Genomic DNA, 71,758 nt, shown 5'->3' on the forward strand with positions numbered 1-71,758 from the left:
AAGCTTCTGATTGGTCAAGCGCTGAAATTCTATCGTAATGTCACGTGACCTAGGTAGGATTTCCTACCAAGATACGGCAATCTTTTCATTAGACGATGTTATCGTCCGTTACAGCGATAGTAAAGGCGGGAAAATATGGTGGTATGGTGTTATGCCAGTATACGGAAAAAGAATCGGCGGGAGAGTTTCGAAGAAACAGGGACCTTTATGGCTGGGAGCTCTACCGATTGTAAACTCTTTTCAGCAAAAAATCCCGTTTGCAAATTTTCTTCGGCTTTGGCTTGGGCTTTTCTCTTAGATAGTGATTCGTCTTTTCAGCCAAAGAACGATATCTAACCCTTCGGACTTTAGAAATCTGTGAGTGAACCTATGTGAGAAGGGGTGTTTAACTTGTTTAACCTGATAGTAGTTTTTTAATTTTGTGATTTTTAGAATGTTGTAAATTGAAATTCGGTTTTGAATTTTCAAATTGATATAAATCTTGCTCAAGTTTTGATTTTGCTTGCTCGTACGTTTGGTTAAATACAGTTTGAAAAGAATTCTTTGAAGGGAGGCTAGAAACACTCTTCTCATGCTAACTAAAAATGAGAAATAGCAAAAAATTACGACGAATTTAGTTAGTTGAGTAAGCGCTGTGAACCTTAAGGTTTTGGATTTCAACCATACTCTCACGGAATATAAGGTGTGAAAATTAACAAATGTTTCAGTCTTTTCTCACACACACTAAATGACTAAATTCTAGGTTACTTCCTTTTTTGGTAAAGATACGGGATAGACAAAAAGTTCAATGATATTTTAGCAGTGAAATTTGTTTTAACCTGCACGGCGTAAAGTGCATGTACACACTAAAAATACTATTTGTATCTCTCTGTCTCGGTGACTCAGTGAGAAGATTTCAAGGCGCGTTTTCACCGGGCGGGGACGGGACACAATTTCTTTCAGCAAATACACGTTTTTCTCATAAGAACATTTAAAACTTTGAAGTCTCCGTATGTTCTTAATATTTTCAGTTTTTAAGCCTTAACTTAATTTGTTCTTTTTTTTAACATTTTATGAGTATTTTTGTCCATTTTCCTACAAAATTGGGTGTTTTAGGTTCTGCAAAGCCCTAAAATGTTCTTAACTTGTTCTTAATATTTTGTCCATCGAAACCTTATAGTTTGTTCTTATAAAATACGTGTAGGGAACCTTTATGACTGCGATACTGCAGGAATAGAAGGTTGACCCATCAAGGCAAACATTAAACTCTGCAATAGATAAAATCTGTTTTTTATCGATATCTTACTAGAGGCCAATCCCTAGTTTGAAATCCATTCACTTTAATAGCGTGTACAAGGTCAAATCTCAGCTAAAATAAAGTAAACGCTAAATCCAGAAAAGGTCAACAAATTTAACTTAAAAATCTTTATTTTATTAGCCTCTCTATTCACTTGTTTTTAAAAGTTAAATTTCAACTGTTATTTTCTGGGTTAAAAAATTTAAATGGATACAAAAACCTTACGTCACTCACAGAGATGACTTATATTCCCGTTAATCCGTGTTAATCTACCTGTCATACGCAGCCAAACGATTCCAAGCGATTTTGTTTAGTTCGTCCTACAACTTTATTCTACACTTTGTACGCACTCAAAAAGTGTTATTGTATATTATGTCTTGTTTTGAAAGCCAACCTACTAAACAGTGAAGTTAAATGGAAGTCTAAAGTTCTGGATGTGATTGGTAATAATTCGTTTTAAAAGCGTTTCTTGAAGAAAATTGATGGTGCTTGAGAATTGGTTCAACTTTCAGATAGATTCGTTCGACTTTTAAAGAGGTTTGAGCAGTATAAGTAAAAATCTAGTATAGGAAATTGAAATTAGTGCCAACATTTTTAATCTAACACAGAATTTGAGAACATTGAAAATTCTGATTTCCTATCCCACAATTCTCGATGATGAAATATGGTTGAAAAGAATTCCGTGTTTATCTCCCCAGGCCCCCCAAACGGTTTGTGTTTTTTTCTTGCGTGATCACTTTGTCAATTATTTAACGTGGTGCGTGATAGGACAAAAGTTTGAGGAATGATCGATAGTACATCGACTAATTTTACTACTTTTGCGCGATGACCCATTTTAGCTCCTATCGTGACGAGGTCCCCAAGCCGTTTGCGTGATGTCGTGATTTGGACATTTTTTATTCGTGATTACGTGATTAGAGGTCAAAACATGATCGTTATTTGAAAGATTTTTGAGCCGTGATTCGTGATTTGGACTTTTTCAAAGGGATGCGTGATTATCCATTTTTTTTGCGGTTTTACATGATCGTGATTGAAGACAAAAAATTGCGTGATATCGTTATCAGAGTTCTCTGTGATCGTGAGGGGTACTGTTGAGTGGGGGAGAGGTTTTCAGCACAAACCATTACAAAATTCATTTTTATAAAAGCTATTAGACTTTTTGACTGATCCTCAAAATGTTCATATTTTTTGGTGTGGTTTTCAGACGTAAAAGGGCTTTTAAAAGTTATTGCTATGCTTATGTAATATATGAATTCGCTTGAGTATTAGAATGTTCTTTTATTGTATCCTAGAGAGATTTGACCAAAGTTGAGCCTCGTGTTCTTATAAAATTGTAATCGTAATAAGACAAAGAAACAATTTAGTGAATAAGGGCCCGATACAACTTTATTTTGTGCAAGACGAGATACGCGTTTTTTTTTTAAGAAACTAGTTTTACCAAGCAGCCTCAATGTTTCTTGAGAAATCGGCCTTTTGAGCCTTAAATGTTTCTTACATGTTTCTAAACTTTTTACATAATCAGCCTATTTTTCATGCAAAGAAAGAAAAAGATTTGTTTTGATTGGAAGGTTCTTGAAAAAACCGAATTAAAAAATGTTATTTTTTCATTCTAAGCCTCAACATTTTTGTTAGATGTTTTTTAGTTTTTAGGCATTCTGAGCCTCATGTTTCTTAAAAGTGTGTATCTTAAAAAAAAACGTGTAATAATTTCATTTTCAACCTTGGAACTCAATAAGCCTCGGAACGACCGTAAAAATCAGACTTTTTAACTTAGAGTTTTCGAAAGCCTCACTCGTGGAAATAAAAAGTAGAAAATTTTGAGGATGACAATTATATAGTACCATTGACAAACCTAATCTATTTTAATCTTAACATTTAGGTCATCGAAAAGACCGAACATAAAAGGAATTCAATTCTCACATTGAGATGGATTCAATCATGAACCTATCAGAGAAAGCTAACGCATTTTCAATCGCACAATTACTGGAATCACGAAGAGCTGGTGTTCATCAATTATACTTGAATAATTTTGTGTACGGAAACGATTACGATGTAACCAACAGTGGAGTTAGTGGATTAGCTGCTTACAAAAAATTAGAGGCAGACTTAGAAGGTATCTTCTTAAAAATTTTTGTTTTTGAATAAGAGTGATATCGTTTGCTTATTCATCAATTTTAATTCACAAACTTTTTCAAACTGGATTGACACGAATGTGGAGCAAGAATTGTCAGAAAGAGGACAAAAAAAAACGTTTTTTTTTATTTTTTTGCTTATATCAGCATAACATTACAATTAGACAGACACTGTCCTGATATGGAATAAGTCTCTGATATAAAACGGAAACACTTAAGTAAAAATAAAACCTTTAAATCTTTGCAAGTGTAGCTCTCTATAATTTGAATAAATTCCATTTCTCGATCGAATTTGAAATTTATACTTTTATAATTTTATACAGTTAACTCTCAGTAATTCGGATCTCGAACAGGAAGTCTTATTTGTTCGAATTACTGAGAGATTCGAATTACAGGAGGATATTTTACGATGGATTTACCTTCTACGGGGGCTGAGAATTAATTCGAATTATTAAAAGAATACAAGCTAGAATTAACAAGATTTTACTGTAGAGTAACCCTAATTCCAGCTTTAATTCAAGATAAAATGTATGTTCATATTTGCTGTCGAAATGCATATAGACATAGACAGAATACATTCAGTATTCTTATGCTACTTTCAGAGACTTTGCGGAATGCCGGCACTGGTGTCCGAGCATTCAAACAAAATGGTGAAAACAAATCAAGTAATAGTATCTATGGCAACAGCACTAATTGCAGCGGCCGTTCACAGCAAGAGCAACGACCATTTATTAGTACGATGACGTCATCACAAGACAATACGCAAACGAACGAACAAAGAACATGTGCCGAATATCAACAGAGTATCCAAGCTATGGCGTTAACGAGAACCTTAGCTATGGTTTCACAGCTATCACAAATTCGAGTCGATCTTGAAATGAAACAGCTGTGGGACGAATTTAACCAATTCGGTACTGAAATGATTGTGACCAAAGCTGGCAGGTATATATAGTACTCTCAATCACACCTTTTAATTTTAAGGTTCTGATGGTCCAGGTCCTGATTTCAGTATCTTTAAATAAACAAACAAAAACGCTGGTGTTCTGGCAAAAATCTTTATAGTCCAAAATCTTAAGGTTTAGGCGACTGTAGCATGAATGTAGAGCATCCAGTTACGGTGCGCAAGCTCGTGTGGTTAAATTCCCGGACGAGTCACACAAAGACTTCTTACGTAGTACAAAATGGTACTTGCCTGATGCCTCTTTGCTTGATGCTCCAAAATCAAAAAAACGATTAAGAGTAAGTGGAGAAATTCAGCGAAAGGAGTGGTGCTCTCCCCTAGCGAAAGGAAGCTTTCGGATTATCCTAAACTGCGGTTGCAAATTTACTTTCTTATAAAGAAATGGCCACATTTTAAATCCATTTGTTCCCTTTTGATTGAATTTTCTTCAGGCGAATGTTTCCAACGTTTCAAATTCGAATATCTGGCATGGAACCACAAACGAAGTATATGTTAATCATGGATTTCGCACCAGTTGACGATAAAAGATATAGGTATTTTTACATTTCGCACCAATCAACTATAAAATATATAGGCATGTTTACACTTCCGTTCCCTACGCTGATTCAATCCTATTGTGTTAATCTAGGTGTGAAATGTGTGAGAGTTAGTTTGGCGATGAGCGATGCGCAAAATGAAAAAAAGAAATGGTGCCGTGATCTAGCCAGTACCTTCCCACAAACCAATTTTTTTTTTCGCGATACAAAAGCGATTTTCGTCTAATAGGCTAGCCGTGATCAAGCTCCCGTTAGATTTTTAAAACCTGTGTGTTCCATAAGGGTAGTTCAAAATACCTTCAAATCTCTATTCACCATGCCTAGGGCGAACGCCCTCTTGTTTAAAGTTTTTCTACTATGTTTCATAATTATATTGAATTTAAAAAGTTCATTGCCCTATTCTCCTAGAAATAGAAAAATTGACAAACGTTAAAAACTTAACATTAAAAGGCTACTGTGGCCTGACTGGCCTGACCAGTCGCCTTCACATAGAATTCGACGTAGAAACAATAAATGCAAGTAAAAGCTTCGGTTTAAAAGGGAATTGTTTTCAAGTTATAACCGGTTTTTGGCCCCTCTCTTGCTACGAGTACCTTAAGGGAACTTTTTTTGATGGGAACTAATTTTGGCGGGCAGCAAATATCCTAAAAAATTTTGATTTTGGCGGAAACTTATTTTGGCGAATAGTAAAATTTTTTAATTTTGGCGGGAACTAATTTTGGCGAATGACAGCGTAAATCTGTTCTATTTTGCCTTATTTTGAGCAATTTTGATAAATTTCAGGGGTTATTTAGGCAAGGAAACTTATTTTGGCGAATGAGCAAAATATTTAATTTTGGCGGGAACTAATTTTGGCGAATTTCGTCTAAATTCGCCAAATCAGCCAAAATTAGTTCCCGCCAAAATAAGTTCATACAAGGTATACTTATATTTGTTAGCGAATGGGTTTAAAAGACATTTTTTGTTTCATATTTAGATATGCATTCCACAGTTCAAAATGGTTAGTAGCTGGCAAAGCAGATCCAGCTGTACCAGGTCGGGTGCATGTTCATACGGAATCACCAAACACCGGAGAACATTGGATGAAACAAACAGTGTCATTTGACAGATTGAAACTAACAAATAGTGTAACTGATAAACACGGACATGTAAGAAATTTTTATTGCTTTAAAAAAATCTTTTAAATCTTTTAACTGTGTATTGTAACCATCTAACATGACCGTTGAGATTACACAATTTATTTATAAGAATATTCAGGATGTAATATCAACATCTTTGGAAACAGATCCTAAGAATGGCATGTTTCGAGCATTTTATCTGTAAATTACCGATAATAGTCTCGCCCCCAGATTTAGGTTGAATTTCAATCTTACTCCGTATTTTAGGGTCATTCTCCCCAAAAAGCTAGGAATATCTAGATGACGAAATGGAAAAACACAATCCTTATAAAAATTGCGTGTATACATTTAATAATTTCGAAAGCCAAGGCCAATCGTTGGCAGAGTAGATTTCATCATCATCTGCTATAACTTTTAACTTTACAGATCATCTTGAATTCGATGCATAAATACCAACCACGACTACACATTGTCGTTTGTGACGAAGATGTACCGAATCCCGACCATCAGACGAGAATTGAAAATCTTCGTACCGAGCTTGTACGACAATTCACGTTTGAGGAAACGAGTTTCATGGCAGTAACAGCCTACCAGAACCACAGGGTATGCGTATTCATTTTATACGGCATCTTTATAAAACACTCCCTTTTGAAATAAAAAGTAAATGTGAGCTAAGCATCAGCTAGCCTGTACCACCCCGCAACCACGGGCGTTTTTTATATTTAGAAAAAACTTGCCTTGCTACCTAGCCTGTAACAAACTGAACTTTGCGTTATCTTTTTAGTCAGCGAAAAAGAGTTTGGTACAGGCTAAGTATTAGCTGCCCTTGCTATAAAATTAACGTTCCCATAGCCCGGTTCTGAAGTTTGTACTGAATTTAATCTGAGACTATGATCGTAGTTTGAAAAATTATTACCTCGCAAAACTTTAGTAAACAAAAGAATATTTCATCAGATTTCACGGTCAAGCTTAGCCTGGCTAAGAATTTTTTATTGATTTTTTTTGTCGCGTTTTTTTCTTTTCAGATCACGCAGCTAAAAATCGCAAGTAACCCATTCGCGAAAGGTTTCAGAGATAACGAAACAGAAAGCAGGTAATACAACCGACTCTCTCTAATTCGATCTTCAAGAAACAAGGGACTTTCTTTAAATTAGAGATTAAAGATTTGAATTACACCGAATACTTTAAAATAATTGTATGAATTTCATAAGAATTCGAACAAAATTGCATCATCGTGTTTAATGTATTTGGTTAATTTTCAGCATCAATCGAAGTAAACAAACATTACCTGCATATCAAAACTTTCAAGGTAGGTATATTAATCAAAGTACAGGGTGTCCGGAAAAAAGGAACGAGTTGGAACATATGATTCTGAGTAGAAGGTTGTTGCGTGTGTTTAGCAAAATGTAAGAAAATATATATATATACCCCGGTTTATTAATTTTTTAGTTTTTTGTTTTTGAGTTGAAGTGTAAATCAGGCTTAATCCATTTCGAACGTTCGAATTTTGGTAAAAGGTAAAAGGAAACTTCTAAATATTTTCAGACCCCCCCCCCCGTTTATTCAGACCCCCCCCCCGTTTATTATATTTTGCAAAAATTTCGGACCCCCCCCCCCTTTTATTCAGACCCCCCCTAGTATTCGGGACCTTAGATATCAACACAACAATTGTTTTACAACAGTCATTATTATTAAAAACAATTAACTTTCTTTACAATTTTCATGACGTTAAAGCTATTCAGAATTGTTTTTTTTTAAGTTTTTTAATGATAAAAGATGTCTCATGACAATTAATATGACACAGAGAAAAACTTTGATAAACATTTGAAAATTTAGTGAAACACACAAAAGAACTTTCTTCCTATACAGGGTGTCCCTAATTAAAGTATCGAGTTTGAACATGCGATTGAGTAGAAAAGTTTGTGTGTGTTATCGCTAAAATATAAGAACGTTCTCCATCACACAGGCTTATTACAAAAGGTAGTTACAACGTATAAATTAATCGTAATGACAAAGAAAAAAGAGGGAGAGCTTAAAATACAATTTTGTGAACATGCACATAAAACTTTCTACTCAATCGCATGTTCAAACTCGATACTTTAATTAGGGACACCCTGTAGAAGTGATGTGGTCCGACTCGATACTTTTTTTCCGGACACCCTGTAAAGAATTTTGAAAAGAAACCCAATTTGAGTAAAACTTTTTGATGCCACTCTTCGTCAGCTCCTAGTGGGAATGTGGATCTGAGGTAAAGAAAACGAGTATAGGGTGGTAAATTAGATGATAAAGTGACATGCGCCTGACCACGCGACTACGATCGAAAAGGTGTATAGAACTTCAATAGCCAATTTTGATTTGAAACCGAATTTGTCCCCAGCTAACACACAACATTGTTTCAACGTTTATCTAACGTTCACACCGTCCATAAAACGTTAGATGAACGTTGAAACAACGTTGTGTGCCAGCTGGGTCATTAAATGTCAACAATTTTATTATACCTTCTATCATAGGTGAAGCACTAGAGCTACCAAACAGTAACGCTTACATTGGTCTCAATCCTGAGCTCAATCAACAAGTAACCGTTTCACAGGCTAATCTTATGGTCAACAGTTTCTATAATGACATTGTTTCCCAACCCTTTGAGAACCAAGATCAACAGCAATCACAACCGTTTCAGAACAGAATGATGAATAATAACAACTATACGACGAGATACACACCTTATTAACATCCGAAATCAAACTTCTGTTATATTATATCTAAAGCTTTTGTACATATAATTTTAGCCAAGGGTTACCAAGAGCCCTAAAAAGGCAAAGGTGCTGAGACGAAGCTTCGGCTGAGCAAAGGGCTCAGCAAAAAGCAGATCTGGAACTAAAAGCGATGCCAAAATTCTGAGTGTTTAGTTTTTTAATCACACAGTTGGGCATTATTTGATATAAGGGAGAACCCAAGACACAAGTTAAAACTTTTAAAAATTTTTAATCTTTGTCCTTTTAATCCATAAGCGATTTTCGATACAAAATCTTGCTTGCCCCAGTGACCAAAAATCTCTCCAATCAACTATATATAAATCTAGCACTGAAAATTCTCTCAAATAGAAACTCCAGTAAACTTTCTTTATAAAAGTAAATATATACCATGTCACCGTAGAAAAAATTAGTTGACTTGCTGTAACCAAAAAAGGTTGACAGAAAAGTAGCCTTATGTTTGACATCAAAACTTTTCTGGGAGTGGTTTGCAAGGTCCAGTTAATATTTGTATATTTGGCCCAGCGCGCAGCGCAATGGGCCTTTAAAACACAGCTGGTCGAAGAAATTCGACTTTTTCGGGGCCTATGCGCGCAATTCTCAATCGACGATTCCAGGCTAAAATCGAACTATCTGACTTTCTATTGTGCGCATGCGTATAGAAAAAACCACATATAATTAATACCTTCAACTTATATGGTCAAGTCTTTCTTTCTTAATTAGTGGAAAAAAGTTTAAAGTAATCAAATCATTATTGCTCGCCCGACTCGAGTCTATACATTGAAAAAATTCGCTCCTGTTGCATGGCGATTCTGCAGCGGAAAAATATGCTGACAGTGCCAACACTGCTGGGCCTTTACGCCACTTAGGCTTTCTTGTTTATATTAGATTTATTTGCGTAGACGATATTAATACTGTGGATAGATACAGTAATAAAATATTTTGGTAATGAGATGATAAATTAATTATGTAAATAAATGATATTAAAATATATATTTCTTCCGGTCATTTCCACTTTCTTCGTTTTATGGTCTATCCTTAATATTTTCATAATATTCCACTCTTATATGTCTTTTCAACAAGGACAAAACCATTATCTCATTCTAATTCTATTGAAAGTTAAAGCCTCTTTCGTCTCCACTGCAGATTATATTGAGACAGACTTTTATTTGACTGCGGTTGTTTACGTTTATCAGAAAGACTTATAACGAGTACATAAAATTCGTTTTTATCAATTTTCCATTTCTGCACTAAGATTCTTGTCATTTTTCCGGAATCTTTCCACTATTTTCCCGGTAAAACCAGCATTAGATTGAAAAGTGTTTATATCTAATGGTACGGAAAATCTTGTGTTTACTCACGAAGCTGCCTAACTTTCCGAAGCTCATTATTTTCACTTACCGGAAGTCCTGGTCTTTTTCCACTTGTAAAGTGGCAAAGGAATCTTAGTGCGGAAATGGGAAACTTATAAAGAACAACTGTATATTTTTTTTTATAAGAACATCCAAATTTTTTGAAGCATTCGGATGTTTTAAAAAACTTTTCTAAATTTCACCATTTTTTAATTTCACATAGCGAAAGTATTACAATCAGTTTTCCATGGTTTTCGAGGTGGTGGTAGTGCTAAAAATTAACACTCGGCACTCGTTCTTCGTGTTCAAAATGCTCCACATGTTCTTCTAGAATATTCTAGAATATAGGTGGTAGGAATCAAGGAATCAAAATCAAGGAATCAATCTAGGAATCAATGTCAGGTTGAATAAGGTTACAACCCTGCCAGCATAGTGACCTTACTGAAGCACATGACACAAAATGGCTGGTGTCAAATGAGAAAAAACTTTTTACCATTGGACAATCCTAACACAGGACCAGGTTTGAAACTCCGGTGTTGGCTTAAAGAAGTCTGGTATTTGTCCCGTGTCAAGAATTTTGATAAATATTACACCAGACAGTTTTGTGCGGTGTAATTTGATAATACTTTTTAGCAGCGAAAAAAGCACCGGGCAGTCTGGCGCATCGACAGGGTTGTATAACGCTCCAGCATCACAATAACAAAACACAGAAGAATGATTTGTAAGCGAGTGTACTGGATATTTTCTTATCATTGCTTTCATGCTGGAGTCAGTGGAGTTTTTAATCATATCCAACTTGACATCGCGTACTGAAGAGGCCGTCAACAATCTATTTTTCATTCATTTAATGGCATTTGGCTGTTAACGGGTTGAGAGAGGATGACTCTACTATGCTACTATGAAGATTTGCAAAGGTTATATATGTTTTTCATTATTAATTATTTGGTTTTTCATCTTGCTCATGTTCGTATAACCAGACGGCTGCTATATCGAGAAAGATATACAAAGATATTGTGTTGAACGAAAAATAAATGAAGTTATGTTTGATTGAGTTTTTGAATTAACGAATTAGAAAATAATTTAGGATGATTTGTAGCGCGAGTAAATTGAAGTTTTTGAAGCTTTGTGATGTTCTTAACTTTTGACTTTTAAGTCTAAAAATATTTTTGACCATTCTCCTAAGAAATTTGGTGTTTTCATTGAGTCCCCGAAGCCATGTTCTTAACTTAGATATTTTATGCATTTTCTTTGTTTTTAGAATGTTTTTAATCAATTTTAATGGGTCGTTGTAAAACATGGAGTAGCTCCACGGAGTACTCCGTTGGAGTACTCTAAAAATATTGCAGACCAGATTTTAGATCGCCGCGAGAGGGAAATAAAAACCTGTATAATTTTGTAAAACCACTCTGTAGCAAGAATGTGGCTTTCATGTTGGTCTCTTTTTATATCCTTTCATGTCATCTGCATCACATTGAGTATGAAATTGTCACATCAAAGAAATAAGTTGGCGGACTCCATTTATTGTGATTGTCTTAATATTTTGTTAATTGAAGTGTATTTTGTCAATGAAATGACAATGAATAATTTAATGCTCTAAAACCCCTCTGTAACCTCTCTCACACAGACTGTCCCCAACTGCCATTTCATATCCAGTCATACTACCTGCATCACATTGAGTATGATAAAAATTCTATTTGGAAATGGGTTGATAAGCTATGTATTCTATGATTGTCACAATATTTTCTTTATAAAAGTCAATCTGTTGACAAAAGCAGTGCCGTAGCAACTGGGGGGGGGGCTATGCCCCCCCAATAATTTTTTCAAAAATTATTATTTTGCAAAATGCAAAGTTTTTCTTTTTTAATTTGTCATAATTGTCACAATTGAGTGCATTTTCAAGCAATCTAGAGCTCAAATTTTCAAAATTCCCCCCCTCGGGCCAAACCATGGTTGGCCCTCGCGGTGTCACTAAACTTCAGCCCCCTCAATATGAAAATGCTTCCTACGAAACTGCAAAAGGACAAAAGAAAAATATTGCTTAAGAAAGTTCTAGTGCCCTACTGGTGTTACATGGATAATATAACACATAATACTATATACAATTACACTGATATTATATGTATTATTATAAAGTGTTTGATATATCAGAGCTTAGACTGGGGTCGTTTATAATACATGTAATACTAATAATAAACACAAATAATAATACGGGATTTAGTTTGTATAAACGACTGGAAGAATCCGGTGTTCCAGCCTTATAGATACCGGGCCTAGCTACGCAGAAACTTGCTTAGTGAGAAAACAATTTATTAAGCAACAACAAACTCTCAAAATAAAATCAACTCAAATGAAACATTTTTAACACACAAATCCACGCACATTTTATTATCAAGAATTTTTTTTGAGCGGAAAAAAAATTTAATTGCGATATTGACACTTTTTTTTTGTTTGGGGTTAGTGCACAAAGGTTTCTAGACGACTAAAATTTACTTTTTTGCTCTATTTCTAATTTCTAATATGTCTGAATTAGTCGTCTAGCTTGCTAGACTAATCAGAGCTATTCTGCAAGCTAAATCTGGTCTGTTAATTGTAGAATCAACAAAGATATTTAAGCAGAGAGCGTGCGCTATATGAGCTTTACTGTCAGAAATGATGGTAGCCATTTTTTCACAAACAAATACTTGAGAAATTCTTTTGATTGCTATAAATTGGAAGTTTACAGCTGGTGGAAAAGGTTGATTATCAAATTTGTGATATTCATCGCTCTGACAGGTATTTTAGGGGGTACTCCATTAGGTACTCCATGGAGCTAATCCATGTTTTACAACGACCCAATTTTAATTACTCTCGAAAAAACTGAATTTTTAGATTTAGATAGAAATTTGTGTAATCTGATAGAACACTTGTATTTTTATAAGCTTGAGAATGGTGATACCACCGAAATATATTGCTTGAATGTTTTAAAAAAAATTTTAAACTTTGAATAATGGCTTCAAATTATAACACAAGTTCTTAACTTGTTCTTAACGTTTCGGCCATCGAAGCCTTATGTTCTTATATAGTTTGTTCTTATAAAAAAACGTGTATACTGTCTAGACAAATCGATGAGTAAGCAAACGATATCACTCTTATTCAAAAACAAAACCCCCGGGGGGGTTATTAGGACAAGATGGGTTACGGGGATGCTCCGCTGGTCAGGGTACCTTTTTTAACCTCCACTAGTCCCAGGTAGGGTCGCAAAAACACTAAAATAGAAAAATCAGTCCCTCGTAGGGTGCCTTTTTTTGGAAAATTTTTGGGAAAAGTAGAAAGTTTGAGAACATTTTGGAATTTCAGTCCCATTCAGGGTCACTTTTTCGCAAATTTAGAGTCCCACGTAGGGTCCATTTTTCGAACCTCAGCGGAGCACCCCCCCCCCCCGGGACAAAACCTTTAAGATCAGGACAAACTCGTCACACCTCAGTGCTCTTAGTGTGTGGTTTTCAAATGTAAAAACCAAAATACCACGGATGACAAAACATAAAAGATCAAGTCACTAAATACCATTTTTTCTGATCTGATTATATATTTTAAAACAATGTCTAAAATTCTATCTATATCCCTCACAATGAAACGTTTTTATCCTATAAAACTAATTCTATTAAAAGGTGTTCTTTCATTTCAAAACCAAGAGAACGCCCCCTTCTCACAGACCCTGGGGAATTTTTTCAGTGAAACTCGATGGGGATTGATATTTTTTTCAATTCTTTTGTTTTCAAATCAGAAAATTCAATGGGAATGGGAAAAATAGCATATCATATTTCGCAGTGAGGATTGGTTTGTTTGATTATTTTTAGTGGGGACAAATATTGAAGGGTAATTTTCAAACGGGGACAATATTTTGGCAAAGTTTTCCAGTTGCAAGGGGTCACAGTGGGCCTGTGAGAAGGGGTGTAAGAGATAATACCCTTGAATGCCGATTGGGGCGTGCTTCTAGCATTCCATAAAGTTCCAAAATCCTGCTTAAAATAAATTCCTAGCAAAAATAACAGCAAAATCTTATATCTATCAGATCCGTTCAGAGCCCGAAAAAAGAAATATGATCAGTGGTGCCCCCATGGGGTGGGGGTACTTAGGCAAAAATGGATGCTGGGTATGTGCGAACGGTAAGGGTTGGTTTTTTTCACCCTTCAAATTCTCTCTGGGTGTCGGAAAAATCAGAAAGTTCTAAATTAGTCTCTCTAAGGGTCGGAAAATTCACGATTTTAGGAATTTTATTTTATTTTAAGTGAAAAATTATAAAAAAGTTTCTCTTAGGGCACCACTTTTTTCAAAAATGGAAGAAAATTTTTCAAAAAAGTCTCTCTAAAGGTCACCTTTTCAGCAAAATTCAGTCTCTCTAAGGGTGGGTTTTCGGAGGTCCCGTTCGCACATATCCCTCATCCGCCAATCCCTAGTACCCCCCCCTCCCGGGTTGGTGCCACTCGTGAATCTTAAAGAATTACAAAATCCATTAAATTTTGATCATTTAAACGTTTACATACGTCTTTTTGCCTCATCTTTGAAACCAAAAAGTTGTGGTGGGCGCGGGAATGAACGAACTTCTCGGCATTCATTTTCATGACGATGTAAAAAGCAATCTTTTGGGCCTTTACCGAAATCTAAACAATGGAGGTATCCAACTGTTTGACAAGCAAATATTTTCAAACGATCTGATGTCAACTTTCGAGTACCAAATATACGTTTGGTTTTAAACTTGATTTCCACCACTTGCGGTTCTAAACGTGAAAGATATTTTTAAAAAGATAAAAGATGGTTTGACATAATATTTGGTTCAAAAATTCCAATCCAAAAGGCAAGTTTTTTTTACCTCAATACCGCAAATATTTAGAATAACTTTAAAAACCTTGAAAGGAAAATTTTTTAGATATCTTAAAATGTCATATCTTTAATTATCGTCCACCTCTAGGCAAAACGCACTGTCGAATATTTTTAGATATCCGATAGCAAAATATCTCTTCTGTAGCAGCGAGCATAAAGAAAATAGTTTTTGATCAAATAATTATTTAAATCTCACATATATAAAAACTCCGGGGGGGGGGGGGTACTTAGGCAAAAATAGGTGCTGGGTATGTGCGGACGGTAAGGGTCGGGTTTTTCACCTTTCAAAGTCTCTCTAAGGGTTACAAAAATCAGGAAATTTCAAAGTGGTCTCTCTAAGGGTGGGAAAAATCACGATTTTTAGAGAAAAATTTTGATTTTTAGAGAAAAAATTACAAAAAAGTCTCACTAAGGGTAGGAAATTTTTGAAAATCAGAGAAAATTTTTCGAAAAAGTCTCTCTAAGGGTCACTTTTTCACTAAAATTTGGTCTCTCTAAGGGTCGGTTTTCGGAGGTCCCGTCCACACATACCCCTCATTCACCAACCCAAGTACCCCCCCCCCCGGGATAAAAACAGATAAAAAAGAAGGTTCTTTTAAACAAAAGAGAAAGAAAATTCGAACGTTTTGTAATAAGAGAAAAAAACAATGAAATTGACATCTTTAAATAACATAATAAAACGTTCGAAAATGTCATAAAAAGAGAGAAAGACTGGAAAGACTGAATGCAAAATAGGGAAAAATTAAAATGCTTTTCTGCCAAATTTCAACATTCTACGTTGTCGGGGACAAAGTATTTAAATAACTATCCAAGAATTTGAATTGCCCAGTCAATCGTTTCTACCATTTATGGACATAAATAACCTAAACTTTTCAAAATTAAGAAGAGTCTCGGAAAAATTAGAGCTATCAATTAGTCCTTACCAACTATAAAAAAGCTATTAAGACTTTTATTTTTCACGCCTGATGTTCAATAACGTTATTGTGGGCGCGTTTACACTAAAAGTTTTCATTCATGGCTCCGAATGGGATTCTAGGTCCCCCCAACAAATTTAGGTCCCCCTAAGTTTTAGGTCCCCCAACTTTTCAGTAAGGTTCAGGTCCCAGTTGAAATCTAAAGGTTCAGGTCCCAGCAAAGAAAAATAATTCGGCACCAAATTATTTCGATTTCAATATGTTATATATTCAGAAGCAGCCACCGGGGCAAAAAGGCGAAATAGCTGTTCCGATTTGCCAGCCAGGAGAATATTTCTAAAAAGTTGACATATTTAGCTTCTTCGGAACAGCTCCAAATTTCCAGCTGGAAAAGTAAATTTTCTCTAGAAAAAGTCCCACATTGCCCGGAACAGCTCTACAAAAGAACTTTTTGCTTTGTTCCTTAAAATAGCTGTTCCGATTTGCCAGGAGCAACTTTGTAATTCCACAGGAACAGCTCTCTATTTCCAGCTGGAGATAAAAAGGAAACTATCTGTTCTAACGCCAGTGGGCAATCTTTTTATTTCAAGGGAACAGCTCTCTATTTCCAGCTGGAGATAAAAAAAAACATAGCTGTTCCGATTTGCCAGGAGCGATTAAGATACTTAATAGGAACAGCTCTGTATTTCCAGCTGGGAATTTGGACAACTTCGAGAGTTAATTTTCGCAGTCCGAGGTAAGGGGTAGTGATAGAAAAGACCTTTACATGTTTTTTTATAAGCATATTCGACTCATATATGGCAAAAATTTAAACACAAGCTAAACATGACTTTGAGCCTTCATTTTCAGAATTTGTTTGTTTTTGGCAGGATTTTCGAAATTTCTCTAAAACTTTGCTTAGGATATAAGCATCCGTCAAAGCATTTTCAGCGTTGTAAATCTCTCTATCTAAGCATTTCCGAGGCAGCTTTTGGGTTCATGTATTTTGAAACTTATTTTTCAGTAGAAATAATCGAATTATTATCGGGAGGCATATCATTTATAGTTATAGAAAAAGAGGATAGATTCGCATTTTGCAGTATTCACTCTCGATGGAAAGAATTTGGTTACTTTACAGGGTATGAAAAAGGTACACATATTTCAAATGTATAGGCAGTACTGATTATGTACCAATAGAGACGAAAGATCTCCTAGTTGAATTTAGGTTGAAAGATAATCTTGTTTCTTCACATATATTTCCAATTTTGAAAAGAATTTAATTAAGTTAAAAACAATAAATTGAAAAAAATAATATATATTATGTAGAATATATAGAAACATGTATCAAAGAGAAATTTTGATAATTATATATCATGTACTCGTACGGAATAAATAGTCCATGATAGCCAGTTAACTTAACTTGTAAAACGAGTTGTTTTTTGCGTTTCAAGGCAAAATGGTAATAAATCATAAATTTTTTAGGGGGGAGGGTATAAAATAAAAATACAGTGGCCACACCCCCTTGACAATAATGGGTTTCAAAGTTTTACTGAATTCAAAAGAAGGGGCGGCTTGTACAAAAAGAGGAGGTCAATTTTAAAGGGGAGAAAGTTTACTTGAAAGAGAAACATTCTTGACATATCAGGTTAGCTAAATGAACTGGATGCAATAGTTACTTCATCGTAAACGTTTAAGTTGGATTGTCTGACAATATATCATTTTAAAACATTGACTGTTCTAAAAATTTCAAAAGCTGAATCATCCATAGCCATTACAATTGAAGTCTTGCGTTATGTTTTCTCCTGCAGCAGTCTTATCACTGAAAGCATCATTGGTATTTTGAAATCTCATCCCATTTCACTTCATGCCCATCGTCCAGTTGATAGCTGTCATGAAAGAAGAAGTGTACGGATGAGAGGCAATCACTAGCGCGGTGTCATATGCGTGCTACTTAAAAATTACGTAAATATATTTTAATTTATATAGTACAGTATAGTCGAACGTGCGCAACGCACTGGGCTCAACTTCAGTGGTTTCAAATCATTCATAGGCCCAATTGTAGAACCCCAGATATTCACCCAATGAACAAGTGTGCCAAATTTCAACCAAATCCGATCATTTTGGAGGCCTGTAGACTGCTCCAAAGCTTTAGCCTCGTTTTGGCAAAAAACTCATTCCCAGGCCCCAAAAATCTAAATTTTTGAAAAATGCAAAAAGCACCCCCAGATATTCACCCAAAGAACAAGTGTGCAAAATTTCAGCCAAATCGAACAATTTTTGAAGTCTCCAGGCTGCCCCAAAGTTTTAGCCTCGTTTTGGCGAAAAACTCATGCCTAGGCCCCAAAAATCAAAATTTTCAAAAAAAGAAAAAAACACCCCCAGATATTCACCAAAGGAACAAGTGTGCAAAATTTCAGCCAAATCCAAGCATTTTTGAAGTCTACAGGCTGCCCTAAAGTTTTTGTGACAGACAGACACACAGACAGACAGACATTGTCAGATTGTAGCTCAACTTAGAACAGGAAACTATGACCCATTACATTTTATATCCATACAGAAGGGTAAACGAACTTTTCCCTGCGGCAATCTGAAAAAAAATTTCCAGAGGGTAGGGTTTAAGGAAAGTTAAGGGGCTAAAAGTTATCTTAAAACCCGTGCACACTCACTTAAAAGGTATGAAGAACTTTTTCCAAGTTTTTTTTTATAGTTTTGACATTTTCAAGGGGTATCTAGTATGTACCCATTATTTAAACTAATTATTATTTTTTGCTTGAAAAGTTTTGTCCACCCCCTGTATGGATTTTAAATGTCAGAACACCCAATAAATAGTAAACAAATTAGTGCAGTCAATTCAATTAAACTCTCAAATTCAAATGTTCAATAAAAACCATACCAATATCTGCATTTTGAAATCTTGGAGCTTTGAATTCATGTCCAGGTCAATTCTTTATAGCTGAAATAAAAAGATATATCAGATAAAGATATATTACTGTGTGTACATCTTAAATAGTATATTTTGCAAAAAGTGCCTCATATCTTTTCAACAACTTCGATTGAAAGTAAAGGTATTCATTACATGTACAAACCTAAAGATCACTACTTTATGAATAGTATGACTTACTCTTTTCATCCCCTAACTAGAACAAAAAGGTTTCATCTCCAAAGAAGTGTTAAGTGCAATGCCAAAGTGTTACTTTCTGCTTGACACATTTAAAACCTTATTATTGATGTCAAAAAGACTATCATGACCATTACGTCAAAAGATACCGGCTAACTTTATTGGGAAGGAACTTTGGTTTTTAATGTGGCTAAAATGTGTACCCGTATCGATTCATTTAATGATCCCCTTTGTAATCTAGCATAAACCATCTCAAAGGGAAAGTATTGTTGCTCGCAAAAACGCCTTTGAAGAAGGAGCGCGTCACAACATGTCAATCCCGAGAGACAATTTCATTTTAGAGAAAATGACAAGATATAGGTAACTCGCAAAAACGTCTGTCACATTGCTGTTTATCTTAAAATGTATATATATATAAATGGTAAAATTAGCAATAATATGAAATATAAAAATATATTATATTCTGATCAAAAAAAGGTAACTAAGTTCAGCATAGTTCGAGAAGCGCGTCATCACCCATAATCTTGTATCCAAACCCCCTCGTTTTTTAGACATATGAATCTTTTGGATCATTTGATTTAAAAAAGTACCAAGCCTTCCCAAAGTTATCCAAAAACATAGAAAATATCTTAAGTCTCAGAATACAGCCAGACAGCAGTATCATCATTTTAATTATATTCTATTTGTGTTTTAACGTTAACAATTATTTTAGTTATTTATTTTATCTTTAAAGTATTTCACCCCTTTGTCAAGGGTTTCAGATGAACCAGTAATGAATAAGTCTCAGATAAACAATTTGAGGAAGTCATAAATGATCTAATTGATCATAAATATCAGAATCAATAATCCAGGATACTGATGCAAAATCAATTGTTATTGATGAGGTATGAATTACTATCGACTACCTTTCGGAATTGGTTCTGACGATTAACAATCGATCATTATCAATTAACTTCCAGTGTATCGATGGTAATTGACTTTTCATTAATTTTTATCGATTTGTCATCAATCATCCATTGATTATTGATTTTGGTTTTCAATGTCACATACTGTGACACAAGCACCATGGCAACACGATCCAAATTTAATAAAAATCTGCTCAGATGTTACCAAAGATTACTTGTTAATTCCCAGAAAATACAGTTTGTCATCAAGAAAAGTTTCTTGATTGACAAACACAATAATGAACTCTTAATATACGACACACACGTACAGCTACTTAGCTGTGAAACTCACACAAAAATTTTAAAATAAAATCTTCAAAGTCCAAAAGGTTGATTAAAATTTTTACATTGAACTTTTACTAATCCAAAAAAAGTGTAATAATACCATAATATTAAAAAATGTTTTAATCATTGGCACAAGAAATTATGTAAAAATCACATGGACCAGACTCTCACTAAATACAATCGACAGCTTTCTTTCACTTAATAACCAACCGAAAACCAATTGATGGATTGGATATCAATCGACTTTGATACTCCAATTGGATTAATTTTCATGAGGATTAAATTTTGCTTCTTTTGATTGTGGTAAACATGTTTAAAGTGGTCCTTTGACATTTTTTGAAATTTAAGGTGGCGGTCTACTACCAAATTTAAAATCATCGAAAAAATAATTGAATTTCGATTTTTGGGTATTTTTAGATCCATTAGTCTTTCTGAACATCCCCTGAAAATTTCAGAGTGATACCTTTATCATTCAGGCTGCGGTGAGCATTTTTTTCCTGCTTGGTGCTTAAATCCCCCTAGCAACAGAAAAAAATCTCCTTTTGGTGGAAATGATTTATTTAAATCAAGAATACTCTACAGAAGCTAGAAAATTGCTGTACTTTGGTTGTATGTGGTTATGTTTGATTTCTGTTTTGCGCATTGGGCTGGATGTGTGCTTTTAGTAGCTGACATAATGGTTTGTAGCAGATATAAATCCAAGCACAACATGATGTAACAAAGATGGAAATGTGAATTATACAGAATTATAATGAACCTTAGGTCAAGTCAGCTCATTGTCAATTCAAGTCTATATGAATGAAAATATGCACCAGAAAGGTTTTTATGGCTACAGAGTCATCCTGGACTATCAATGAACAATTTGTCACAGTTTTGTGGCAGTTTTCACCCAAATTTTATGTTTTCGCAAGATCACAAAATTTGCTTTGTTTACTGACTTAAGCGCAACACGTTTTTGTTGATTTTTGTACTGTGGCTGAAGAGGACCTTTTAGTTTGTATTTCGTTTGCGTTGTATCGCACCGTTCAGCCTTTTAACACGCAGCTACATTTTTCTCAGGTTTGCATGTACCTTGTCAGGAATATCTCAGGATCAGATAACGGTTACTGTAAAACGCAGGTCACAGGTCACAGGTCGCAGGTCACAGGTCAACAAAGTGCAGACCGGAAAAAAAATAAGATCATAACATATATATAACATAACATCAATACATAGCGCATTAAATTACAAAAAAGTAATACATGCTATTTAGATATTATAAAATGACAATTGAATAGAGTAACAACCTATTTTGACATAGTGACACTTACTTACAAAAATAATGACAAAATCATAAAATATGATGCCTAGCAAGACAAAAGCACGAAAAATATTTATTATACAAAATGTGATGTGGATGGTGTGAATGGATATAAAATGGCACCAAACAGAAGCTTGCAAGGACCCTAAGAGAGTGGTTTTAGAAGGATGGAACTAATTAATTATTCAGTTGTTATTTTTAGTGTCTTAATGACAATTTTGACAAAAATATTAACAGAATCATAAAATATGATGCAAGAACAGACAAAAAAACGAAAAATATTTATAATACAGAATGTGATGTAGATAGTGTGAATGGATATAAAACGGCACCAATCAGAAGCTTGTGAGGTCCCTAAGAGAGTGGTTTTAGAAGGATGAAACTAATTAATTATTCAATTGTCATTAATGACTTAATGACAATTTTTGACAAAAATATTGACAGAATTACAAAATATCATGTCTTACAAGAGAAAAACACCAAAAATATTCAGCATGCCGAATGCGATGATAACAATATGGCTGGATATGAAATTACACCAATCAGAAGCTCGTCAGTTCTCTGAGAAGGTAGTTTTAGAGCGATTTGTTTTATTATATGTAACCATCATATTAGTGGGGTTGTCTAGCATAATTTAAGGGAAAAAAATAAGATCCAGCTGAAACTTTCTCCAGACCTTCTCTATAGGATGGTTATGCCTCAGGAAAAATTCCCCTAAAATCCCACTGGTGGAACATCCTTTTTTTGGGACATTTCTTTTTTCCCCAGGCAAAACCCTAAGGGCAAATTTTTTTGAAAATTTCAAACTCATTTTCAGACATTATCAAGTATACCATTCGAAAGCTCTCGAAAAACTATATAGAAGACTTTTAAACGGGTATAGCCGATTTCATTACCTAAGTCAAGATAATTCACGCAGAAGATGCTATATATGGTCAATTTTAGACCAAAATAACCAAAATGTGATGAAAAGTGGAACTTGCGCATGAAATATCTCGAGTTAGCTAAGGAAATCGGCTATACCCGTTTAAAAGTCTTCTATATAGTTTTTCGAGAGCTTTCGAATGGTATACTTGATAATGTCTAAAAATGAGTTTGAAATTTTCAAAAAATTTCGCCCTTAGGGTTTTGCCTGGGGAAAAAAGAAATGTCCCAAAAAAAGGATGTTCCACCAGTGGGATTTTAGGGGAATTTTTCCTGAGGCATAACCATCCTATAGAGAAGGTCTGGAGAAAGTTTCAGCTGGATCTTATTCTTTTCCTACAAACAGCCTGTATTTTTGTAACACGACCACACTATATAACATTACAAACATTACAATATGTAATATACATGTTATACGTATAATATGGTTTCAAATATTTTCTGGTCTGCGTTATACACGGCGCAAACTGCGAAAGATCGATAAAAGCACATGGTTAAATTTTGATGTTTGAAATGGTTTTATATGGATGAAATTGCTTGAGAATTATGTTTTCGATAATTCTTTGTGTTTTCCAAACATTTTCCTCTGCAATGACATTGATTAGAGTTAACCTGTCATCACTGACCTGTGACCTGTGACCTGTAACCTGTGACCTGTGACCTGCGTTTTACACTAACCGATCAGATAAAGACTTTGACTTGAAATTTTCAGGGAAATTGTTGTTTGGCATGCAATGAATTGATTAGATTTTTTAAAAACTGGTTCCCTGACATAAAATCTCAAAAATCAATTTTTTAGGATTCAGACCCTCAAAAATATCATTCTGCAAACTTTAGAAAAATTAGTCATTTAAAAAAGGAATTAACTTCAATAGCTCAACTCAGTGTTTCAGAAAGTCTGACACAGGATTTTTGGAATACCACCTTATAAAAAAAAATTGAAAAAGACACCCTTAGTGCCCGCACATACCCGTCGGGCCTTTTGCCCAGCTGCCCCCCCCGGGTTGATTCCCCATCACCATCAGTCGATATCCAATCAATCAATCAGTTATTGATTGGTCATCAATGGTTGGGAAAAAGTTATCGATTGTATAGAGTGGGGGAGTCTGGTATAGAACTGAAAAGTTAAAAAAAAAACATACCTAGTCATGCTTGTCAGTTTTGAAGTTTGATGTTTTCAGTGTTCTTCTTGACAATGTTTCATTTTATTCAGTTGTGATCCACCAAGATGTCATGAGTTGAGTTGTTAAAAGATTAGTCCATTTTTGCTCAAAGAACCACAAAAATATCCTCCCCAGTTTCTTCAAGAATAACTGCAAAAGCGTTTCATACAGTTAATCAGTGATTTGTGGCAAGGATCATGATGTTAGGTTAAGATTTACTTTGAAATAGCTTTAACTTTTGCAAAGTTTGTACTTCGATACCAACCAGAACAAAATAGTTTCGCGCCACTCTGCTACCATTTTGCAAATTCTATTTTCTTACTTCGTTTAAAGACGGGGGTTACTAGATAGTTTAGTTTTACGCTGGCATTTTATTTTCTGCTACTTTCATGATTTTGTAAAAAACTCTCATTCAAATGATGTAATTTTCTAAACTGTGAAAGTTATGGTAGAAATTTCTTTCTAATTTTACAATTGCTTGCTATCATAGCTTACATTTTATGTTACCCCCGTGTTTTTAAATCAAGAGTTTTTAAATTAAGACAGCTCGGAACACAAATCGCTCCTGGAAAAGTGCCCTACTGTAGAGGAACAGCTCATTTTTTTCAATTTTTTTCAATTTGCTAGCAAAAAAATTAGCTGTTCCTACTCCAGTAGGGAAGTTTTCCAGGAGCGTCTTGTTTTAAACTGTCTAAGGAGCAGCTCCGAAAAATCGACCGGAACAGCTCTAAATTTCCAGCTGGCTAATTCAAGGAACAGCTCAATCTTTCGATCTTTGTCCAGAAAAAAAAACTTAATCTCGACCGGAACAGCTCCAGATTTCCAGCTAGTTGGCTACAGGAACAGCTCCAAAGTTCTATATCAGTTGTGAAAATTACATGGAATCAACCTGGAACACATGTGAATTTCCAGCTGGAAAGCTGATATAGAGCTTTCACGATTTTTCCAGGGAACAGCTATGTATTTCCAGGAGCAAATTTTTTGAAAATTTCCCGGAACACCTAGGCCATTTCCAGCTGAGGGGGGTCTCCGGAACAGCTATTCCGTCTTTTGCCCTCGGTGGCTGCTTTCGGTTAATATATTCTTTGAAAACTTAACCTCTGATATTTAGGGTAGGAGATGTAAGTTGGCTCTGTGTTTATTTTAACGTCATTTAGGAGTTCGTTTACAAAATCATTGTCAACTCTATTACCATTACTCCATGGATGATGATGTTAGCTTCCCTTGATTGCTTTCTCTGTTCTTCGACTTTTTCGCTGCGAAGTATTTGTTTCATGCTGGATATATTTAACTCGTCGCTGGTTTTCGTGATTTCGGCAAAACTTTTCTTTGAATTTGTTTTCGTTTTGTTATCTATAGGTTTCGCATTCATTGCATCTTCGATTTTAGTTGTTAGTTTAGTTTCTAGAGCTTAAATTTTCAAAATGTAGGGATTCACAGAGTGGGGATGAATAAATTGGAAGCAGTCACAAGTGTTTGTAACATGTGTGATGATAATGTTCAAACTGAAAATTGAAATTGAAAAAATACTAAATATTGATCACAAGGAAAAAGCATAAGTCTAAAGTAAAACTAAAGTATAAGCCTGTTTGAATGTATAAATTTGAATATTGATTGATGAATTGATCGAATAGTATTAGTTGAAAATAAAGTAAGCTAGTCCTAGCCTAATCTTAATGCCTCATGATGCAAAGCATCAAGAAAGAAAAAAAACAAAATGGCCGACAAAAACAAAATGGCTGAAAAACTTACCAGCTTGCCTGAAGTGTGAGGCTGGAATAATCCAGTCAGTGGTGTGATAAAAGTTCGTAAACTAAACTCATATTGATGAGAGAAAAGTTTATAAGTTATGACTAAGTCTTGTTTGAAGTTGGACTTATAAAAATTTGATGTTCACTCCATGAAATCTCTTGTTGAACTGATGTGAAAATGAAAGTCCTTGCTTAAATAGCAAATTCTAGAAAATGTGTAATTTACAGAATGATAAATTCTAGGTCATAGGTCAAAGTTGATAAATGATAAAAATGTATAAATTACTGACCAAAACCAAAAATTGGAAAAATGCATATTTTGAATAAATCAACATAAATAAACAAATTAGAATCCAAAATGTTGAACACTGAGAACAGAAAAACATAGTCTAGCAAGCTAGACGACTAATTCAGACATATTAGAAATAAAGCAAAAAAGTAAATTTTAGTCGTCTAGAAACCTTTGTGCACAAACTCCAAACAAAAAAAATGTGTCAATATCGCAATTAAAATTTTTTCCCGCTCAAAAAAAATTCTTGAAAATAAAATGTGTGTGGATTTGTGTGTTAAAAATGTTTTTTATTTGAGTTGATTTTATTTTGAGAGTTTGTTGTTGCTTAATAAATTGTTTTCTCGCTACGCAAGTTTCTGCGTAGCTAGGCCCGGTATCTATAAGGCTGGAACACCGGATTCTTCCAGTCGTTTATACAAACTAAATCCAGTATCATTATTTGTGTTTATTATTAGTATTACATGCATTATAAACGACTCCAGTCTAAGAAAAACACTGAAAATGCAGAAAACATGAGAAAAATTGAAAAACCGAGAAAAATGAGAAACACAGAGAAAACCTGAACAAAATGTGAGGGAATGCCAAAAATGATGAGAAAAACACTGAACTGGAAAGGCTTAGCCGTTACACTCCCCCAACAGATATGAAAAATACTAATAGAAATTATATGAATATTGAAAATACTTGAAAATATACTAATTGAAATAAATGTATTAAATAAATTTTTCTTGAATTATGTTAAATTTTAATAATTTTTATTTGATTTTTGAATCAAATCACATTTAGGATTTGAAGATTCATTTAAATTGCAAAATTTGCAAATCATTTCAATTTGAACAATTCCTTTGATAAATCAATCTCATCAGCTCCCAATATCAAAATCAAAGTCCTCACAGCACGTGTCGTTAAACGCTTTGTATTCTCATCACTATTCTGATATTCAACCACAACATCACGAATGGCATTATCACGACCACGATTTACTGATTTGATACGACCATGTTGATAAGTTGAAGCGATGGCAGAATCCTGTTTGGTGAACAAAACGACGTCACCTGGTTGTAGATCACGATCGGTGTTAAACCATTTAGGTTGGTGCATCAATGATGGTACATGCGAGGTTAACCAACACTCAAACCACGCATTGAAGATTTTCCCATTGGAACGGATGATTTTATCAGAATCATCTGATATTGACAGAGGTTCGGTTGGACAGCGGTCATTGTTCCTCCCGAGAATGAGTCTGTTCGGAGTGATGAGGTCTGCGAATTCAAAATCACCTTTGTTTTTTATTGCCAAAGGTAGATTGTTTATTGAGTTGGAGATGGATGCTGCATCATGGAGAGTCTTTCAAGGTGGACAGATTTCTCCAATGATTTTCGAATTTCTCTAATCTTTCTTTCGACTCGACCATGGAAGTTGTGTCCACCAACTGGGCAGGTGTTGAACTCGATAGATGATTTTCCCTCAATCTTGGCCTTGATGTCTTGGAAGTTGAGTTGCATTGACTTACATCCCTTGAGAAGCTGACTCCCTTCATCAACAAGTAATTTCTTTGGGTAGCCAACTTCACATGCCAAACGTGTGAATGCTTGCACAAAGGATGTCGTTGTGTAATCTTCCATCAGCTTGATCTTCACGGCAGTTGTGGTTGCGCAACAGAAAACAATTAACCAGATTTTTACTGTTGTTCGTTTGTGATGATTCGAGTAGGATGAAAATGGTCCAGCTAAGTCGGTTTGGGAGCAATAGAAGGCTGGAGCGATGTTGAGACTGTCTAGTGACGTGGGCCCCATAGATACATCAAGTTGTTGTTTCATCAAAAATCGACATTTGGCACATAAGGATCGAATCTGTTTCACGAGGTATCTTCCTTTAATGATGTATGCTACTTGAAGGATATATCTCCAAGTGGTTTCGACTCCTGTGTGGCTGGCTGTCGGATGATTCCAATGGATGTCGTTTACAATGGCATATGCCAGCGGTGAATGTCGATCGATGATTGGTACATGAAAGTGAAGTGCTCCTAGATCCTTCATGACATTTGTTGCATTGCCAAGAATCGTGACGTTATCTGCTGGAAGAATTCGTCCTGTATAGTACAAGATTCCATCTTTCATTTCCGAGATTTTCTTCACCTTGTTCGTAGGTACAAAGGTGTTGACTTCCAATGTTGCCTTTCTGAAGAGGTAATTCCTTGCTTCTTCTAAGTCATCTTCTTGAATCTTTGTTTGAAGACGTTTCGGGCGAAGTGATGAGATCTTGAGATGAGTTTTGATGAATTTTCGAATGATAACCAAGATACGTACAATAGAAGAAAATTTCCTAGCGTTTGGATCAACGAGATAATTTGAAAGCTTGTATCGTTTAGCGACCTCATCTGCTATGATGATTGAAGATGAAAAGAATGACTTCGCTTCTGGCTTGCATTCTTTATAAGCCAATTGACGTTCTTGAGCACTCTCTTTGATAGGGATGGAAACAGTGTAGAAGGTGACTTCATCCAACTGTATCCATTGATCCAGTCTGATTCTTTATTGATGGTGTCGATAGATGAGCATCTGCGAGTTCCGATGTCGGCAATCATGTCTTCTGATTTGACATAGAACCATTGAGATCGGTCAGTGAAGCGTAGAATTTGGATGACTCTGTTTCTTGTCCACTTCATCAGATCAAGGTTTGGGTTGCAGATCCAGTATAGAGCGATTTGAGAGTCGGTGAATTTGATTGACGATTTATGACGGTCTCCAAATGCTGACTTGACTGTTTGGCCAGTATGACTGTTGAGAAGGGCTGCCAGGAGCTCTCCTCTTGGTTGGGTTGTTTCCTCTAAGACCTGCGATCTTGCGAAGATGAGTTGGCATGAGTATGTTTCATCTTTGAGTTTGAATCGGACATAAATTGCTGAACATGCCAAATATTCACTGGCGTCGCCAAAGTCAAGAGTTTCGATGTTGAGATTAACGGCCTCTTCTGGTACAATAGCGCGTTTATATTTGATGGTCTTTATCTCTTTCATCATTTCGAAGTGTGATACCCATATGTTGCGGAGGTTGTCAGGTCAGGTATCATCCAATTCAAATTTGTGTTTGACGATTTGATGCATATCCATCTTCATTGTTGCAATGAAAGGTGTGACGATGCCTGAGATGTCGTATAATTCTCCAAGTTTGGATGAGCATTGTCGGCGTGTTAGATTGGTTGGGATGTCAGAGATTGAAGTTGGTTTTCGACCACGATACTTTTTCGCGAAATTCAGATCCTGAACATCAATTGATAGGGTGTCTTCTTTTGGGTACCACTTGAGTCCAGCAACTGATACAGAATGACTGTCCTTGGAAAGCTTTTTGATTGGATCTTGGCAAGAGAATGTGAAACCTTTGAGTGTGAAGCCACCATTGTTTACAACAGTTTCGAGTCGATCTGCAGTGTTGATGACCTTGGGAAGAGTCTGATCACCTGATAAGCAATCATCCACATAAACGTCCTCTGATACGATTCTGTAGATGTCAGGGTGTTTTGGAGCTTGGTTGGACGCAATCTGTATGGCAGCCTTTTGCTGATGCACCGCCATTTCAGTTTCAAGGAAATCAATCATTTGCTTCCATTTTCTCTTCCCAGTTTCTGGAGATTGGCACGAAAGTTGCAGCCATCTCATCATTCTGCTATCTCCTAGATTGCTGACGATCTGAGAAAATGCGTTACTATAAAAAAGTTCATTTTCGATATTGTGTTTTGCAGCAAGTTGCATGAGATCTCTCATTGTATTAGTTATTTTACTCAGAGAGTCTATGATTTTAATCGAATCTTTCAGTAACTTTGGATTCTTTGTCAATTCCATGAGTTCGTGGAGTTTGTGTTGTAAAAGTACCTCCTTATCACCGAAAATTTGTTTCAGGCGATCCCATATGTCTTTGATGTTGTCAATACTTTTAACAATAGCCAAGGCTTGTTTATCGAGGTAATTGTTCTTGAGAAACTCTGGCTGAAGCGACTTGGGTACAGAATCGGAGTGAAGTTTATCAAACTCACCAATAAAAGTATAAATGTCAATTTTTGAATCATACCCGGTGAATCTCATCTCGAAAAGTAGACTCTTCAATGAGAAGCTTCTTTAATTCAGTCTCCACCATGATGCCATCAGCTCTGAGTTTGATCGCTTCTTCTTCCATTGGCGGATGATAAGCTTCTTCGACTAGCGGATGGGTAACTTCCGGAGATGTTGGCTTTATGACTTTCTTGCCGGTAATACCATAGATATCGTATCTGATATTGGATTTTGATCTTCTGGATCTGACATGAAACGTTGATCGGTTGACAAACAACTTCAACGCTGTTTGAATGTAGGGATTCACGGAGTGGGGATGAATAAATTGGAAGCGGTCACAAGTGTTTGTAACATGTGTGATGATAATGTTCAAACTGAAAATTGAAATTGAAAAAATACTAAATATTGATCACAAGGAAAAAGCATAAGTCTAAAGTAAAACTAAAGTATAAGCCTGTTTGAATGTATAAATTTGAATATTGATTGATGAATTGATTGAATAGTATTAGTTGAAAATAAAGTAAGCTAGTCCTAGCCTAATCTTAATGCCTCATGATGCAAAGCATCAAGAAAGAAAAAAAACAAAATGGCCGACAAAAACAAAATGGCTGAAAAACTTACCAGCTTGCCTGAAGTGTGAGGCTGGAATAATCCAGGCAGTGGTGTGATAAAAGTTAGTAAACTAAACTCATATTGATGAGAGAAAAGTTTATAAGTTATGACTAAGTATTGTTTGAAGTTGGACTTATAAAAATTTGATGTTCACTACATGAAATCTCTTGTTGAACTGATGTGAAAATGAAAGTCCTTGCTTAAATAGCAAATTCTAGAAAATGTGTAATTTACAGAATGATAAATTCTAGGTCATAGGTCAAAGTTGATAAATGATAAAAATGTATAAATTACTGACCAAAACCAAAAATTGGAAAAATGCATATTTTGAATAAATTAACATAAATAAACAAATTAGAATCCAAAATGTTGAACACTGAGAACAGAAAAACACTGAAAATGCAGAAAACATGAGAAAAACTGAAAAACCGAGAAAAATGAGAAACACAGAGAAAACCTGAACAAAATGTGAGGGAATGCCAAAAATGATGAGAAAAACACTGAACTGAAAAGGCTTAGCCGTTACAGGTGTCCTCTGAATCACCTCCGAATCTTCTCTTGTATAAAAGAATCAAAGCGTGTTTATTTTCAGGATTGAGGTTTAATTTTGTTGCGATTGTTTTGCTTTAGCCAATACACCTTTTCTACCATAGCGCCGCACCCGAAAGCTTATTTATTCTTCATCCAAGTGAAGAGATCAATCCTAGATAAAATAGTTTTAGAATATTAATTTTAAAATAAAAAATTGAGTAAAATGCTGATTTACAATTAAGAATATGAAAGAATCAAAGTATATTTCTAAAATGTGTTTATGTGTGTAAAATAATATTGACTGAGTGTACAAAAATGTAAATGTAAAGATGGTATATTTTCATTAAACTTACTTTTGAAATAATTGAGAAAAATGTTATAAAATCTTTATTTAAAAATGACAAAATGAGTAAAGTGCTGATTTAAAATTAAAAGTATAATATTAAAATTATCAACCACCGGTGTCGTCTCTCTGAATCTATTTATTTATTTATTTATTTATTAAAGGATTTACAGTCCAGGCACACTAGGGCCTCTAAACCGGTCTATCTACATAATGATTACAAATGAATCACTTTCATCTTCTTCTGAATCACTTTCACTGGTGTCCTCTGAATCACTTTCATCTTCTCTCTCCTTTACCACAATGAGGTTTGTGGTACATCGTAACATGAAATTACAAAGATGGTGAGTTATGTGGCCACTGATTTGTTCTAATACAATAACCGTGGACCAATCAAATCCATAAGATGCAGATGTATAAATGACCAAAATATTTCCTTCCTGAAGAAACTTAAACGGATTTTCTTCCTCTTTAAAATCATTTTTTATTAAGTGATATGCTTTATAATTCTCGTTCAACCGATCTAGAACGTCGTAATGATCTTTTGTATTGATTCGTTGATCAGCAATCACAAGGATTCCTTCATTTGCTCGTTTTCTCGCTTCTATTACTGCTTCTTCGAACGTGTCAACAAGTATTGGCTCGCAACCATCCGGAAAATTACCAAGTGGCATAACGATCCCTTTTTTGTATACATAACCTTTCTCCTCGGCTACTGAGTTGGTTGCTTTGACGATCTGTTGAGAATTTCTAAAATTCTGTTCGAGATTGACGACTAAAAAGTCAGTCGAAAATTCTTGGTAACTTCCATCACTCAAGAAGTCTGTCGATGGGACGATCCATAAGTAGTCAACGAGTGGCATCACCTCCTTCCTTATCCATTTTTCAGTTCGTGAAAACACTTCAAATTCATCGATGAACAACGCTTTGATGTCCCGTCTTATAATCATGTCAACAAGACGAACCTTCTGAGTCTATGAAATGAATAATAAAAACCGATTATGTAAGACTTGAAATATCCAGGTGTCAAATTCATCGATGAACGATGCTTTGATGTCACGTGGTTTGATGACCTCTTTGAGATGACTATCAAATGAAAATGAAAAAGATATTCTTTACTTGTTTGAAAACATGAAAAGGAAGACACCTCAAGAATAAAGATTTTACAAGTTAAAAATGAAAGATCAATCCATCACAATCATTAAACAATTGATTACCTACCAAAAGCGAATTGATCTCTTCAACAAATATTCCATGTTGATTCTCCAAGTCAATCTTCAGACGATGAAATTGCATGGGTTTAGTGGCTGTTACGTAAGACGAATCGACAACAAATAAAACTTTTCCTTTGTATTCAGGTCTTTTGTTTAATTGTATGGCCTTCTGTTTAAGTAAGATGCTTTTTCCAACACCAAAAGGCCCAACAATGATCGCTCTCCTGTAGCGTTGGTCATCGTTGTTCATTATGGCCATCTGTTGGTTGGAGTAGAATAAGATGTTGTGGCTAGTCGAAACATTTTCGATTGCGTTGCTTGTGTATTCGACCCATGTTGAGCTCGTAATAGGTGCGGTTTGATCTTTTTTCGAAACGTGAATGGCAAAGACCAGGATTTTGAGTATCTCCTTAGCTTCGTCCAATGGATTCGGTATGGACGCTGCTGGAATAGTCGGGAACTTTTTGAAGATACTGGTCAGCCATTGTTTTATTTCAGTTTGGATTGTGATATAATGCTGACTGTTTACTGAAAGGTTGTCGTGTTCCACGCCGACCACCGGAAAATACGTCCAACCTGAAATTAATTGGTCCCCTAACCTTTCCTCGAAAATCCGATGGTTTGATTCTAACTGCTTGAAAGCTTTATCATCTGCGATTGTTCGTTTCAGCTCGATTGAAATGATAAGTTTCCGTTCCCAAGATATGATTAGAAAATCTGTCTCTTTGTGCATTTTATTTTGCACATTTGTCAGAAAGATGAGTGAAGAAAGAACGACTGTGTTTTGGAGATTGTCATCTTTCAATGGTAGAAGCTGGTCATATAACCAGTGTTCCAGCTTTTCACCAACTTCTGACAGTTCTAATGTGAATAGCCATCGAAGGTTTGAATCATCGCTTGGTGTTTCTTCAATCATTTGCTTGATCTGCTTTTTGAGGTTTTTCGGATTTTTTAGGAGAAGTGTCCCCAGAGGTGATGTGGGAGAGAGCACTGCAAGAAATCCTTGAAAGAAAACTCCTAATTCGGAAGTAGTTTTAGGCAGGGTCACTTGGTCAGTTTTCAGTTCACTAATAACCAGATACATGATTTGAAGGTTAAGAATCCATTTCCCAAACGCCTTCTTGTCGACAGAATCAGCATTGTTTTGCGTTTGCATAAAAGATTCCAATTCTTTGGTCAGCCAATACGTTGGTGAATGTTGTTTCAAACTAACCAAAAGTCTGTCAATGTCTTTTTTGACGTCATAATCAAGGATAGCGGTAGAAGACTTTTTGTATTGATTCGAAACAAACGTGGGTGGTATGAAAACACTGGTGCGTTCACCTTGAACAAAGAGAGAACTGTCTCCATACTCCCTTTCAAGAACAAAGTCGGCTGCATGCATAGGGTTTGCTGTACAGTGCGAGTTCCCCAAGTTGAACTGTTTTGCTTGTCTTTCTGACGTGGCTTGACTGTTATTGAGAATCTGCTGATACAACGATTTGTTGGGAGTACATCTGGTTGGATCGATTGGTAATGGTTTCAAAGACAAAACTTTCTGCGTGATACCTGCCATATTCGTTTGATTAGCGATACCTGCAATATTCACTTGATTAGCCATTTTACTTTCAAAATCAAATCAAAAAAACTCATATACAACACTTAATCATGAAATACGTTGTTTTCCTTTAATATAGATTGATGCTATATAGATATTTTCGACATTGGCATAATTAAACTAGTAATGATGCTTCTTAAAATAATGAAATTTGAATCCCATTATAACAAACGGCTTAAAAGCCGTTTATACATTAAATAGGCATTTTGCTGATCTTGTAAAAGCAATACAGAATATTTTCACATCTATAAAAAATCAAGACCATTCCTACCTTTTGCCTCATTTTTATCATGTGAAAGTTACTATTACGGGGTAAATAGATTAATAACTTTCGTAACACACCCCTGTTTCACAGACTCATTGGAATCCCCGTCTCACCGAAAGATTGGCGAATATTTCGTCCGTGGTAGGAAACCCTAATTTATCTGCGTGACTGGCAAAAAGATTTTGTTTTCATCCCAACTTAAACTTCAACAAAAAAGAAAATTTACACTTAAAAACCATCACCCTGGACTTTTTGAGCTGACAACAATAATTTGTACCATCCCCATTGGAAAGTACCACGGGGGCTGTGAGACAGAGGTGTAATAATTTTTAGCAGCTTTCAAAGCAAATGCCCTTTTTTATAAATCTAGTCGCATGTGTTGTGCGCAGATTTGTAATACTTTCTGCGCAGATTTGTAATACCTGCGCAGATTTGTAATACTTTCTGCGCAGATTTGTAATACCTGCGCAGATTTGTAATACATTTTGCGCAAATTTGTAATACTTGAGCTGCGCAGAAATGTAATACTTCTCTGCGCAGACAGATTTGTAATTTGGAATTTAGATTTTTACTTCGAGGGCATATGTTTTCCACGAAGAAAAGTTTCGAAAAAAAGACTTAGAAAATAATCAGAAAATCACACAAAGGTTGTATATCTTTAGTATGAACATTAACTTTATAAGAAACGAATCAATATCTTTCAATCTAATGGAAATTGGCTTTCGGCAGTTGGTTCTTTCAATACAAATATGGGATTTTGAGTAATTTCAATATTTTCATTTTTCTTATAAGCATCAACTTTATAAGAAAAATTTATATATTTTAATCTAATGAAAATTGGCTTTTGGCAGTTGGTTCTTTCAATACAAACATTGGATTGGGAATAATTTTAAGCATTTTCATTTTTCTTATAAGCATCAACTTTATAAGAAACGAAACAATATCTTTTAATCTAATGAAAATTGGCTGTCGCCGCTTGTTCTTTCAATACAAACATGGGATTATGAACAATTTCGATATTTTCATTTTTCTTATAAGCATCAACTTTATATAAGAAACGAATCAATATATTTTAATCTAATGAAAATTGGCTTTTGGCAGTTGGTACTTACAATACAAACATGGGATTTTGAACAATTTCAATATTTTCGTTTTTCTTATAAGCATCAACTTTATAAGAAACGAATCAATATATTTTAATCTAATGAAAATTGGCTTTTGGCAGTTGGTTCTTTCAATACAAACATGGATTGGGAATGATTTTAAGCATTTTCATTTTTCTTATAAGCATCAACTTTATAAGAAACGAATCAATATCTTTCAATCTAATGGAAATTGGCTTTCGGCAGTTGGTTCTTTCAATACAAACATGGGATTTTGAATACAATCTCAATACCTTAAGGGAACTTATTTTGGCGGGAACTTATTTTGGCGAGCGGCGAAAATCTTAAAAAATTTTAATTTTGGCGGGAACTTATTTTGGCGACTAGTGAATTTTTTTAATTTTGGCGGGAACTAATTTTGGCGAATGACAGCGTAAATCTGTTCTATTTTGCCTTATTTTGAGCAATTTTGATGAATTTCAGGGGTTATTTAGGCAAGGAAACAAAAAATTTAATTTTGGCGGGAACTTATTTTGGCGAGTGAGCAAAATATTTAATTTTGGCGGGAACTAATTTTGGCGAATTTTGCCTAAATTCGCCAAATTCGCAAATTAGTTCCCGCCAAAATAAGTTCCCTTAAGGTATTTTCATTTTTCCTATAAGAATTAACTTTATAAGAAACGAATCAATATAATTTAATCGAATGGAAATTGTCCCAATCATTTTTTTTTTTTTTCATCTTTATGTATTTTTTCTATCTAACAACAACAAAAAACATACCGAAGCTTCAACCATCAAACTCTTTTTGAAAGAAAGTTAACTCAAAATAATTTCACTTGAGATATCATGCTGGAATGTAATGCAGGTGCTATGAAAGGTTATAAAAGAAATCCAGTCAGAGGGGACAGGTTTCCTAGCTAGGTAGAAGGTGGTTTTAGAGCAAATCAATATTTTCTTATCATATCATCTTATAAATTGTTCATCAATTTTGGTACTACCTCTTGAAATGATAAAATGTTGACAAAGATATTTTCATATCATTGATTGTTTTTTCATAACAAAGTGCTTATAAAAATAAATACGTCTACGTTATTCTCCGTAACTTGTTTACTTTGAAATAAACAGTTACCGACAAGAAATAATATTTATTTTACGAGTTATTGGTTAGTTTCTTATAAAAGCAGTTCTTATAAAAAATAAATATGTTCATGTTATTCTTCGTACCTTGTTTACTTCGAAATAAACAATTACCAACAAGAAATAATATTTATTTTACGAGTTATTGGTTAGTTTCTTATAAAAGCAGTTCTTATAAAAAATAAATATGTTCATGTTATTCTTCGCACCTTGTTTACTTTGAAATAAACAGTTACCGACAAGAAATAATTTTTATTTTACGAGTATTGGTTAGTTTCTTATAAAAGCAGTGCTTATAAAAATAAATATGTTCATGTCATTCTTCGTACTTTGTTTACTTCGAAATAAACAATTACCGGCAAGAAATAATTTTTATTGTACGAGTTATTGATTAGTTTCTTATAAAAGCAGTTCTTATAAAAAATTATGTCCGCGCTATTCTCATAAACAATTTTTATATTACCAGATAAATTTCTTATAAAAGCACTGCTTAGAAAATAAATATTAATTGATTTTTTATTCGATGTGCTCAATAATCACAACTTTATTTGGGTATTATTTTCTAAGTCTTTTTTAACGCATTTTGTTCGCAGAATAGAATTTGGTTACCAATGAAAATATCAATTCCAAATTACAAATCTGCGCAGAGAAGTATTACATTTCTGCGCAGCTCAAGTATTACAAATTTGCGCAAAGTTTATTACAAATTTGCGCAGGTATTACAAATCTGCACAGAAAGTATACAAATCTGCGCAGGTATTACAAATCTGCGCAAGTATTACAAATCTGCGCACAACAGCATGTTATTGATTCGTGTTAACAATACAATTAAATAATGAGAATCTTAAGCCAGTGGATAAAAATGAAAGAATGTGTTTTCCCTTTGGACACCCCTCTCTCACAGACTCACCAGAAAAATTGGCAAAATTATCGTCACCGGTGGAAAATTCTCCTCCTAACCAATTTTTTTCCCCACTTCAAATAAACCGATCCTCACTGCAAAATATTCACTATTTTTCCCACCCCCAATAAATTTTCTGACTTGAAAACAAAAAGAATAGAAACCCCCAGGAATATAAATCCCCATTGAGTCTCAGTCTGTAATTTCTATCCACAATTGCTGAAAAAATCCTATCGGGCGTCTGTGAGAAGTGGGTTTCTCAGAGAATGAAACTTGCATGGATATTCTTTACACCTCTTTACGATTTTTTAGGCAATTCTTCAATAGAGAAGGGTCCAATTGATACGGAAGTGCTTGAGTTGTGACTTTGAAAGCTCTGTTGGGTAAATATACACTTCGATTAGGATTTCTGGTCTACACTCTAAGTAACCTAAATGTTGTTTCAGCGTATATCTTTCAATTGTGAAACTTCTTTCATAATTCTTCTCTAAACAATGTTGACACCCCTGTCTCAATTCACTGGTGATAATATTTTTGCTAGGGTGGATAAAATGGAGAGTGGCAGATTTTGTGGCGGATAGGAATATATTGAATCACGGTTGCTCACATTCCAATAATACATGTTTTTATAAGCATAACATTTATAAGCATACGCACTTTTTTTAATAAGGATGTACTTTATAAGAATGTCCATGATGAAAATGGCCGAAAATTTAAGAATGATGCTAAGAATATCACCATTATGGAATTTTGCTACTCAAGCTAAGAATACCATTTTTAGAGCATTTTCAATTAAAAATTGTCAATTACCCCACAAGTAAGGCTCACTCCTTTCACAAAAATGCCTTTTTATGCTTGAGACGTATGTACAACTTTCATTTTCACTGGAGAGATTCCTTAATCTTAGGAGATTATCACTGTGAAGAAATTTTATTAAAATATTTATTCAATATAAAGTTATGATACAAAGTTAATAAGTGATTGACCCCAAAAAACAGCAAAAAACTGCAGAAAACAGGGTTTTTAGACGTCAATCAGCTTATAACTTTGTTTGATATCTTTTGACTGAATGATTATTTTTGAGATTTTTTTCACAGTGATAACGTTCGATGATTAAGGATTCACTTCAGTGAAAATGATAGTTATAGCACTTTTCTACAAGATCTTTATTTTTTTCTTCTTCATTTTCATCTTCATTTTTAGAATTTTTTTAAAGATTTTTTTATTTCAAATTGTTCCACTCACTAATATGTTTCCAATGATACCAAATTGATAAAGATTGAAGAATTCCTTCAAAAGTTATAGGTAAAAGAAGAAAGAGTGCACACTTATCGTGAATAGATTTTAGTCTGAATCAGGATCCTAACCTAACAATGCTGTAAGAATATTTTAGAATGATTTTCCCAAAAAAGTTAAGAATATCCATGATGAAATGGATTTACACCATCCTTCTAAAAAAAGCGTGTATGAAGGCTCAGATTTGCAGAATTCCTAAGCATAACATATATAACATTATGTCAGCCTGAAATATTTTTCAGGTTGTTACTTTTTATCTGTTTGAAAAGGTTTGGTAGAGGTCAAGTAAAAAAAGACATTCCACGGCTAGCTACATTCCACTACTCCAAAATCTGAACAAATTTTTACAAAATTTCTGAAATTTGATTAAAAACTTGGCTTGGGATGAATCATAAATAGGCATATCATAGCCTGGATGCTTTGGTAACTTAAGCATACACGAGACTGAACAAGGGGCAGACACTTGCTTATAAAAAAAACATGTATGTTAATTTAGAATATCTTAATGATTGTGAGGTCAAATCCCGGGGGGGGCACTGGGTTTGCGGACTGACGGTATGTGCGGGCCAAAAATTGGCTTTTAAAATTGCACCCTTATAGTGCAGCAAAAATCAGTGAAAATCATACCCTTAGAGTGCATTTTCCCCAAAATTTTCTATCCTTTTCGTGCAAAAAATGGTCAAAATTCTAGCATTTTTGGTCAAAATATCTAGATTTTTCAAAAATTTTCTGAAATTTCTACCCTTACAGCGCAGGCGGCAAAAAACTCACCCACACTGCGTTTGGCTTGGCCGGGTAAACGCGGTGAAATCATAGCGAAAATGAGTGGTCAGGGTGTGTTGTAAGGCTTGGCTAGGGTTCAGAAGGCCAGGAAATAAAATTTGTGTCATCGCGTTTGGCTTGGCAGGGTAAACGCGGTGAAAGCATAGCAAAAATGAGTGGTCAGGGTGTGTTGTAAGGCTTGGCTAGGGTTCAGAATCAGTGCATTTCGGATGCCTTGAAAAATACACCCTTAGTGCCCGCACATACCCGTCAGTCATTTTGCTTGGCTGCCCCCCCCCCCCGGGGGTCAAATACAAACAGAGCTCACAAGAAAAATAGGAAATCCATTTTGTTTGAAAGGTAATTAAATAGAAAGACGGAAATTTCTTGCGAACAATACCCTGCTTACGTTACGTGCTCTATTTGATAATTATGATCCTCTCTTACGATATTGTGGTATTTTATTCGTCATTATGTCATGTTTGTGGTTGTTAAGGGCCGATTTACATTATCATAAGGATTAATAACATAAAAACGATGATGAATAAGCCCCATTTGCACGATGGATAAAAATGTTAAGATTATAGTTTTTGTTTTCTTTAATAACATGGAGATGAGACAAGGGGCAATGAAAAATATGTGGTTCAATACTGAGCGTTTTTTAGACTGCATCTTAACGAACATTATTCGAATAACTTTGTTCTCAAGTACGTAGAATAAACACTTTTTTTATAAGAACATAATTTTTAAGAATATCTATAATGAAATTGGCCAAAAAATTAAGAATATGCTAATAAGAATATCATTATCATGGAAATTGGCGATCTAAGAATGCTCTAATTTTTTACCATTAAATTGCCAATTATTCCCCAGCAATGCTAAAAGGTTCAACCAAATTGCCAAATTTTTGATTGAGGTATGTATTACAGTCATTACATGCTAGATTTTGGACGGGATTGGATCCAAACCTAAGAATACCGTAAGAATATTTCAGAATGATTTTTCCTTCAAAAGTTAAAAATATTCATGATGAATTGAAAAAACTACATTCTTATATAAAAAGCGTGTAATATTTCTCCTTTAGTTCAAGCAAGTCTGTCAGCTATAGTTTGTTCTTATAAAAAACGTGTACCTCTTCGTTGAAATATTTTGTTGGTATTTTTCCTACATAGGAACAATGACGTCATTATAAGCCTGTCTATATTTATCTATTGTTGAGGTGTGTTTTATCCCGGGGGGTACTAGGGTTGTGAGCTGACAGGGGGTGCCGCCCAACTGTCCCTTAAAGGGACTAAAAAGGAGAAAACAAAGGAAAATTTTGTGAATTTTACGAACCCTATGGGACAAATTTGATCAATTTTGACCGAATTTCGATCTTTCCGGGTGTAAAAAGTTAAAAATTTTCCTATCTCTCCGACCCTTAGTGGGACTGAAATTTGATTTTGTGATTTTTCCGACCCTTAGCGGGAATTTGGAAATCCAAAAATGATACCCTTAAGGGCGGCACGGTACCCTCCATTTGCCTAAGTACCCCGGGTGTTTTATTCTAGAGGAAACACTCAAGTCAGCGGCCTACCTAGTTCCAAACTAAAAACATTTTTAGGCTTTGCAGACTCTAAAACACCCGACAATGAACAAAAACTAGTCATAAAAAAGGCGAAAATAAGAACATGTTAGGAATATTGTTAGGGTTAAGAACACAAGAATGTTCTTATAAAATGTTTAGTTCGTAAAATATTGCAACCTGACAGTACAAGGGTGTACGGGGGTTTTAGTGAACACCGAAATACCGACACATTTTTTTTATCACAATCCACACTGACAGTAAATATTAAAACTGATTCGAATAAAATTGGAATTGCGTGAAACTCGATGAAAATTTGCGTGAATGCGCGAATTTCGAAAAAAATTTGCGTGATTGTGTGAATTGAGGGTCTGCTGGGGGGCTTCTTAAAGGGATAGTTGAAATTCTATTGTTTTCATCCTAAAAGCCAAAAACTTGTAAATTAAATATGTCGACTTTGGAAAATAGTAAAGCAAAACCACTCAGCTGTAACAAAAGTAAATTGATTAATGACGGTTTTCACACCTTGGGAGAGGGTTTCTTTCGAAGGAAACTCAGATATTTTCAATCTATCAGAAGAATTGAAGACCCATAAAGGTTCAGCCTTAATTTATGCTTATTTAAATGATTAGACTTCGATTTGTTGATTTTCTTTGGGTTCATAAAAGTTTCGAATTTTTAAGTCGGGACATTGATTCGGCTCAAAATATGTTCTTTGTACTTTGGCGTCGCAGGCGAAAATCTTTGGTCTTAGAAAGCGCAAAAAGCTTTTAAAAAAAAACCTAAAAAGATCAGCGTTTTAGAAAAGCTGCACAAGTTTTTTTGCATTTCAGCTTAGAGGTATGCTTAGCATTATGCTTTTTTTCACAGAATTTGAGCCTAAGTATGCTTATAAACGTTATGCTTATAACAAAAAGAGTGTATGTGCCCTCCATCTTTGACTCTTTGAATTCAATATGTAGCAAAAAGCAGTTCTAAGGCACAAATAGGTCATCCTATTTTCTCAAAAGTGACATGGTGGAATTCTATTGTTTGAAGTTTCCCCATCGTTTTTAGATCAGCTGTTGATAGCTGTATTTGAGATTTTTTATTTAATTAGGTAATTTGATTTGGTGTTGAAATTTTCCTTTCCTTGATTGGCACGCGTCGGAAAATTTCCAAATTTTTTCTTTCTTTGATTTAATTGGCTTTTGTTTGAAGTTCCCGTCTTTTATATCACCATGACACTGGATCGAAAACTCAAGCGGAGGGAAGGCCTTAGAGCTTTCTTAAAGTCCACTATGGAGAATATCGAAAAGTATCTTAAAGGTGATGACATTTCTGAGGCAAAGTTAAGATCCTTTAAGTCTATGCTAGAATCCACTTGTGCCCAACTTTCCGACATCAATGAAGAGATTCTCCCACTTTTAGACCCTGAAAAGATCAGTGACGATGTAGTTCAAAGCATGGGATTAATGCTTCCTGCAACTGAGATCGATGCTTGTCTTGACATTAAGCTTTTGGAGATAGCAAAATTGAATGGCTCCGCGTCTGTTTCTTTGCCAACTGCATCTGTTTCTTCTGGGACAAGTGTTTCTCGACTTCCAAAGATAGAGCTCCCTACGTTTAAAGGTGATCCGCTCAAGTGGCAAGGGTTTTGGGATCAGTTCAAGATTTCCATCCACGAAAATGAGCGCATAAACGACATTGACCGCTTTAATTTTTTGAAAAAATATTTGGTTGGCGAAGCCTTGGATTCGATTAAAGGTTTGACTCTAAACTCTGATAATTACAAGGAAGCCATAGAAATATTATGCGAGAGGTATGGGAACGAGCAAGTTTTGATTTCGTCACACATGCAATCCCTCTTGAGGATACAGAAGATAAGATCAAAAGACAACATAAAGAGCCTTCGAACGCTTTACAACCACGTTGAAAGCTGTGTGCGAAATTTGAAAGCCTTGAAGCTCGAAGCTAAAGGTTATGGCAGTCTTTTGATCCCTATCTTAAAAGAAAAACTCCCCGACGAGCTAAAAATTGTGATCTCTAGGAAGTTTGGAAGTTCCATCTGGACACTAGATTTATTGCTCACTTATCTCAATGAAGAACTTAGAGCTCAGGAAAATTGCACCAATTCTGGTGGCGGAAAAGCTGAGCGAACTGATGAGAGTGATCCACTTTATAGTGCCCTTGGTCTCTAATACTGAGAAGAACGTCTGTATCTTTTGTAAAAAGAGTCACAGCTCTGCTAAATGTCGAAAGGTCACAAATACACAGTCACGTCGGGATATTCTAATTAGAGAAAAGAGGTGTTTTGTTTGTTTGGCTCGTGGACATCGTTCCAATGCTTGTAGAGATAAGTACTCATGTAATAGGTGTAACAAGAGGCATCACATTTCTATTTGCGATGGAGGTAAACGAAGATCTGAAGCTGATAACATTTCTAACAATCAGATCTCGATCTTGTCCGATGCAAATAGTGAGCCTCAGTCTGAATCCAAAGCTCCTTGTAGTTGTAGTTGCAACTCTGTTCCTACTCCTGTTTCTCAAAATTGTGCTCAAGTTTCTTCACGTAGCGTTTTGTTGCAGACTGCAACTAGTGAGATCTTTGGTTCCAGTTGTCACAACAGTGTGAAAACAAGATTGTTGTTCGACACTGGAAGCCAAAGAAGCTACATTACGACAGAGTTAAAAGACCGTTTAAAATTAAAGTGTGTGAGAAAAGAGAATGTAGTGATTAAGACTTTTGGAAATTTGAATAATGCGGAAATCAAACGTTTGGAAGTTGTTCAATTCAAAGTGAAACATCGGAAGTCTTCTAAATACGTTTTAGTTGAAGCTCTTTGTGTTCCAGACATTTGTAGCCCGATTGCAAACCAGAAGTTGGATTGTGCAAAAAAGTTGAATGAATTCTCTGATTTGGTGTTTGCAGATGTTTCCGAGGAGTTTGACTTGAGTATAGGTGTATTGGTTGGTATCGATTTTTATTTTCGCTTTTTTACTGGTAAGAGACGTGAGAGCAAGGAAGGTGTTGTGGCTTGTGAGTCTTCACTTGGTTGGATTTTGAGTGGATCTGTTGTTTTCAAAGGTTTGACTGAAGTGACTTATAGTCATCAAATGAGAGTTGAGGTACAAACTGTTGATCCACTTGATGCCAAGCTCCATAAGTTTTGGCAGATAGAGGAGGCAGAGAGTGCCGAGGATAACTCAGTGATTAACCAATTTACCAAAGACATTTACCATGATGGTACTAGGTATGTCGCGAAACTGCCTTTCAAGCCTGACCACGAGAGTGTGCCTGACAACTTTTCGACCTGTGTGAAACGTCTGGAATCCCTTAATTCGCGTCTCGATCGTCTTGGTATCAATGCTGACTACGAGAAAATTTTTTATTGATTATGAGAAAGACGGAATTATCGAACGTGTGCCTGAGGCGCAGATTGCGAAAGAGGAGGGTACCGTTCATTACATTCCCCATAGACCAGTTATCCGTGAAGACAAGGTCACCACTAAGATAAGGCCCGTGTTTGATGCTTCTTGTTCTGTCAATGGTGTATCTTTGAATGATTGCCTTTATCCTGGTCCAAATTTACTTGCTAAGATTTTTGACATTTTACTACGTTTTAGAATGAACAAGATTGGTATTTTAGCTGATATCAAGCAAGCTTTCTTGAATATCAGCATCCATCCTGATCATAGAGACTTTTTGAGATTTCTCTGGAGAGACCCTTCGTCCTCTGATAGAGAAATCGTTGTCTATCGTTTTTTGAGAGTTGTTTTTGGTTTGACGTCTAGTCCTTTTTTACTCAATGGTACGATTCGTCAACACATGTCGAAGTACCTCGAGTCTGACAAAGCTTTTGTTGAACAATTTTTATCTGATTTGTATGTCGATGACATAACCACTGGTACTGATACCGTGGAAAGTGGTAAGATTTTCTGTGAAAAAGCACTTTCTAGTATGTCTGATGCAGGACTTCAGTTAAGGAAATGGACTTCCAATGACGCTGAACTGCAAGAATTTTTCTCATCTAAAGAACCACCGTTACAACCCCAAGTGTATTGAAGATGATAGCTCTTTTGCTCAATCCCAATTTCAATCTCAGGATGAATGCAAAAGGGTACTTGGTGTTGAGTGGGACATTTCCAAAGATGTATTTGTCTTTAGGTTTGATTCATTTCTGGAAAAGGGTCGAACGATAACCTTAACTAAAAGAACCATTTTGAGTCTTGCTGCTTCTATTTACGACCCTTTAGGAATTTTGACTCCTATCACTGCTAGAGTGAAGACTATTTTTCAGCTTGTTTGCAAAGTTAAGTGTGGTTGGGACGACAAGGTTCCACCAGACATAGCTTGTGCTTGGTATGGTTTTTTAGACGCTTTGGAAAGTGTGAAGATTGTTGAAATTGATCGATTTGCTTTTGTTTCCTGCAACAGTGATACTTTGAGAGTTGAGTTGCATGGATTTTGTGATAGTTCTGAGATTCTTTACTGTAGTGTTGTTTATTTGAGAGTGATTTCCGAGACTGGGATCAGTATTTTCTTTTTGACTTCGAAAAGTAAGGTTGCTCCTTTGAAAAAGGTGACGATTCCTAGACTTGAACTTCTTAGTTGTGTGTTGTTGAGTGATTTGTTGAATAATGTTAGATCTGCTCTCTCCGGTCGTATTTCTGTTGATGCTACTCGATGTTGGTCTGATTCAAAGGTTGCCTTGTGCTGGATAAAAGGGAATAGAAAGACTTGGAAGCCTTGGGTTGAGAACCGTGTAGTGTCTGCAAGAAAGGTTGTTCAGAAGGCGGATTGGCATCACATCCCTGGAAAGGATAATCCTGCGGATATCCCTACAAGGATGGTTCCTCAGTTTAAAGACGCTTTTTGTGAGAAATGGTTTAAAGGACCGGAGATACTCTTTGACGAAGATAAGCTTTCTTCTTTTCTTTCTAACGAATCTTCTCTTCTCGACACTGATAAGTCTGACGTTCTTTCTGAAGCTCGAAATCGTTTTGTTGACTTTGATGGTCGTTCTTCTTATGATCCTTTTGAGTGCAAGGATGAAGTTTTGAGTAGCGTTTCTTTTCTTTTTACGACTGACAAAATCTGACAATGACATCGGCCTGAGCAAAATCATTGATGTTGGTAGATACAGCACCTTACAAAAATTGATTAAAGTTACCGCACTTGTATACCGCTTCGTCTCCAACATCAAAGCTAAATGCAACAATAGTCATGTTATCAAAGATGTCATTTCATCTGAAGAACAAGAAGCTGCTCTTACCAACTGGATCAAGGAGGAACAACGCCTAATGAAGTCCATCCCAACATATCGAAAGCTGACGAAATCACTTGGTGTCTTCGAGAAAGACAATTTATTACGTGTCCGTGGTCGTTTTGACAATGCTGATATCACCACAGACCAAAAGCATCCAATATTGATTCGCAACGCCACCAGCCCGTTCACGAAGCTTGTCATTTGGAATTCACACGAACGGACAAAGCATCAGGGGATTGATTCAACACTGGCCGACGTTCGAAGAAGATATTGGATTGTGCAAGGAAGAAAAGCCGTGAAGAACACCATCAGACAATGTGTCGTATGTATTCGTTTTCAAGGTAGAACATTGCGTTCACCTCCAACAGCGGACTTACCCGATTTTAGGGATGATTTTCACGAACGTTCATTTAATTCTGTTGGCATGGATTTTGCAGGTCCCCTTTATTTTAGAAATTTTTTAGATAATGATAAAACCAAAAAGGACAGTCTGAAATGTTACATTCCTCTCCTTACGTGTGCTACTTCTCGAGCAGTCCATTTAGAGTTGGTACCGGACTTGTCAAAAGAATCGTTCATCCGTGCATTCAAACGTTTCGTCGCCCGAAGGGGTACGCCTTCGCTTGTTATTAGTGACAATGCAAAAACATTCCGTTCGTCCACCGTCAAAAGATTTATGACATCGCTCAACATTAAACAACGTTTTATTCTTCCAGCTTCTCCTTGGTGGGGAGGATTTTATGAGAGACTGGTGAGATCTGTTAAATCCTCACTTAAAAAGATTTTAGGACTTTCTTTCCTTACTTATGAAGAACTTGAGACCGTGCTGATTGAAATTGAAAGTTCCATCAACACACGGCCACTAACCTACGTTAACGAGGATGATACCGAAACCATAATCACTCCTAATCATCTTATTTTTGGAACTGACATTCATGATAATTTTTCTTTTGTTTCTGCGAACACTTTCGTTCCAGTTAAACGTCTTCGTCACTTACATAAAATTTTAGAACATTTCCGTAACCGTTTTTTCGTCGATTTATATAAATGAACTCCGTCAATCACATATATGTACAGAGAGATCAACAAACCGGATAAACGTAAAACTCGTCGTCGGAGACATAGTTTTGGTCAAAGACGACACACACCTTCCGAGATCAAGATGGCCCATCGCTAAAGTTGAAGAACTTGTCAGTGGAAAAGATGGCAACATCCGCGGTGCAAAGTTATCTACCGTCACCAAGAATGGAAAACGAGGATCCATTCACCGCCCACTGGCCAAAATCATTCCTTTTGAAATCGTCGATAACCATCAACAGACGCCTGAGACACCTGTTTTCACCCACCGCTACCGAACCAGCTCAAATGGTTGAAAACTGTGAGAAAGTAGTACATAATCGGGGGAGAACCAGTACGAGAAAGGCTGCAATCGAGGGACAGAACCTGCGAAGATTACGAAATCAATATCTTTGAACCTTTTTCATGAACTTTTATTTCTTTGGTCGCTGAGGATGTAAAAACCTCACTTTTTACAGTTATTTTTTCTTATAAATAATTTCTACTTTTTCTTTATTTTTGGCACGCGCCGTAAGCGCTCGCTTCGATGTACTTAATTTTCTTATTATTTGATTGGTAGTTTATCACGTGACTTTTGTGACTTATTTTTATTGGCTAATTTTTCACTTATAACGGCCTCGTGTTTAGAAGGTCGCTCTCTTATTTCAGTATTTTATAGAAGATAAGGTGCATCATGAAATTTATTGAAGATATTGTTTGAAGTGACTATCCTGATTTTCCTGAAAGGAATTAACATAAATTTCCGTTTTTACAAGGGGAATTCTGCAGAACTCTGAAAATTGGAAATAGACCATTCGAGATATTCATTTTGACTTGAGCAGGTTCTTGATTCTGTTAGAAAACAGACCCAAATTTCCCCATTTTCCTTGAGTGAATCACCCTCAACCCTCCACCAAAGGAAATTGCACTCAAAAGCTTGAACTTATAAGAAATGCGTTCAATTATTTATCTTGAAATTCGGTTGGATATTTCCAATAAACGATGTAAGGATTTTAGCATGGTGATCTCATATCACCCCCGTTGAAGTCGATACCAACAATATTCTCATCAAATGTTTTAGATCCTGAGATCACTCCGTTATGAGGACGTCGGCTCCAGCGCTTTCGTCTTCCCTAGAAACAAAAAGAGTTACGTTTAAACTCTGTCAAGTCTTAAGTCTAGCGTTAAAACTCTACCCTTCGAACCTACCTAAAGTAGCACTTACAAATCGATTGTGGTCTCAAAACTTCCCGGTGGATTTCCCTTTTGTGCCAAGTATTTTGACACTGATTGTAATACACTAGCTCCGATGGCGCATTTGTTGTAATGGGCTCTTCCAGAAAATTTTGTATATGGGATGGAGGATATATTGGATATTTTCGCCAGGAGGTAGTGAAAAATCTGCTAAACTTGCTCTAATTGGCCCTAATTAGGGGTGATTTTGAATGTCGGCGGGGGGGGGGGGTCAATGGATGCTTGTCCAGGGGGCTAGATCCGTTGTATGGGGGGGGGGGTCAAAATCCACAATGTCTGGGGGTAAATTTCCAAAAATGTTGTATTTTCTGGAAAACCCCAATCCAGACCAAACCTCTATGAGAACAGGTCAATATCTCTATGAAGAGGAAAGGTAATTTTTCTTTTATGTGCCACATATTTCATCGCCTTCAATCCCCCGGGGTATTGTTTGGTATGTGCTAGCCAGAAGGGTCCCTTTTTCGCATTCTCAAAAGTCCCTCGAAGGTGTACAAAAAGCAATTGAGTCCTTTTAAGAGTTCCAAATTTACCAAAAATAAAAAATCGACGCCCTCAAAGGAAATTCGGACTAGAATTCAAAATTTGTGAATGCAATTTTGGGGAAATAGTCTCTCTCAGGGTCGATTTTCGAACTTTGGCTCCGACATATCCGTCATCTCGCAACTACGTTTGGACCCTGATAGAGACTATTTCCCCAAAATTGCATTTAAAATTTTTGAATTATAAAAAGGGAAAAATAGAATTAAAAAATTGAGGCAACCTTTAAGTAGCATGTCTTTGATGTGATGGCCCAAGTGAAATATCCACAATTATACGATTTGTTGCAAATCATTCGACAATCATCGACTGTCCTCGTTTTAATCGAACAAATATCAGCGGATGTGCCGTAAAGGCTAGTCAATAGAATGACAGCTACAAGAACCAGGCTAGAAAAGAAGAAAAAGACCGCTTTACTTATGCTCTTACTCAATTCCCAGCTGGCACACAACATTGTTTCAACGTTTATCTAACGTTCGCAACGTCCATATAACGTTGAATGAACGTTGAAACTATATAAACACCCCCTTCTCACAGACCCGGTGGAATTTTTCAGGGGATGAAAATAACAGATTGAAACTCGCTGGGGATAAATATTTCCATAAATTTTTTTTTTTATGCCATGGGATTTCAATTTTGTTTCTTTTCAAGTCAGAAAATTCAGTGGGAATGGGATAAGTAGTGAATATTTTGCAGTGAGGATTGGTTTATTTGATTATTTTCAGTGGAAACAAAAGTTGGACAACAAATTTCCACCGGGGATGATATTTTGGCCAAATTATCTGGTGGGAAGGGGTCTCACTGGGTCTGTGAGAAGGGGGTGTATATAAGAACATAAGGCTTCGATGGCTAAATAAGTTAAGAACATTTTTAGGCTTTAAACTCAAAAAGTTAAGGACATCCGAAGGCTTTAAAAAATTTATAATGTTCTTATAAAAAATGTAAAAGACATGTTTTAGACGTCTAAAAAACCTCTTTAGTTTAAATACAAACTAATATTATCCCGCTACGCTACATGGATTGTGAACGACTCCACCCTAACAAAAATAAGAAAAATTGAAGTTGAATTTACATACCTGATTTTATTCATGTTGTCGTTTCTGTCTGTCGGATAGAAATCACGTCCTCAGCTTTTTGTTAAAAACTCTTACTTACCATTCAGTTAGATAAAATAAATCAATGTTTTCAAAATCATCTAACAAATACTTTGATAATGTTAGCTTTTCCACGTTGAGAACTGGTTTCCACTCTCTTACGCGCATGCGTAGAAAAACTTTTTGAAAGATATACACATTTTCGACCGTAGCCGTCAATTGCCGCGCAGACATTTTTTATTCGTTTTACCACCCTCAAGCCGTCCCAGTCTTTTTTCGCACCTAAAGACAATAGAAAAAAGTGTAAAAAAAGGATTAGATCGAGTTTAGGGGGTAATTAACTAATAAAGAGGCACGCACCTGACCGCGCGACTACTTTCGAAAAGTGTATTGTCACCGAACTTCAAAAAAATTTATTCTTCTCAGAACCATAAACTCAATCAAAATTTAAAATATTTTTATTAGAACCATCAAGTTTGCAGAGCAGCTTCAAGTGAAGTATTAGCTTCATTCTGCAAAGTCACCAAAATTCACCGATTCCAAAGTAATTAATTCTAGAATGAGCGTGGCTTTAGAAATTTCTACATCATATCTGGAAACAATTTAGTGTAAATAATTTAGATATAAGGCGAAAAGATTTTGTTTTTTCAAAATACATAGCATACCGTTGTTTTGCGTCAGATGCCATTTCCCGCACTAAGATTCTCGTCACTTTTACGGGATTTTTCCGCTCGTTTTATTTAGGGATGACCGGTGTGAGATCGGAAAGAGTTTTCTTCTAAAGGTACGGAAAATCGGGTGTTTACTTTACGAAACTGCTTAACTTTCCAAAGCTCATTTCTTAAACTACCCGGAAGTTCTGGTCTTTTTCCTGTTGAAAAGTTATAAAGGAATTTTAATTTGGGAAAGAGAATCTTATGCAAAACGACGGTAGGCACTTCCTCAGTTAATCGGGATGAGTTTTTTCAACAAAAAAAATATTACTTAGGATCAATTTTGTTCCCTTTTTTTTCTTGACAAACTGTACAGTCCTGAAAATGGCCAAAATTAAGCAACCTAGCCTTGAAACTGAGCATGAATCGGGAAAGCAATAGAGGCATTATTTACATTAAAATGTGTAACGGTGGTATTCGAACCTAATCTGTGATCTTTTGGACATTAAATGAGATAAAAAGGCCAGCATTTATTTAACATTTAAAAGCAACTTTTTGGGGCTGAAATTTGGAAAATTCTTAGCAGCTCCAGCCCCAGGGTCACTTATGAAAAATGTATATTTAAGGGTACAAAGTTATATATCTTGCATTTAATGAATAAAAACTAAAGAGTGTAGTTTCAGAAATGTTTTTTTATAAGAATGTGTTTTTTTCAATTCGTCACAAGTATTCTTAACTTTTTGAAAGAAATCAACCTGAAATATTCTTACAGTATTTTTTAGGATAAGATCCAATCCCAGCCAAAATCTAGTATGTAATACACACCTCAAGAAAAGGTTCGGTATTTTTTTTGAAGCTTTTAGCATTATTCATATTGGGTAATAATTGACAATTACATGGTAAAAAATAGCTCTAAAAATAGCATTCTTAGGTTCAGTTGCTAAATTTCATGATGGTGGTATTCTTACCATGTTCTTAATTTTTTGGCCAATTTCATTACTATAGATATTCTTATTAAGTTTATTCTTATAAAAAAGCGTGTATATGAAATTGTGGAAACAAACAACCATAGATTTTCTTTTAGAGATCGTTAGAATGTTATAGAAGAAGAATATTTTTGCAAGCAGTTTTTATATTTACCCATGAGCCAGTCATTCAGTGTGAAAACTTTTTGAAATATATTAAGCTGTGTAGACAACTGTTAAAACATGTTTACTACATTCTAACGAAATGGGTTGTCCCTGAAAACTCTCACGTCTGCAAACAAATGATTTCTTGGGAAATTTTGAATACTACCAAGATAATCGATTTTCCAATTTGGCTATTTATTACTTTACTGGTTGATAGTCCGGATTTTCTTACGGGACTAACAAGTTCCCGGAAGTGTTGTGTTGTGTTTTATTGATCCTTGCCAGTGAAAAAAATGCATCTGTCATCGACGAAAATGTATTTTCTCAAATGTTTATTTTCGAGATATGCCCTGAAAAGTGGTGAAAATATCAACACAGTCAGATATATTTGAAGATTTCAGATTTCAGATTTCGCCTCTGTTAGTTTCAATTCCATTTCCCTGTTATGAAAACCCCCTGTGTGAGAACCTCTAATATTTAGTCAACCTGTGCTCAATACAACCTTATATCATTATCCCTTGCTAAACCCAACTTTACTATATTTTCCTAATTTACTCCAGGCCCGTAGCAACCCCTCCACCCCTGTGCCATTGCCTCTTGCCAGTGCTAAGCCTTAAAGCAACTGAAAAAAATTCCATTGAAAAACTCCTCAATAATCAATAGCCTAGCCTAATCAGTACCATAATACACATTTTTTTATAAGAACAAACTTATATAAGAATGGCTAAAATGTTAAGAACAAGTTAAAAACATTTTAAGGCTTTGTGGACTCAAAAACATAGAAATGGTCAAAACACACGAAAAATAACCTTTATTTCCTCTTGATGATTATTGTGTTCTTTATGTTAAAATTAAGTAAATTCTTTCATTTGAAATACAGTAGAGCTTCTGTAACTCGATCACGCACGGGGAACTAAAATTAGTTCGAGTTGAGGAAATTTCGAGTTATGGAGTAAAGTTTAAAAGGCATTGTTAACTGAAGGAACGAGAAAACTTGTTCGAGTTAAGGATATTCCGAGTTATAGAGGTTCGAATTAACCTTTCAAAGCCGCTCATTTTTTTGAAAAAGGCCAAAAAGTTCATCATTTTTTTCTGGAAATTTATTCTTTCAAAGGCAATTTCTCAGGACAAACGATTCAAGTATCAACTTTGGTATCGTTGGAAAGCCTTTTCTCTCAGCTACAAAAAATAGTGGATTTTTTTTCTCTGAATCTCAAGTGGTCAGGGGTTATGACCAAAAGACTGTGTATCGGTAAAATGTCCTTTTCAAAACGTATATATACGTATTCTGGCCTCTAAGGGTTAAAGAGACTCTACTGTACATTAAACAATAAAAATCAACAACAAAATTTCTTTCTTTACAAAAAACTTCTTTCGTTTAACAAGGTGATTGAAGATCGCCACCGTAAAAGTCGACTCTAGGGATATTTTCGGGGAAAGTGATTGATCCAGAGATTGCGTAAGGATGCGTTGTACGTCGCCAACCGTATTGTCCCTTAAAAAAAAGAAATCGCTGAATTAGTGAACCGGACCATTCGGATACTGTGTGCGGATTCAATAGATGCTAGTGGTTTTACTTTTGGCGATCATAATCAGAAAAAAGAGTGGGTCACTTTTGTACTTTGGAAGGCTGTAACATTTTTTTCCAAGAAATTATGAAAAACCTGATAATATATTTGAAATCAGCCATGCTAAAATTTACTTATATATTTAAAGATGTCTAGTAGAAAAAATTGTCGTTTGTTTCATCTTCATTTTCGTAATTTTTAAAAGATCTTGAAGTCTTAAAAATCATTCTTTATTTTTTAAGATGATCTTTTCTTTACTCCTTTGATGGAAATATTAGACTGGCACGCCAGTCGGGCTGGAACGGTATCACGTGGGAGAAGTGAGCGTAGGAGTTAGGTAAGCGTAGGAAGAAATTTTGTCGGCGGCAAGGGCTGAAAGCAGCCTCTCACCAAGTTTTGCTCGTTCTCCTACGCAGCTCCTATTCTAGCAAACGCCCGCCGTCTTTATGTTCCCGCCCTCTGACATGATCAATTAACAGACTAGTTTGCTAGTCTATGGAAATATATCAAAATGTGTGGACTGTCATTTTTTTTTTGAAACCCAGCTAGCACACAACGTTGTTTTAACGTTCATCTTGGACGTGATATGGACGTTTTGAACGTTAAACAAACGTTAAAAAAAGGATGTGTGGCAGCTGGGACAGACTTTAGTTCATAAGTACGCAATATATATATGGGAGAAGTTGGTGAAAGCGTTCAAAGTCTGTCTCAAAAATATGTGGACACTTTTTTTGAAAGAGTAAAATGTTAACATACTTTTGAGACACACTTTAGTTTAAACAAGAGTATTTACAGCCTCGGTCAAAATCTATTGAGAATTTTGGTTAATTCCTCGTTTTTAGTATTCTAAAGTTCGGGCGAGAAAGTCGACTTTAGCGCTTCCAAATCCTTTGTGGTTATGAGATTTCGTGGGAATTCTCCTTTTTTCTCAAATATTATGATTTTTACTGTAGGACTAAAAAGTATTACCTTTAAATGACATATTTTCCAATTCGTGACGTAAGTAAAGTAACGGCAGTACACCGAACGCAAACAAATCTCCCGACAATCGTCGGCATTCTTCGTCTTCACGGAACAGATATCGGCAGCTTCCACTGGAACCAATAAATGGCCGACAAATGCAAAAATCACAAATTTAAATAACAAACTAAAAAGCATTTTGTCGTTTTTGATTTATTCCCGTTATATTTTTCAATGATTCTATATCTAACTTCAAAACTATCTTACACGAATTTCAGAGTTCTTAATTTTAGCTCTTCTCTATGCCAAAAGTGCTTGATTGTAGTTTATTTATATATGATCATTTTTGAAAAGGAAAAATGAGCTTTTAAAGAAGAGAATTTGATAAGCTTATAAAAACTGACGATACACTACAAATATTTGAAGTATCGGAAGCTGTGGAAACCTTGAAATTGATGCCATCTTGTCTTGTAATTGCCTAAATAAATTTGATAGGTTCAAATTGGATAACACCTAACTTTAGAAAAAGCTTTAATGAGAGTTTTAAAGAGACCTTTATTTGAATGATTTTCTACATGTTTTTTATTAGAACAAACTATATAAGAACATAATGCTTCTATGACCTAAATATTAAGAACAAGTTAAAATATTTTCAGGCTTTGCAGACTTTAAAACACCCAATCAATAAGGAAATTGTACAAAAATAGACAAAAAGATATTTTCAATGATGATTTACTTTACTTTACTTTTAAACCAAGGAGCACTTTATCAGGGGTTTACTTACGAGAGTACAAAGTACAGGTTTACAAGAATACAAAGTACCAGAATACCGGTAATTTTTTATGAAACACCGTCCGCACCGGCCACAAAAATTTCTCAAATACCGATGATACCGGAATACCGTGAAGATCGAAATTTGGTGAAAATTGGTCAAAATTGTCCCGCTAAGGGTCGTACAATTCCAAAAATTTCCCTTGTTTTCTCTTATTTAGTCCCGGTAAGGGTCCAAAGTTCAAAAGTCGGGTGGCACCCCCCCCCCGTCAGCTCGCAACCCTAGTACCCCCCCCCCTCCGGGGTCTTGGTATCCCCTCTCTTTACAGTTACAAAATCATTGCATAATAGTTGAAACACAAACAAAAATCTTTTTCTGATACGCTTTTTCAGTTAGTGAAAAACAAACAACAAACACACCTTTTTCAATTCTCATAAAAATCTTGACACAGCTTTGTACAAACAAAAATATTTTGAAACCTATATCACAAACAAACACTCTCATAACTTTGTATGAACACCTGAATTGATATAACTGAAGATAGATAAGAGAGTAGGCTGCACAAATCCCTTCTAATATGTTTTGATATAGATCCAAAATATTCTGGAGTCTTTTTATCATCTTGCTAAGATTCTTTCTGTTTTAGAGAACCACTTTTTTCCCAGAATTCGTCGTATTTTACACTTGTCACATCAAATAACGATCACTGAGGCTAGATCCGAAACTCATTGATGAGAAATGAAGCGCACTTAATTCCCATCCAAAACGCATGAAATGTGTGGTTTTTACACAAATGCCAGATTGAAAGTAAAATTTATCACTAGATTTGAAAAAATATGAAAGGGATAGCCAGAAGGCTCGATTCAATCTGTCCTTTAAAATGTGGCGCAATAACCTTAAGGCTTCACTTTTTCTTGCTTGAGAAAGGTTCAAGATTCTTTTCTACCACCTTAGTAGGCTTTTGCTCATCCTCTAGCGAAAATAGTTTCTATATAGGAAGTACTTATATCTATAGAGGTCTGCGATTCAGACTACCACCTTAGGGGCTTTAAACTCATTAATGGTGACGACACAAGAAGGCTGAATTCCGGGATCTTCTGGTCTTTCCGTATTGAAAAATGAAGTAATGTTGACATTCAAACATATCATGAATTACATAAATTTATGAAACATTTATTTACTCAACATTATATGAGAAAGTTCTTTCACTAGAGTGAGGGTTGAAAGAACACAGATAGAAATCAAAGACGAAAGAAGAATGAAGATGAACTTTGGAAGGTATGTATCGTGAAAATATTCTTCATATAGAACTCTAAACGCTTGGGGCCACGAGAAGTTTTTTTCGTGTTGGTGCAATGTAACATGCTCCATCCCACCAACCTGAAACGCTTTATCGTGTCTCTCCACACCATTTTTCTTTCTACCAATAAAAGTGAAATCTCACTTTTGTCCCTGGGACAATGGAGCAAAATTGATCAATTTTGCTTCATTGTCCCAGGGACAAAATCAGTGTGTCTTTTGGGTATTTTCCTCACTTTTTGTTTCATGAAACAAAAAAAGAAACCATGGGACACGCATTTTTTTTTGTGTGTGTTGGTTGGATAGAGCATGTTGAATTGCACTAACGCAAAAAAAACTTCTCGTGTCCCCAAGCCTTAAGTCTCTCAGTTGAAGTTGCATTTTTCCAAATCTATACATAGGATTCTTAGACGCCTTTGTAGAATATTGACAAACTAAATGGAACTGATCTTGGTGGGTCGCGAAGGTGCTAAAGAGAATTAACCTTGGTGAGGAACGTATTTGGTGGGCAGCATTTTTTTTGAATTTTGGCGAGCGGCAGGATGAACTGCCTGAATATTTTCTTCTTAAAGTTTGTCTCGAAGAGAAAAATGGTGTAACCTTTGATAGAATTCGAATTAAACAGCGGTTTTATGCTCGTTAAAAAGAAATTTATGAGTGGAATATTATCAAAAAATAAAAATTCGAATAATCATACGCCCATAAGTTTTCCCAATGTTATCTAAGTCCTTACCTCATGTTTTTCATTTTTCAGCATTGTCGTTCTCTTGCTGTTAGCCAGTACAATGATTGACGCTAATTGCATCATTAGAGTTCGAAACGATAATGATTGTCGTATTGTCTGTCAGCTAATGACCAACTGTCGTGCGTTCACATACATCAAGAGAAATAGATACTGTTATCCGAAGGTAGGTTGACACCATTGACTTCCAAACCCGAAGGGCTAGACTCGAGACTTCTGGATTGGAAATGAAACCACTTCTTTCCCATCCAGAACGCCCGCGATCCGCTTTTACACTAACCATCGCTAGATTTCAAAAAAAGCAGTCATCAAAAATAAATGAACCGCTAGATACAATCCATCGTCATGATTACGGCGTGTTCTAGGCGTGTTCTGGATGGGAAATAAGTGGCTTCACTTTTTGTTGTCTTGGAAAGGTTAGAAATTCTACTCTAGCTCTTTGGGCTTTAAACTTTATTCAGCCAGTGGGGGTAAAATTTTGAACTGTAACTCGATGGGGATTGAAATTCCCATCTTTTTCTTGTTTCAATTCTATTGTTTTACGAGGATTCCCCTTATTGGGGACTTAGGTTGTGGTCATTCGTAACTTCTCTTTAATTCTTAACAATAGAATTACCAAGCTGGCACACAACGTTAAACTAGCGATATATGGATGTGAACATTAGATAAACGTTGAAAAAAGTGTGAGCTGGGGAATTGGGCTTTTCCGGAAATAATTTGAATATGGGGGGTGGAGGATATAACATTTTTTGGAAATTTATCCCCCGGACAAGCATTAGTTGACCCCCTGGACACTCAAAATTATCCCCAAACAGAGGAAGCTTACCCCCGGACAAGGAATATTTTGTAGATTTTTCACTACCCCCGGACACTAGCGAGTTTATGTATGTGTGTTTTTCTGTGACGGAGACGGTAAGGTTCTAATTTGGCTAGATCCCTAAAAACTGAGGACGGCGGTAAATCAGCACTTTTACCGTCCTTGATTTTGCGGGTCAGAACTGCGGGTTATTCCAAATTGCTTCAGTCACTCTACCGTCCTCAAAAGAGCAAATACATAAACTCGCTATTATATCCTCCACCCCCCATGTATGAACATATTCTGGAAGATCCCATTATTAGTATTTCAATGTATGACTAAAATATATCTTTTCGGTTGTTACCATAGAAACAAACGGGCTGGAACAAGAAAGCATACAATGGCGCAATTTCAGGAAGGTTGGATTTCCATTCCAATGAAAAAGACGTTGACTATTATGGAGGAGATCTTCCTGAACCTTGTTAAAAAACACCAAAACGAAGGAGTGTGTCAAAGTCTTGTTAACATTTTTAAAGTTTGAGAAAGCTGAGTTAGAGTTTAATTAGTTAGAAATTGATGATATCAGATGTGCACTTAAGGCCGGTTTCCACTTTCGTGCAACATGAGCGAAAACTTTTTGACGTTTTTGTAAGGTCGGTTGAAAAATGGAGTATTTCCATTGGTCAAAATTGATGTAACGGATGAAAAAAGCAGAACTTCCTTAAATTTTTTTTTGTTCGCGCAAAACTTTTTTATGATGACGTAATCTTTCTTTCAGGCAAAAAAGGTTATGACAAAAACTGACGCTTATTTCGCGCGAAAGTGGAGACCGGCCTTTAAGATATATAAGTAAAAAAATCCTTGCAACGACTCCAGAGATTTGAATTGACGTCAATGGGCCATTCCATTGTATATCCATTCAGGGGTTGAACGTAAATTTCAAGGAGGTAATCTGAGAAGAATTTCCAGGTGGATCTTAAGAAGTATATTTTCATTTTTCCAAGGAGGGTAAAAATCTATTCTAAAATTTTTAGGAGGTAAGATACTGATTTTAGTTCGCCCACCGTCACAGTTAAGGTATGGTAAGAATTTTCCCAAGAGTTTCTTTACAAATTTTCCTATTTTCCAGAGGGTGTCGAACCATTTTCAAGAATCTTTATTGACTTAAAAAGGATCGTCCAACCCCCCCCCTCCTGTATGGATTTTAAATGGAACAGCCCAAATCGTGCTTGTAAGCTCTAACTAAGCCTCCTCACGCCTTAAAGGTTGATATGTGTAATAAAGTATTCCATATTCATGACGTAAGCTTTTTCAACAGAAACAAAAAAATACCAGTGGTTACAAGTCATCTGGTTACTTTTAACTTAATAAGTCGAAATCACCGGAATTTACTGAATCTATTCTTCTTTCTCTATAAGATTTTAAGACTGCGTTCAATTTTATTGAAAATAATTTCTGGTATTTTTGGAACACAGAACAGACTTTTCAAATTCACTCCTTCGTTTTGAAAAATAGTTTTTTTTTGAAGCACTAATTTTTTGGAAATATTGTAAGCCTGAGAAACACGAAAGTCCCTTTTGTAAAATTATCAACTTTGAAGTAGACTCAAAGTTTCTCTCAAAAATTACAATTCCAAAAACAATATACTAATGAAGTCATTATAAAAAATACTCCAATAAATGTCTTTCCTGGACGAATTCCTCTTGATGAATTTTCCGTTGGGCTGTGTTGATGTTTTTGTTGACGTATTGTTCGTTTCGGTGTTGTTATCATTCCGTTGCAAAAATCTGTGTCGCATAATTCGAGCTGAAAAAAAATAATTCATATTGTATTTAAGTTTTTTGTCTTTAATCAATCTTGTGTAGCTAATAAACGCCCTGTCCCGCCCTCTCCCTGCGTATTATAAGCTTTTTCATGTTATTACTAGCGTAAGATAATACACTGGCATTTATTCTTGTGTAGCTTATAAACGCCCTGTCTCCACGCCCTCTCATAATCTTTTAGACTTTTCTCGCCCATCTAACTGTCTTCTAATTTTTTGATAAACATCACTTGCCTCGTTTTGAAATTATTGCCAAGGTGATTAACTCCCAGCGGATTTTATTAAAACTACTTTCTATTTATAAAATAAACAATAATCATTCACTGTTCTTAACTCGAAAATCTTTATAGTCCCTTCAGTTAACAATACCTTATAAACTTTACTCATGGCGTACTAAATCTAGATTTACAACGCCATGACTTTTCTCCATTTCTTTAACTCGAACAAATTTGTATGCGTGTTCGAGTTATTGAGACACTCCACTGTAGTATTATTAGAATACAGCGCTCTTTTTTAACTCCATGTTCACACGTGACAGTTGTGTTTTGCTCCGAAACGGAATGAAGCCATTCTATTGGTTAAAAGTGACGTAACACTTGAATTTGTCTGTACGCAGACCCATATCTACAGCTTGTCTTTTCTCATTTGAGAATTTTCAAACCAACCGCTGCGATGGAGTATTGGTGAGAGAGGGGAGACGATGAGAGAAGAGTTGCTATATATAAATCACACTTCATCGCAGAGGTCTTCGTATGGGAATTTTTTTATCAAACAGACAATGCGCACAGAGTGTATTACGAAGCGATAAACGTGAAATACAATCTGGTACAGTGTACACTTGAATGTAAAGGCCGGTCTTCAATTGCGTGCGCTGCGATTGCACCTTTTGGCTTTTAACGTGGATAGCCCAATAATCTATGACTTTTAGACAGTCTTTCGATTGTTTTCACGGGGTTCACGGCCAGCTGGCTTCACTCGCTATCTATAAACTGAACGGAACATTGGAAGGAGCGGGGATTCACGAACCCCTGGTTTGAGACAATGACGCCTTTGACCACTTGGCCATCACTCCTTTTTTTAAACATGGTCTCAATCTCACCTTACACGGCTCCCCAACAATGATTTTGCAAGTTTCAAAAAGTCTACGTGGAACACAATATTTCTTGATTACATCACCCAAAGTCAACTTTCCACATCGAGCACGGGCTAGATGACAATCTTGGAATGTTGATTCTCTCTCACAGGCTGGTTCACCTATCTTGTTTTCGCAATCGAAACATTTGATTGACTTGTTGATATCTAAAGCAGAAAAGGAAGGAAAAATCCTTAAAGTTACGTGGTTTTCCAACTCACACGTGCGTACTATGCAGAGTCTGCTTCCAAAACAGATGTACAAATTGACTTTTCAAAAACCAAAGATCTGAAAGTGAAATAAAAATCTAAATTTTGATAATAATGGTTGTTTTCGGCTAGCTGATTCTGCTATTATTTTTTTTTATATCCGACAATTCATCATCGCTAATGACGGATTTTTGTCTACTGCTCTGGAATTCCACTGCATTTCAAACCATACCCCCTTGGAATGGAAATGGACTCCTCAACAGGGGGTGCACGGTTTTTTTCTGGAAAGACCCAATCTAAATTTTGCTAATAATGGTTGTTTTCGGCTAGCTGATTCTGCTATTATTTTTTTTTATATCCGACAATTCATCATCGCTAACTTTTAGTTATCTTCTAAAGTCTATCACAACAACTCTCATACCCAGAAACATTAGGCTGGAATATTGCCTGGCCTCGGATTGACAAAAATGCAACGAATTTCGTAACAGACCCTTTGGGTTGCTAAAAATAGGGATGTCTTGTAATTTATAGACAGGAAAAGAGGCACAATCACCCTCCTCCGGGGGCACTTAGGCGAAATTGGGTACGGGGACATGCCGCTGGTCAGGATCCTCTTTATAGGCTCTGAAGATATCTGACAGGGTCCCAAATCTACTAATTTTCAAGATGTGTATCTGACAGGGTCGACTTTTGGTGATTGTTGACCATTTTCAAGGTGGAAATTAGAAAATCCTTCAATTTTTCCTCTACTTTTAGTCATCTTTGCCACTATTCAGGTTGAAAATTGGAAACATTTCGATTTTTCGTTCCGGATTTTCTGTATATAATATTGTACGGAAAAATCTCGGGACTCGTAAAATATTTCTCATATTGTACTCACAACTGTCCGATAATTATTACAAATCACGTAAAAAGTATTTTATGTCGGTTTCTCTTAGAAGGAGTCTGAAAACTAGTTCCAAGTTATAGAAAATTTGAATAAAAGAAACTTGTTTTAGTTTGAGTTATATATCAAACCCATTGCAATCGCGTGAGTTTTCGATCAGCACTCTAACCCTACCCCAGTCTTCACATGACTTCTGATAAAACACATGATTAGAAACGTGAAAAAGGACAAATCTAAACTTTCTTTCCAGAAGTTAATTCTCTATTATTACCCCGCCCCAGTCTTTTTACGCACATGATTTCTCAAAAAACACATGGTTTAAAACGTGATAAAAGAAAAATCTCCATGAAAAAATGATAATTTTCCAATCACCGGGAGATTTTCTAAATATATATGTCTGATAAAGAAATTATGAAAATTAGAAGAATTTTTTCTTTTATCAAACAAGGTGAAAACAAGGTACCATGGAGCGAATTAATTGTGCTTTTACGTAAAAAAAAAAATCCTATTTGTGAAGATCTATAAACCCAGCTGGCACACAGCTCGTCGTTTCAACGTTTTTCTAATATTGAAAAGCGTTCATATAACGTTAAATGAACGCTGAAACGACGTTGTGTGACAACTGGGAATTGATATAAATATAAGTTGGGGATTGTTGTAAACTGAAATGGAAGTCAGGCCAAATATAAATTCCAAAAGAAGTTGGATTTTAGTAAAAGGTTTCTAGAATACATGTTTTTTCTTTTATAAGCATAACGTTTATAAGCATATGCAGGCTCAGTTTTTGGTACCTAAACAATGCGTCTATTGTTTGAGAACAATAGAATGCTAAGCATAATGTGAGCCTGACATAGGGACAGACACTTGCTTATAAAAAAAAAACATGTAAATATCGTTGATTTTCAACTTTACATTGTTGCTAGTTCTGCCGCCCCATGGAAAAAACTAACTTGGACTTTTAGAGATTTTTCAAGAAGAATCCTAAGCGTATAAAGTTTACAGATTTTAGGTTGAGGTTTCGAATTTTGCGGTATTGAGATTTCTTTAAAATACGAAATAAAGTAAGTCCACTCAATCAACTTAGGTAAGTCCAGATTTCTCTACACTCCTTTTTTCTACAACTTTCCTAATGTAGGTGTTTCTAAGTTTATAACCATAATCGCATTAAAGTCTTTCTCAAAAGTATAAGTCTGCTAAATCACGTGCCTCACGTGCCCTAGCGCCCTCACTTTTTTACGTGCCTCTAGTGCCTCAGTGCTTCAAGTGCTCTAGTGCCTAACGTGCCTAACGTGCCTTAAAATTTCACGTGCCCTAAAATTCTCAAGTGCCCTACAATTTTCACGTGCCCTAAAATTTTCACGTGCCCAGAAATTTTCACGTGCCCTAAATTTTTTTAGCGATATGTGGTCTTTCTTATCTGTATTTCGGGATTAAGTCGATAGGTACTCGGTATTGGTAATTGACAACTTTTTTAGTGTCTCACGTGCCTCAAGTACCCTAGTGCCTTAAAATTTCCCGTGTCCTAGTTCCCCAATTTTTTAATTAATTACATCAACCTTTGGATAGTTTTCATTTAACTTATGTTGCCTTTCTAAACACAGAAATTAGCTAATTAAAATAGGGCACGTTAAAAATTCAGGGCACTTGAGGCACGCGAGGCACGTGATTTAGCAGACTCCAAAACTCTATTGTTCCAAAGTTAAAAAATCCAATGGGGATGGTTTTGGAGTGCAATGGGGATAAAATCAAAGTAAATTTTCCAGTGGGGCTGAAATTAAAGGGAATTTTCTCAACAGGGATGAAATTCTTAGAAGATATTCAAAATGAACCAACAATGGTGACATTTTATTTTTGCGACAATATATATTTCGATCATCCTCAGGTCTAAAATCAATAAAAACAAATATTAAAAGTCCGTTTAAAAATTTTTTTATCAACATATCTATCTACAAACACTCCTTGAAAAAACACTCCTTGATGAAATTTTTGCCTAATTTTCCAGTGTGCAGCGGGTCTGTGACACGACAGGGGTGTACTCAAAGGCTATTTATTATACACCATTGGAAAGTTAGACTTTTTAAATATTTGAGCCTTGATGAATTTAGATTTATGTTTAGGTTTTTTTGTAGACTAGTAAACTAGTCGGTTATTACTTATAACCTTATAATAAAACTGTCAATCAAATAATGTAAACACTAATTAAATATTCAGCGCGCGTGAGAAAAAAGGAAAATTCAGAAAAGAGACGCAACTTCACCCCATCGATTCTTTTTATTTGGAGCTTGATTTTTTGTATAAGGGGCTGTTTTCAACGACTAGTTTACTAGTCTAGTTTTTTTGCATCTTCGTTGGTTAAAGAATCCAAAAATGACCAAAACAGCAAAAATGACCTTCTTCACAGGGCTTATTTACTTTTGAGACAGACTTTAAATTACCTCTTTTTCACTTAAATCTAAATTTCACTGCGAAGCTGGTCATTTTATTTTTGCTATCTTCTAAGGGCTTTAAGGCTAAGAAAGATACGCACAGATTTGAAATCACCAAGATTCAAATGTTCTACTAATCTTTAATCATTCAGATTATTCTTCTTTGAAATATCTCTCCAACGGTGTATAATCTTTCTAACATAGTATGAATGGGTGCTGAGAAAATAAAACTAAAGTCCACTGCATTTTGAGACAGACTTTAATGAACGAGTTTGCTAGGGGTTCAAGGAACGAATTTCAACATTTTAATAAACGTATCAAGTAGGGAAGACATCTTAAACATGATAATTAATTTGAAACTTAATGTCAATCAGTTGCAGAAACACTCTAATGAACAGATCCTTTGCTAAGCTTTTTGAACAACAAGAACTGTGACTGTTGCGAACAAAAAGTTTTCAAAATTTTCCCGACTTTTTCTGTCAAAAGTTTCTTAACAGATAGAATGAGTACACGTTTTTTTTAATAAGAGTACATTTTATAAGAATGTCCGTGATGAAAATGGCCAAGAAATTAAGAATATGCTAAGAATATCACCATCATGGAATTTAGCAACTGAACCTAAGAATGCCATTTTTAATGCATTTTAACCCTTATATTGCCAATTTCGATCTTAACCTAAGAATACCGTAAGAATATTTGTGGATGATTTTTGCCAAAAAGTTAAGAATATCCATGATGAAATGAAAAAACACCATTCTTATAAAAAAAGCGTGTAATACTAAAATTCTTTTCAAATTGAAATTTCGGTTGTTAATAGTCATTATGGACGCACAGGGGTGTTGTGATTTTCAGATACCTTATCGGGGAAAACTTCGTCGGGGAAAAGTGACGAAATTTTGAACAAGTGACGAAAATTTTCCCCGGCCTTAATGCGTTTACCAACTACCAGCAAGTGACGAATTTTTCCCCGACGAAGTTTTCCCCGATAAGGTATACAATTGCGGATTGGTCATATTTTGGGATAGAAAATCAGAAGAAAATCAGTAGAAATTGAGTAAAATTGGGGAAATATTAAAGGTTTTGTGTTTACATAAGTGTTCCCGTTTCATATCAGTCACATGTATATTGTGCTGAATGTCTAAAAAACTGTTCTTTTCCTTTTTCTAACCAATCTTGCTCCACATCCGTGTCAATCCAATGTGAAAAAGCTTGTGAATTAAAATTGATGAGTAAGCAAACGATATCACTCTTTTTTAAACTCAAAACCTTTAAAAGTGCTCGTAATCTACTAAGGCGAAACCAATTTGATTAGTTGTTTTACGGACCCGGACCGACCCTGAAATTCCAAAAATCGAAATAAAAATAAAATTGATTTTGTTAGTTCATTTTTATTTTCATTATTTTCATTGTTTTTTCCAGACTGCCAAATTTTCAAAATTTCGGTTTCAAAAAAAAGTTTTGAGAATTTTATGTTTAACTTTTCATTTCATTCATGAATTTGACCTTTTTGTCTCTTTTCCTTTTCTATTTCACATTTTTGTCAAGATGTAGTACTGTAGTTTTTTCTGTCTTTATAGGTATTTTACAGGTGGAAATTCTACTTTTATTTTTTTGTCGACTGACCAATCCTCTTTTGTGGGTAGCTTGGCCCGTAAAACAACAAATTAAATTGGCCTCGCCTAACCATTCAAATATAAAAGTAAGAAGGTTCTTGAAAAAATTCTTATCGTGAAACTAAAAACAGCATTTTTCAATCAAATTAATTTTCCATATAAAATATATTGGATTTTCAAACAAACAGAAGAGAGAGACTGGAACACGTTTTTTTATAAGAACATCCTTAATTTGTGAAGCGTTCGGATGTCCTGCCTGAAAAGTTCTTATTGTCAGCATTTTGTGAATATTTTTGCTCATTTTCCTAAGAAAACGGGTTTTTTGGAGTACACAAAGCCTTAAGATGTTCTTAACTTGTTCTTAACATTTTGGCCATTGAAGCCTTATGTTCTTATATAGTTTGTTCTTATAAAAAAACATGTATAAGAATTTCCCAACAAGCATACATGTGGTAACCTGAGATCAGATTGTGATTGTTTTCTGCCCACCACGCTGAAGCTCTAAAGGGATGGGTGAAAACATACAATCTGACGAATATGCTATCTCAAAATCGTAAGGACCGCGTTCGTCTAAAAGGACTGGGGATGACAACAAAATTGCGTGATTGTGTTTACGAACAGGGCGCCGTATCAGTTTTTGACTTTCTGGCGCACAACAAGATTCTTGTTGTAAAATTTTCCGCGGGAGGACTATTTTCCTCAGATGTATAATTTTCAAGTGCCTTCAGAGGTTTACCGTGCGCGTAAGAAAATTATGAACAGCTGTTACCAGGTTAACATGTGGATGATTGGTATTGTAAACGCCTTGATAAAGTGGGATTGCAAACGTCTTGATTAAAGTGGGAATATTTGGTGATTTCTCAATCCTATAAGGAACACAACGTTCTTTCAAAGCCCATCTTACGTTCAAAAAAGCGTTGAATGAAAACATTGCTGCACAACGATTTTCGACAGAAATCTAGATGCAGCTTAGTGAGATCAAGACATTCATTTTGAAGTTTGCAAACCCCAAAAAAGCGGTCGAATCAAAATTTCAAGTTTAAGAGAATTGGCCAAATTACTGAAAATTGTTTAACATAAGCAAAAAAAGCTGAGATTGTTAGAAATAACCTAATTCTTATAGAGAAACATGTACAAAGAAAGTCTCAGGGGAGGGAAAAACTAATCAAATTAAATATTATGTTGGTTCTACTTTTGAAAATTAAAATCCAAAAGTGAAATGTTTATATATTAAAAAAGCCTTTTTGGGAACTATCAGAGCGAACAGCCATCACGAGATGGAAGAGTTGAAAGGTAAAAAAAACATAAATTTGACGTTTGGCTTAGAAAAAGTGGGGTTAAGGTATTGGGTTATCTGATATTTCGATGGCGTATTGGCGGCCGCCCACGCTAAGGCTCTAAAGGAGCCCGATCTTCAGAGCTTTAGCGTGTCGGAAGAAAATTTCTACATCGGGTGCCAGATTAGGTATTGGGATAACGTACGTTTACTTGAAATTGCGAGGTTAAGTATCGATAGATATATCACGACGACAGCGGGAACATTGAGTTTAAAACCCAAAGGGGTAGGGTACAATTTCTAACTTTTCCCAGGCAAGAAAAAGTGAAGCCACTTATTTCCTATCCAGAATGCCCCTAGAACGCGCCGCAATCATGACGGCGGATTGTATTTGGTGGTTCCTTTTGGTTTTTGAGGGCTACATTTTTTGAAATCTAGCGATAGATTTTACTTTCAATCCAGCGTTTGTGTAAAACCCAAACCGTTCTGAAGTGAGTAAGTAGTTTCATTTCCCATCCAAAGGTTTCTACTTTAGCCCCTTCGGGGTTTTCAACTCAATGCGATGGATGGGTTTATTCTTGTCTTCATTCACGCTATGGAACTTTACTCTATAGGCTAACCCGAAGGCAAGGCAGACCTCTGAGACCTTACCTCGAAAGGAAACTGCTTCTACTACTTCTTCTACTTTGCTTCTAGGGTTTCCGGGGTTCCGTGCGTGTAAAACATTACTTCACGAATAGTAGAAACACAGACAAACGTGAACCTTTCACTTCAACAAAGACAAGATTTCTTGTTGGTAAAGGATTGTGGGAAAGAAACATATGGTATATGTTAATGTTTGTTTTGTTAGAAGACGAGACGAGATACCTAGGTCAACAACGCTTCAGGGAACAGTGTAATATGTTATAAGAAATTTACAAAAAAATCTAGAAAAACACTCAATGAGAAGAAGACGAATTCTTATGATATAAAGCTGATGTCAATCAAACGGAGTCGACAATCCAATCGAACCTTACTAATATTATCACCCGGGGGGGGGGGGGGTACTGACTTAGACGGCCGATGGGGAGTTTGAAATGTGGACCCTGTCAGTATGAAAATTTGAAAATTTTTTTCTTTTTCACTCGCCCTGAAAAGCGGCAAAAATGACCAAAAATCTGAGGAAAAAGTGGAAAATTGTTCTGATTTCCACCCTGAAAATTGTCCAAAATAACCAAAAGTCACCCTACCAGATGCACGGGGGGTAGAAAAGAATCTTCAACCTTTCTCAAGCAAGAAAAAGTGAAGCATTATGTTTGCCCCGCATTTAGAAATTGTGTTTGAAAAACACACGCGTCACATGTTCTGGATGGGAATAAGTGGCTTCATTTCACACCCATCAAGGAGTTTCGGATCTAGCCCCTTCGGGCAATGGTTCGATCGATATATTTTTTGGTGACTGATCAAACAGAGACGGAATAACTCTTGAAAAATTCATATGTGGCTAGATGTTATCAAATAACATATAATTGACTCCATGATCAAACTTCCCACTAAATCAAATTTATCTAGCCAACTGTCAAATCTGTCTTTAAGGTAAAGCTAACTCTCGCTAATTCGAACTCGAACGAGGAACATTATTTGTTCGAATTACAGAGAGATTTGAATTATAGAAAGTGAGAGTTTCTCCTCGACAGGGAATAAGAATAACTTCGATTTATTAAAAAGATTCGAATAATATAGAATTCGAATGGCTGAGAGTCTACTATACCTTAAAGAAGGATTTGGCGGGAATTTAATTTGACAGTTGGCTGGATAAATTTGATTTAGCGGGCAATTTGATATGGCAGTTATTATATTATTATATTATATTATCATATGGGATATTTGTGGGTAAAGATCTTTATTAGCCTGGACCGAGGTCTGATCTTCGGAAGGAGAAACCATAAAGACCCTGGGAACTATGGGAATTAATTTAAGAATATAAATGACGAAATCATTTACAGACGAATTTGTTACGATAAATTAAGAATAATAAAGCACCATATTCTTACAAAAAAGAGAAATCTCATTTTTTTCTCCATAATACATAAAATGGATATCAAGCAGATTAAATAAAGCTTTCTAATTCGCCGAAGTGCCGACTTCTTATTAAATGGAAAGGCTAAAACCAATTGCTGTGATTTTTCTAGACGACCAACTTGTGTTTTTTAGTTATCGGCAAATTCTTGAAGGAAAATTTGCGCATAATAGTTGGTTTTGGAAGGGGGTATATTGAAACATGTTGGAAACTTTTTTGGTGGCTTAAACTATGGAGAAAGCTTGAAATTTCGGAACAAATGTCTAGTAAGAAGAGTTTTAATTTTGAAACGTTAAATTTCAGTTGTTAACTGTTTTAAAAAGGAACATTTTATCGACCGCCGAAGGCGGTTAATTTTCCGAGCTGTATACGGGTAAAAAAGTTGGATTCAAAATTTGTCACAACTGTGCTATCCTTTTGAATATTTTAAAACTTGACTCGCCCATTCATGCCTATTCTGCACGTTTTGCAGAATTTTGTCGGTTAAAGGTTTGAGCAGCTGAGACAAATTTGAGATATTTGTAGAATCGCTGGTTTTCTGAAATGTGTGGCGTTTTACTACGGAGATAAAAAAAGCATTTTTTCGGAGATAACGACGTTAATCATGAATATATGAAAAACATGCTGTGGCGCCCCGCTAGGGAGATAAATGTTAAGTAAATAAAAAAACTTAAAGTATTTATTAGCTTCTGATTCAAACCACAAGTGATTAAACAACTCAAAATATACTATCTTATCAAAATGACTGATATCGTGAAGGAACTACTGTATACATGTATTATTTTTACAAGTATACAAAAATCCGAAAACAGGCTCAGAGATGCTTAGGTTCAAAGCTTAATAAGGCTGAAAAATGCTTGAGGGGATGCATAAGACTAAAACATAAATTTAGGGAAATACTGAAAATCCGCAAAATTCCAGCCAAAATCAGGAAAAAAATATTTTTCGTAGGCTCAAGTAATGTTTGCCATATGCCTAATTTTTCCCTATATCTGAGCCTAGATATGCTTATAAAAAATATCCATACTACAAGTTAAATCACGCAAACGAGAGTGTCGAAGTGGATCATTGTCTAAACCGATGAATTCTTTATCAAATTTAAGGCGGTCGTTATCCAGTGATGTGAGCACTGTTCTAGTAAATAGTACAGTGAGATTGCTTTTATTTTCAAAATTGTTTTCGAAAAAAAAAAGGAAATTTGATTAGTTCAGCCTTGATAGATAAATTCCAAAATCATTGATGATGAATCAAAATTTATACTTTTTCTGGCAGAGGGTACCTTTTTCCGTAGTAATTTATTTCATTTAATTACACAACAAAGATTTTCTGTTCTACGAAAAGCAATTTTCATCTCTCATTATTTTAATGTCAGAAATTTTCGCAATTCTTGCGATTTTTCTGAAATTGGCGAAATCAGATAAATTTGCACATCGTAGTGCAGTGGTAGAGCAACCGGCTACAGTTCGACGGTAGAAAACAGAAAGTTGCTGAGTGTAAAGAATTACCACCTTTCTCTTTTCAAAAGGCCAAAATCTGATGTAAAATATATTGGAGTAGTTTTCGATGAGGGTATGACGTGGGGAAAACATGCAAATCCAGTTAGACGGAAGAAAACAGAAAGTTGCTGAGTGTAAAGAATTACCACCTTTGTTATTTCAAAAGGCCATAATCTGATGTAAAATATCTTGGAGTAGTTTTTGATGAGGGTATGACGTGGGAAAAGATTCAAATGCAGTTAGACGGAAAGCCTATCTCAGGCTTAAGAAGATTAAGAGAGTCAGTTCCACCGTAAATAATGATACAAGGCGTTTATTAGTCGATGAGGCCCCCCAGCGGCACCCCTAATCACGCCATTACGCAAAAAAAATTTCTCCATCACGCATCACGAAAACCGCTAAAATTTGTCATCACGCAAAAAAATAGCAAAAAATAGCCCAAATCACGCATCACGCCTCAAATTTTTGCCCTATCACGCATCACGCCATCACGCCAAAAACAATTTCTAATCACGCCATCATGCAAGAAAAAAGTCCCAATCACGCCATCACGCAAACCGCTGGGGGGGGGGTGCTCGTCAATGCCCTGGTTCTTCCTCATTTAAATTATTGTGTGAACACCTGGAGTAATACTACATCTTATGTTTGTAAACGGTTTGAGTTCTTGTCCAGACAGATAACTCAAGTCTCTCAAACCAAAA

General features: G+C 35.5%; 5 protein-coding genes and 3 long non-coding RNA genes across 11 annotated transcripts in view; 4 read left to right on the top strand and 4 right to left on the bottom strand.

Moving 5' to 3' along the window:
• The first annotated feature begins 3,159 nt into the window (after positions 1 to 3,159).
• LOC136818454 (T-box transcription factor TBX10-like) lies at positions 3,160 to 9,781 on the top strand. Its single transcript, XM_067074794.1, has 8 exons — positions 3,160 to 3,389; positions 4,011 to 4,350; positions 4,801 to 4,902; positions 5,882 to 6,053; positions 6,450 to 6,626; positions 7,049 to 7,116; positions 7,286 to 7,332; positions 8,534 to 9,781. Exons 1-8 carry the CDS (start codon positions 3,203 to 3,205, stop codon positions 8,749 to 8,751), a joined length of 1,311 nt encoding a protein of 436 aa, XP_066930895.1. The 5' UTR covers positions 3,160 to 3,202; the 3' UTR covers positions 8,752 to 9,781.
• A 17,184-nt stretch (positions 9,782 to 26,965) lies between these two features.
• On the bottom strand, positions 26,966 to 28,677 carry LOC136818489 (uncharacterized). The gene is made up of 2 exons (XM_067074824.1): positions 28,164 to 28,677; positions 26,966 to 28,038 (listed from the first exon to the last, which is right to left on the bottom strand). Exons 1-2 carry the CDS (start codon positions 28,675 to 28,677, stop codon positions 26,966 to 26,968), a joined length of 1,587 nt encoding a protein of 528 aa, XP_066930925.1.
• Positions 28,678 to 30,047: 1,370 nt separating this feature from the next.
• LOC136818503 (uncharacterized) lies at positions 30,048 to 30,424 on the bottom strand. Its single transcript, XR_010848246.1, has 2 exons — positions 30,325 to 30,424; positions 30,048 to 30,077 (listed from the first exon to the last, which is right to left on the bottom strand). It is a non-coding gene; the product is annotated as an uncharacterized lncRNA (long non-coding RNA).
• An 11,824-nt stretch (positions 30,425 to 42,248) lies between these two features.
• LOC136818490 (uncharacterized) lies at positions 42,249 to 43,208 on the top strand. Its single transcript, XM_067074825.1, has one exon. The coding sequence runs from the start codon at positions 42,249 to 42,251 to the stop codon at positions 43,206 to 43,208; it is 960 nt and encodes a 319-aa protein (XP_066930926.1).
• A 206-nt stretch (positions 43,209 to 43,414) lies between these two features.
• On the top strand, positions 43,415 to 47,650 carry LOC136818491 (uncharacterized). The gene is made up of 6 exons (XM_067074826.1): positions 43,415 to 43,420; positions 43,597 to 44,261; positions 44,635 to 44,936; positions 45,265 to 46,071; positions 46,178 to 46,888; positions 47,355 to 47,650. Exons 1-6 carry the CDS (start codon positions 43,415 to 43,417, stop codon positions 47,648 to 47,650), a joined length of 2,787 nt encoding a protein of 928 aa, XP_066930927.1.
• A 5,674-nt stretch (positions 47,651 to 53,324) lies between these two features.
• On the bottom strand, positions 53,325 to 54,844 carry LOC136818464 (uncharacterized). Its single transcript, XR_010848242.1, has 2 exons — positions 54,539 to 54,844; positions 53,325 to 53,496 (listed from the first exon to the last, which is right to left on the bottom strand). It is a non-coding gene; the product is annotated as an uncharacterized lncRNA (long non-coding RNA).
• Positions 54,845 to 59,695: 4,851 nt separating this feature from the next.
• LOC136818498 (EEF1A lysine methyltransferase 2-like) overlaps positions 59,696 to 71,758 on the bottom strand; it is a 43,955-nt gene continuing 31,892 nt past the window's right edge. Inside the window, exons 8-9 of one of the 4 annotated variants that reach the window (XM_067074838.1) lie at positions 61,060 to 61,259; positions 59,696 to 59,944 (exon numbers count right to left, since the gene is read on the bottom strand). In XM_067074838.1, coding sequence (XP_066930939.1) covers positions 59,756 to 59,944; positions 61,060 to 61,259 — 389 coding nt within the window. In that variant the 3' untranslated portion in view covers positions 59,696 to 59,755. Of the gene's footprint in view, positions 59,945 to 61,059; positions 61,260 to 66,645; positions 66,728 to 71,758 lie in introns of those variants that run through there. The other 3 variants (XM_067074839.1, XM_067074840.1, XM_067074841.1) reach the window with 3 other exon arrangements.
• Positions 67,484 to 71,758, top strand: part of LOC136818501 (uncharacterized) — a 7,454-nt gene continuing 3,179 nt past the window's right edge. The window contains exon 1 of the long non-coding RNA XR_010848245.1: positions 67,484 to 67,519. This is a non-coding gene — a long non-coding RNA (uncharacterized lncRNA). The remainder of the gene's footprint in view (positions 67,520 to 71,758) is intronic.

Source organism: Clytia hemisphaerica, unplaced genomic scaffold (genome assembly GCF_902728285.1).
Source record: "Clytia hemisphaerica strain Z4C2 unplaced genomic scaffold, Clytia hemisphaerica genome assembly, whole genome shotgun sequence".
NCBI classification, from domain to species: Eukaryota; Metazoa; Cnidaria; class Hydrozoa; order Leptothecata; family Clytiidae; genus Clytia; species Clytia hemisphaerica.

Coding starts and splice junctions, on each gene's coding strand:
- LOC136818490 (XM_067074825.1), top strand. CDS start 42,249: ATGACACTGGATCGAAAACTCAAGCGGAGGGAAGGCCTTAGAGCTTTC.
- LOC136818491 (XM_067074826.1), top strand. Junction 44,937..45,264: donor TACTGATACCGTGGAAAGTG/GTAAGATTTTCT, acceptor ACGACCCTTTAG/GAATTTTGACTCCTATCACT. Junction 46,889..47,354: donor ACGTTTCGTCGCCCGAAGGG/GTACGCCTTCGC, acceptor ATATATGTACAG/AGAGATCAACAAACCGGATA.
- LOC136818489 (XM_067074824.1), bottom strand. CDS start 28,677: ATGATGAAAGAGATAAAGACCATCAAATATAAACGCGCTATTGTACCA. Junction 28,039..28,163: donor AGACTGGATCAATGGATACA/GTTGGATGAAGT, acceptor CAATCATCATAG/CAGATGAGGTCGCTAAACGA.
- LOC136818454 (XM_067074794.1), top strand. CDS start 3,203: ATGGATTCAATCATGAACCTATCAGAGAAAGCTAACGCATTTTCAATC. Junction 6,627..7,048: donor CAGCCTACCAGAACCACAGG/GTATGCGTATTC, acceptor TTTTCTTTTCAG/ATCACGCAGCTAAAAATCGC. Junction 7,117..7,285: donor GATAACGAAACAGAAAGCAG/GTAATACAACCG, acceptor GTTAATTTTCAG/CATCAATCGAAGTAAACAAA.